The 72,089-nt window shown below is 46.7% G+C and overlaps 1 protein-coding gene across 1 annotated transcript; it reads left to right on the top strand.

The window, feature by feature from the left end:
• Nucleotides 1–47,876: 47,876 nt before the first annotated feature.
• LOC144095380 (atrial natriuretic peptide receptor 3-like) lies at nt 47,877–64,363 on the top strand. The gene is made up of 5 exons (XM_077629137.1): nt 47,877–48,100; nt 49,907–50,230; nt 55,227–55,351; nt 64,093–64,259; nt 64,343–64,363. The coding sequence occupies exons 1-5, from the start codon at nt 47,877–47,879 to the stop codon at nt 64,361–64,363; spliced, it is 861 nt and encodes a 286-aa protein (XP_077485263.1).
• Nucleotides 64,364–72,089: the final 7,726 nt, after the last annotated feature.

Below are 72,089 nucleotides of genomic sequence, written 5' to 3'. Positions count from 1 at the left end.
AAAAGAGAAGTCGTGTGTTTGTCATTATGTAGCACTGACGAGAACATGAAGCTTCTCGAGCCTTACATGCGAGACTTCCTCGTGAACGGGAAAGAGTGCCGAGTGCTTCGTGATTCCGCAGCTACAATGGATGTAGTTCACCCCTCTTACGTAGAACCCGATATGTTCACGGGCGAGTGCGCATGGATCAAGCAAGCCTTGGAAGCTCATAGCGTGTGTCTGCCCGTAGCAAAAGTGCTTATTGAAGGACCTTTCGGAGCACTTGAGACGGAGGCCGTAGTGTCATCTATGCTGCCCCCCCAGTACCCGTACCTATTTTCGAACAGGTCCGATCACCTCCTGCGCGAGAAGGGGCTTTTGTTTGGTGAGGCTAGCGTTCAGGCCTTAACCAGATCGAGAGTTCGGGAGCTCGCTGCAAAGGTGGTAGTTGCGGGGCCGACGTTGTCGAACAATGAGAGAGGGTCGGAGGCGCAGCAAGCTGATATTCAGAACACGTCCGAACTGAATAAAATTGAGCCTGTAGCGCTGAAGGCACCAGGTACTGGAGAGGAAATGCCCGAGACGGGAAAATTAGAAGAGCTATCTGCAGATTTGCTCATCGCGCCTACGTCCGATGGACTTAATAGGTTGCTAAAAGTCAGCCGGTCGGCTTTGATAGCCGAGCAAAAAAAGGATGGCAGCCTAGAAAACATGCGCTGCAATGTCAAGGAAGGTATCGCCAAGAAAAATGTTCGTTTTGTGGAAAGAGGTGGGGTCTTGTACCGGAAGTATCTAGACCGCAGGGGAGTCGAATTCGATCAGCTGATCGTGCCTCAGTGCTACCGTCAGGATCTGTTGCGCTTGTCGCATGGCGGTTCGTGGTCCGGACACCTAGGAGTTAAGAAGACTAAGGACCGTCTCTTGCAAGAGTACTATTGGCCAGGGTGTTTTCGTGACGTAGAAACCTTTGTGAGGACATGTGACACCTGTCAGCGGGTTGGCAAACCAGGGGACAAATCGAGGGCGCCGTTGAAGTTGGTGCCTATTATTACGGAGCCTTTTAGACGGCTCGTTATTGATACAGTGGGACCTCTGCCGGTAACAGCCACGGGGTACAGACACATTTTGACTGTGATCTGCCCAGCGACAAAGTTCCCTGAAGCAGTGCCGCTTAAAAAACTCAGCTCAGTTGAGATAGTCAATGCACTACTGTCCATATTTGCGCGAGTTGGTTTTCCTGCGGAAATCCAGTCAGATCAGGGCACAGTGTTTACTAGCGCTTTGACGACAGCCTTTCTCGAAAGGTGTGGGGTAAAGCTGTTACACAGCTCAGTGTACCACCCACAGTCGAATTCCGTTGAGAAGCTCCACTCCGTCATGAAGCGCGTGTTGAGAGCATTGTGTTTTGAGCAACAAAGTGATTGGGAGCTGTGTCTGCCTGGGGTGATGTTTGCATTAAGGACCGCGCCGCATGCGGCTACCGGGTTTTCGCCAGCTGAGCTGGTGTACGGTCGCTCGCTGCGGTCTCCGCTTCGCATGCTTCGAGACTCGTGGGAAGGCAGGGGCGACGACCCAGTCGTGGTCGAGTACGTGCTTAGTCTCCTCGAACGCTTAAGAAGGGCACAGGAGTTGTCAGGTGAAGCAATGGCAAAGGCCCAGCAGAGGGCCAAGGTTTATTATGATCGGACAGCCAGGGCCCGTCGTTTTGAGGTGGGCGATGAGGTAATGGTATTGCGCACATCGCTAAAAAACAAACTCGACGTGCAGTGGGAGGGCCCAGCACGGATTGTTCAAAAACTGTCGGATGTTAACTACGTGGTGAGTCTGCCAGGAAAGCGGAAAGCACAGCAAGTTTACCACTGTAATCTGCTCAAACCCTATAGACAACGGGAAGCAGTGGTGTGTATGATGGTAAACGTTCCCGAAGAGCTTCCGGTCGAGCTTCCGGGACTAGGCTCAGTGACGAACAGGGAAGACACTGATCAGGTCATTAGTGACTTACTCAGTAAAGCACCGCTGTCGCCTGAGCAGAAAACCGAACTACACCAACTCTTACAAGAGTTTCAAGGTCAGTTCTCTGAGAGGCCTGGTAGGACTTCTGTCCTTACTCATGATATAGAACTTACCTCCCCAGAGCCAGTACGATCCAAGGCGTACCGGGTGTCACCCCGCCAGCGCGATATTATGGAGGCTGAGGTAAAGAAAATGCTACAGCTCGGTGTTATTGAGGCGGGTGAGAGTGATTATACCTCCCCTTTGATTTTAGTTGAGGTACCGGGCAAGGAACCTCGTCCTTGCGTCGACTACCGCAGGCTTAATTCCATTACTAAGGATCAAATTTATCCGATCCCTAACATCGAGGAGCGCCTTGAGAAAGTTAGTAGCGCTCAGTTTATTTCCACCCTAGATCTTGTCAGGGGTTATTGGCAGGTTCCACTTACAGAAGAGGCTAGTAGGTATGCGGCGTTCATTTCACCAATGGGAACATTCCGTCCTAAAGTTTTGAGTTTTGGTTTGAAGAACGCGCCATACTGCTTTTCAAGCCTCATGGACAAAGTGTTGCGGGGACAGGAAGAATTCGCTTTACCGTATTTAGACGACGTAGCGATATTCTCCGCATCCTGGTCTGAGCATATGGCACACTTGCGGGCAGTGCTAACCCGCCTGCGCGAAGCGGGCTTGACAATCAAGGCTCCCAAGTGCCAATTAGCACAGGCCGAGGTTGTCTACCTCGGTCACGTGATTGGACAGGGTCGTCGCCGCCCCTCTGAAATAAAGGTGGCCGCTGTGCGAGACTTCCCGCAACCGCGCACGAAGACCGATATTCGGTCGTTCTTAGGTGTCGCCGGCTACTATCAGAGGTACATCCCCAGGTACTCCGATATCGCGGCTCCCCTGACGGATGCTCTCAGAAAAACTGAGCCCCAAACAGTCGTCTGGAGCGAGACAAAGGAAAGAGCTTTTAGCGCCTTAAAGAGCGCCCTAACAAGCCAGCCTGTGCTACGATCGCCAGACTACACAAAAGGGTTCGTTGTTCAGTGCGATGTTAGTGAGCGAGGCATGGGCGTTGTACTGTGCCAAAGGGACAATGGAGAAGTGGAACACCCCGTCCTGTATGCTAGTCGTAAGCTGACCTGTCGTGAGCAGGCGTACAGCGCCACTGAGAAAGAGTGTGCGTGTCTCGTGTGGGCCGTTCAGAAATTGTCATGCTACCTAGCCGGCTCGAGGTTTATCATTGAGACGGATCACTGCCCTCTCCAATGGCTGCAGACCATATCTCCCAAAAATGGCCGCCTCCTGCGCTGGAGCCTCGCTTTGCAACAATATTCCTTTGAGGTGCGTTACAAAAAGGGGAGTCTCAACGGTAACGCCGATGGCTTAAGTCGAAGCCCCTAACGTAGGAATCCGCCTCAAAGTTGTTTTTTACTGATGTTTTCTTCCTGAGGCAGGATTTTTAACATATTGCTTTTGTTTAGTGTTTCAAAGTGATTATGTGCTTTTTAGTGCAATTTTCCAATTTGTGGACGCGTTCTGAGTGCTGCTTGACTACTGTAAGGAACTAGGCAGTAGTATAAAAGGGGAAAGAGCCTGGCAGAGCTTAGTGAGGGTTGTCTCGTGCTTGCTGACTGAGCGGTTGCGTTTCGGCGTAGTTCTAACGCTTGCTGGGAACGAGCACAAAAATGGCAACTCTCCCGAAGTGACTTTGCAGTGTCCTATGTGATCCTGAACCCGAGAACGAGGCATTCTCTGTGCGCTGCGCTCAAGCAACGTCGAGGGACGATCGGTTTCGATTACGAGCATCATCGAGCGACATCCCTCTGGACAGCGGATGCAGTCCCCTGACCATCGGGATCTCCTTCTCCCGGCGGGGCGGTCTGTTACGTCTCGCCTACGACGCGCGGTATAGCCGGTGCGGATGCAACGGACGCCGCGGCTTTGTTCAAAGCGACGGTCATTTGGACCCGTTCATCGCGGCCGCAACGCCTCCCGCCAAGCGCGTCCAGGCAGGTTTCAGTGCCACGTGTCGTCGTGCGTGCGTGTGTGTGTGTGTGCATGTTGGTGCCCACGCTTGTCAAAGCGCGGCAGCCGGGGAGAGGAGCTCCCCAACTGGGAGGCGAGGAGGTCTGACCGGCGCCGGCCTGGCGGACGCGCCCGTCACGTCTGGACATGTTCAAGCGTCGCCGTATCGGACGCCTCTTCCCAAGCCGTTCCCTCTTGCCCTCGACTCCGAGGGTATAAAAACGCCGCTGCCCCGGACGCCGAGAGAAAGACTTCGATTTCTGCCTTCGAGTAACGTGGTCGCCCTGACCGGCTGCTCTTTTGAGATGCCAGAATAAACAAGTTGTTCTGTTGCCAGTCGACTCATCCTTTGCCGGGACCTTCGGATGTTTCCAGCTTTGCCCCAGGCCGCCAGGCCAACGCTACCCTTGGGGCTTGCAACCCAAATGCAACAGCGCTCAACCCGGCCGGACTGAGTGCCGCTGCGCAACACGTTTTGTTGGAATCTCAACGATGGCGTGTCCTGGGCAGCACCTGGTACCTGGAAGATTTCTAGGATTGACTGATGGCTGGGTGCGTAGTCCGAAGCAGGCTGCTGTGCCCACCGAAGAGCAAATTCTTCAGTATCTCCGATTATCCTGCATGCGATGCGAACGCCAGCTGAGCAAGTGCCGCCGCTTCAAAGATGAAAGCTACATTCGGAACATAATGTTTAATGAAATATCCCCGATCAGTGAGGTTGGCGTTTTCCGCTGTATATGCCTGCCATCCATTAAAAGGTGGATACTACATCGTGCACGCCGTAGCAGTGCTGAAAACAACTGGGGACAGGTTTTCACAAACAATCGTTGTGCTCAAGCGCTACAGAATAGCTACACGAACTACAAAAGCACAAGCGTACTCGCAACATGGCAGCTATGCTAGAATTTCACTTTATTTTCCCACAGCACACCGCTGCATAGGTTAAACAAGCATGCGCGTCCATAAAGACGAGCGCGAGGGGCGTACATTGAACCATTCCGGCGATACCACGCAGCGCTCTACATCATGGATATGATGCGAACACACGCATAACGCACCTTCTTCTTCCTCCTCTTAATACATGGCACATACCCACACCGGGGGATTGGCCAGAGTGTAGTGGCATAAACAAGGAAATTTCCATAGGAGATATGACAAAATTTTAGCACCATGCGTGAATGCTCTCGTAGCTTCTTTTTCGTTGTCCGCTCCATCGCGCGTTGAAAGCGGCTCACAAACTTGCCCATTCGGCCTTCTTGCTTGAGAAAGCAAAAAGCGTCGGAACGAAGTCTAAATGCCGCGGTGACATTCGAGGCCTTCCTGGCCATGAATAAAACCTTTCGTGATAGACTGCACATGCATTTAAACGCAGTACCTCGTCCGTACCTGTCACAAAGTGATTCTCGCACAGTCTTGACGTGCTTGACAGTGCCCAAGGGCGGGCACAATCGTCGACCCGGCGAACTGCTTTTATCCACGCTTTGCGTCGAAGGCGGTCCCGGGAAGCGTTCGGAAAGCGAAAAAATCCGAGATTGCTTCCCTTTACATATTGGGCATTGCAGCCGTATGCAACACATGTCGTATGCATCGCCAAATGCGTCGCGCTGAACGCCCGAGGGCTGCAGCAACGCACCCCGCGTAAGAAGCCGGTTTGTTTACACTTCCACGGCCGGTCTCGAGTGGAGCGCGCGACCCTTCCAATTTGTTTCGCGACACCGCCGCCAGGGGATGGGCGCATCCGCAGTCGCGTCGTGAAAAAAGGCGGATTCCTCAATGACCTGGGGCCCTCTTGCTAGCCCAGTCGATCGCTTGGTCATGGCAACGAACGCAGTGTAGTTTGTCAAAACAGCGCGCTAGATCAACGCCACTCAGCGAAATGCGGCAGCCGAAATATTGGCAAGAGCAGTGGTTGCCAGAGCTAGCGCGCTTGTCTTCGCGGACCGCCGCTAATTCCCGCGAGGGGAGAGGCACCTGAACTTCCTTGCTGGTCCAGTCCGCGGGCCGACAGCACGCCTCTCAATTTGGTGACGCACAAACACGTGTTGCGCGGGCCGCGTGGAAACGGTCCGTTGTGTGAGTCCGCGTTGGGCGAACGGTCCGCCGTGTGAATCGGCCTTAATAGTGTGAATCGGCTTCAAACCCCTGCCCACCCCCTCCCCCCCCCAAATTTTTTGCACCGCTGACCACAAGGACCACCGGCGCCGGAAGTAATTCTGGATTTTGTCCCCTACAGATTTTTTTTTAGATTAGAAAATACATTTTGGCGCAAACATTGCTAACAGGGGTTGGATTTAGTGGCAACGCACATGCACCTAGAGTCATATAACTCAAGAGGCCTCATCCTAGCACAAACTTTGAAGGGCCTGTCGATGGCTCGCTGTTTCGACTGAAATTCTTGTGCAATTACTCGCAATATATGACCGCTGACAGCTGCTGCTGCACAGTACACTTGAGCGAAGAACCGCGTCATTGAGGTGTTTCCCTGGCCGTTGCATGTGTATAAAAATGTAAAGGTGCTTAAACGACAAACATTCATTAAAATATTCGTCCTCTACTTGCTAATTTCATGGCCTTTACGTTTCTGATATCTGCGGCATGCACTGCTTTGTTGGTTCCGGGCCGATATAGTTCTAGACTTCGTGTGATATCTTCTTTACTTATTAAATACGCAACAACATGGAAACATTGCTATCAGTTATGTCTGCCACGAGTGAACGATAAGGGGATAGTTGGTATGACATGATTACTAGACATAAAACTGAGCAGGGGACAAGACACAGAAGAGAAGCAAACAGGATGAGCTCGTCCTGTTTTCTTCTCCCCACTGTCTTGTCCCCTACTCCGTTTCATGTTTTGTAATCATGTCTGCCACGATTTTTAAGACATAAGGTTACATTATTTTATTTTAAAAAATACACATTTCACTTGTCTGGGCAGTGCGCAGCGTTATCTAATACATAATGGCAACGACGATGGCAATGGAAATGCAGTTAGTTTTGTTGCGTTTGATTCTTCCACAAATTCTATGAGGAGGCCACGCTGCAACATGAGCCCCCTTATGCCACTAGTTCAGTGCATCAGTCACCCCCCCCCCCCCCCAACCCCCATTTTTTTGCGTGCGTGTGTGTGTGGTGTGGGAACGGCGTCGTACTTCTCGAATGCTTCTGTCCTTTTTCGGTTTCACCTAAGTTTTTCTGTATGTATTTGTATGAATTTATTGCCTACAGTGGTCTTAAATTTGCACCATTTTATGTTGGTTCTTTCATTTCCCTACATCGGAGAACCCTCTCTCGAGCTGGTATTTATCAATAAATATAAAAATACAACCAAAATGTTACTTGAGGGCGCAGGTTGTTCGGTGAGAATTCCTCTGCCGTACATACTCGTGTATAAGCCGCTCTCGTGTAAGCCCCCCCCCCCCCCCCCCCCCCCCACTATTGGCCGCAAAAAATTGTAAACAAAGAAAACTAAAACGCGCCAAAAACGCACCTAGCACCACAATGTGCGACAAGATGCCGCCAGTTAGTTTTTCCCACAACGCATGCGTTGTCATCACCGTTACGCAACGCGACGTTTCCGCGGCTTTCTGTTTCCGTTTTTCACGGTGCTCGCTTCAGCGGAGGGCGGGAGCGTCCCTTCAGCAAGTGTGCGCTTCGATTCTGCACGCGTGGCGTTCGTTGTCAGCGGACAGAGGGTAGTTAGGTTATGTTAGTTTGGGCTGGGTTGGGTTAGATTTGGTTGGGTTGGGTTGGGTTAGGTTGGGTTGGTTTGGAAGAGTTTTAGAGTCACATTGCTGTCAAACGCCATAGAAGACACACAGGACGACCAGCTTTGGGAGCACGCCAATGACGCGCGCTCGTCCGACAGAGGTGCGAGTGCCGATGAGCTGAGCTCGTCTGACGGCGATTCGCGCAAAACCGGCGGTGAGTGGTGAGTTCGCATCTGACGCCAGCTTTTTAATTATCTGACACAGTAGCCGCAGAGGCGCCACACTGTGTTAATGTGTAGCTGCTTGCCTGATTCGTATATAAACTGCACCTGAGAAAATATGATGAAAATAAAAAACTGCGGATTATAGACGAGTATAAACGGTAATTAGCGCTTTCATGAATTTTTTATTGAATTACATTTCTCCACGGCCATGAAGACACGATTGCACGGAGGAATACATACCTACATACACAATCAATCGAACAACATGTGATAACGTTTTGTACAAGATGAGAAAAAATCTATATAACAAAGAGCGTCAACAGCGAATTCTTATCAGTCGACTGTTCGGAAAAGAACATGATTAAAAAAAGAACGACAGCAGAGAAAAGGCAGAAAAACAGCAGCTGAGCATGCGTGTGGATCACAATTCCGACAACAGTGCTGGGAACTTTGCCTCGGACTGGCATTCAACAATACATTAAGGCAGATTATTCCATGCATTTATGGTATGCGGAATGAAAGACAGTTTGAACGCATCAATACGGCATGTTATCTCTCGTATTTTCCAATCGAGGTCGCGCCTTCTGGATGCAAAATGAGGTGACAGCAAATAAGTTTCGGGGTGAATAGCAGTTTTCTTGAAATAAATGCGGTAAAGGAATTCTAACTTTATTCTTAATAAGGCCCTCTTCCAGAGAGTCCTAGTTCAGCTCCTGCTTGATAATTTTACGTCGATAATCAAAATAATGCCTAAAATAAGTCATAACTTTGGAATATAATCAACAATACACACATCGTATTTTTGTATACGTAGAGTTATGGTTCTCTGAGAGGAATACACGGAGAAATGCAGTCTCAATCATAATGACGTTGAGCATTGTCATCAGTGTGTCGTGAGAATGCTTTTTCGCAATTCTAACTCACCACTCACACGGTAGATGCAAGGTACGGAGCTTATTTCTTTATCTGGGTCAATCGGGCACATGTTTCTCAGACTGCAGGAGAAATTAATCTCAAGAAGTAGAAGTGGGCTGAAGAATGTTGCAACGTCGTCGGGACAGCAACACAGTGACTGCTGCTCGCAATCTATGATCAGGCCAACCTGGAAGCAATATAATTAAAACATTGGTTGCGGTTTAACTACTACTGAACCTGGTTATAACGAAAGCTGTGGCGTATCGGGCAACTAGACGCGTCTTGGCGTCTGTAACGTTGAGTGCATTCCGCACACTGGATAGGCAGCACGCCTACCCTGCCACTCTGGCAGGTGGCAGTTAATAGTTGATCGCGATACGTTGTTGCGACTGAAGGTAGAATGAAAAGTAAAGTACACAGGCTGTCCTATTGGCTCAAGCTGAGCCACAATCGCTGGCACGTGCAGACACTATGAATAGGAGAGTTGAGAGATGTGAGAAGAAAGATTGAAAGGACGCGCGTCGCTACAAGCGCGTCATCTGTAGCGATGACAACAGTTTAGCAATAGTTACCCCCCGTGACAAGGATCCCTCACCACATGTGTGAGTGCCCCTAAATTCCAGCCCCGTAAGGCCATGAAGCCACCCCCCCCCCCCCCCCCCCGCGCCAATTCCGCACGTTAGTCAGCCAACGAACGCTGCGGCTTATATATCCCCCTCCGGACCAGACAGACGTCACAACCGCAGTTTCTATCGCACATCACCACGCGATTGTAGCGTGACTATTCTACCACACTGCACAGGTGAGTCGAAAGGTCGGAGGTCAAGTGGTGCGACACCATGGTGGACCACATATGGTAAGGCAACGCTTGACCTCTGGCTCACTTGAATGTCAACCAGCAACGCACGGCGAAATAAGTTTTGCCTAGCGTGGTAAAGCTTTCCCTTTAATATAGCAGCGGTGGCGTAAAGGCTTTGGATGCGATAAATCCGCAGAAAAGCAGGCGCTGATGGCAACCCCCGAGATCTGAAACAAACACTGCTCCATTTCCTTTCCCCAACAACCAATTTTAACGCGATAGCGTTAAGGCGCTTGTGTCGCAGAAAAGCCGGTGTCGTCGGCGGCGTTGGCAGTGAGCGAAAAACGGCGCATCTCTGTGGACACTTGAACCGCGCCGTAAGGGAAGGGATTTTGATTCACTTACGGCGCGGTACGGGTGTCCAGCGAGAATTGTATGACAGGCGTCATTTCCTATCCGTAAAACCAATTTTCATCTCATTTTACTTCTCTTGCGGCCCGGTTCGGGTGTCCACCTTGATGTGGGAGGCAAGCGTCCTTTCCTTAAATTGTCCAACGGGCTACGCGTCGCGCCGAACGGGCGATGGCGTTCCGTGCACCCCTCACCAACTCTACAACATGCCGTTGTGTCTCACTCTTAAAGACTAAGCTTAAGCGTCCTTCAAATTTTTCATTTAATTTACTCGTCCCTCTTTCTTCCTTTCTTCTCTTAGTCCCACCTTTGTCCCTTCGCTTACGGCGCGGTTAAGGTGTCCGCCTATATGTGAGACAGATACTGCGCCATTTCCTTTCCCCCAAAACTAATTTCCAATTTACTCGTCCCTGGTGCCATTCAGGCAACGCTGTCAGTGCACGTCTGCTATGCGGCCGGGCTGACGCGAACGCAGTGGGCAGTTAACGTGGCGAGTGCGACGAGACTGCGCTGGTGATGTGGTCGCTGCAGGCACCACCATACCAGCGTACAGAGCCTTATTAAAGCGAAGGCTTTGCTACGCCATGTTCCGCGCGTTTCGCCGGCTCCGTCGTTTTTGACCTTCAGTGACCGTCAGCGCGTGGCGCGCGAAGATGCGCCGAAACCGACGAAGAGTCCCTCCTTTTTCCCTTCCTTTACGGCGCGGCTCAGGTGTCCGCCGATATGTGCTCCGGGCTGCTGCTCTTCCGAGGCCCTGGTGACCTGGAGCCCAAACGAGAGATCTGTGCGCAGAATTTGAGTCGCGGCTACAATTTTGATAGATGCGATAAGCCAGGGGAGTAGCCCGCCCTTGCTCGACGTTTCGACAAGCTCCTCGCGAGTCGGCGATTATGTATTTGGAGGAGGATTCGGAGGCTGCCAAGGCGATTGAAACTTCTGCGTGAATTGCTGACTGGGCCTTGAAAGTAAGGGCGTCTACTGTTTTGCCTTCGTGGACGACCGCGGCCGTGTACCATCCCCTGGGGTCCGGACCGGAAGCGTCCACGTAGAAGACTCCTGGTTTGGTCCCAGAATGGCGGTACAAGTCTTCCACCCGCGCCAGGCGCCTGCCATTATGGTCCTCTTTGGACTTTTTGGTGGGGAGAGGCCACATGTTGAGAGAAGAGCGCGTCTGCAGTGTACGGGAAGGCGGCATCTCTCCTCTGTGAATTAGGTGTGCTGGATGTGAAGACGGGCTAGAAGGCGGCGACCCGACCCTGTCTTTGTGAGACGAGTGTATTGGTTGTTGAGGTGGGCCTCCCGAAGCTCCCTGAAAGTGTTCATCATCCCCAGTGCCATGAGGTGGCTGGTAGAGGTAGAGACCGGAAAGACCAGCGCTCGTTTCATGATTTTGCGGAGGATGACCTCAACGGCATCCTCTTACTGTTTCCGCAGGTGGAGGCAGGGAGTCGAATACAAGATTCGACTCGTCCCGAATGCGTTCGCCAGCCGCAAGGCGTCTTTGTATCGTGACCCACCGCGCTTGTTGGAAACCCGGCGGACCATGCGGCCCACCTCGACCTCAACTGCCGGAGCTTGGCGAGTGTTGTGTCGCAGCGTCGCTGGTTGTGTATGAAGAGTCCGAGGACTCTGATTTCCTTGGATTCGTACCGCACCCTTGAGGCCCAAAGGGCCTTAACGCAGCTCGCCCGGGCTGCGGCAACCGCCAATGGGGTGCCTGACTAAGCATCCCACCTAGTGGTTGTAAGGGCGTGACCCTTCAGGTCACGACCCCCAACACATTTCTCTATCATTAATATATGTTTTCACCACCACCACCACCGAGATGTGAGACAGATACAGCGCCATCTCCTTTCCCCAAAAACTAATTTTCATTTTCAGGGGTAGCTTCGAAAGCAAAGGAAAAGCGCATAACTGGCCCCCTGGGACAGTGGATATCTACGTCGCGCTTTCAGTGAAGAAACACCCCAGCAATGGTCGGTTCTCACCGATTCAAAGGCAGCCCTCCAAGCGTTGCAATCTGCTCTTCGTCATGGGTCCCATGAACAAGTTGTCACGGAAATCCGAGAGCTCTACCACACAGCCATCATGAAAGGGCACGATATTGTTTACTAATTTCTGCCAGGACACAGCGGCATCACAGGCAGCCACCGCGCGGAAGAGGCCGCATGAACTGCTCACTATGTGGGTGATTGTGTGTCCATACCCATCTCGAGAGCTGACGCAGCCGGTAGGCTTAGACCACTGTCGCGGGACATCACGTCTGCCGTGTGGAATTCAGGACAATTCTTGCATTCGCGTTTAAAAACGTTGGACCCAGATCTGAAGCTTCGGCTGCCATCCGGCCTACCACGACGTGAAGCAACTTTATTGAGTCGCCTGTGTCTTGGTGTAGCTTTCACCAAGCACTACTCCTTAATAGGTATGGCTGACAGCCCTGCATGTGCCATCTGCGGGTGTGATGAGACTATAGCCCACATTCTTTCTGAATGCCTTGCCTACAGCGCCGAAAGACAGTCTCTCTGCCGTGTACTGGAGCATCTAGATCTGCGCCCGCTGACGGAAACGAGGATTCTCGGCCACTGGCAGCGGTGGTCGTCGGCGGTGAAGGCCTCCAAGGCACTGCTCCGCTTTTTGGGGACTTCTGGCCTGCACGATAGGCTGTGACTTTACTGAACGGTGTGATTTTATTTCCTGTAACTATCTTTTCTCCTTCATCTTTTTCTCCCCTCACCCTTTCCCCTGTGCAGGGTAGCAAACCGACTATTCGTCTGGTTAACCTCCCTGCCTTTCCTCCTCCTCCTACGTCGCGCTTTAAGCTACGTGACGGTTCTGACAGATGTGCGCTGCATGCGTTGGCATTCACAACGATTTGGCAGAAACGCGGCACTGAAGCTATAGGCCGTCAGCGTTCATTGTGTGCATTGGTGTTAGCGTTGACAACGTAAATGAAAATAGGTTTTCGGGGAAAGAAAATGGCACAGTATCTGTCACATATCGGCGGACCCCCGAACCGCGCCGTAAGGAATATAGGACGGACTGAGAGAAGAAAGGAAGAAAGAAGTGCAGTAGTGGAGGGTTGCGGAATAATTTCTACCACCTGGGGATCTTTAACGTGCACTGACATCGCACAGCACACGGGCGCTTTAGCGTTTTTCCTCCATAAATACGCAGCCGCCGCGGTCGGGTTCGAACCCGGAAACTCCATATCAGTAGTCGAGTGCCTACCGAGATATCTGAGACGGTTATTGTGCTTCGCGCGCTCGCTGCGCCATCTGGCATGATTCCACACCGCACGGCTCTTTTGGTATGACGTTACACCGCGTTCCTCGTCGTTGCGCTGGGGAGACGCCACTGGAGCGGTGGTAGAGCGGACGCTTGTCGAACCCGCTCCCGCCTTGTGGGCATATTTTACCGGGTAGAAGCGGACATGGTCCAACCATTTTTGGTGCGCGAGGAAAGCAGGATATCCGAAGCATCTGGATACCAACTTCGAAATTGTTGGCCGATTTCACGACTTTTTATCCAGTTGTAAAGTTCGCCAGTGACTACGCCGCAGTTAAGCCTAACGAGACGAAGGACTCCCCCAGTCCTCGTGGCCAGACAGAAGCCAACGGAGGGCTGCTCTCTAGGCCCAGCGGGAGCGGAAACGCTCCCGGGCGCTTGAAAATCGAGGATTCGCACAGCGAGGATTCGACCATGAAAGACGAAGATTCTGAGGACGAATGTTCTAAGAAAGCGCATAGAAAAAATTAGTCATGCTTAAGATTAAAAAAGATTATATACTCATGGGATTACGCAGATTTGAGAAATGTTTATCGATTAACTATGTCCAGCCCAACTTTTGCTCGTGCCGTATACTGTTCTGAAAGTCGCAGTGATGTCCATAGCCTTCAACGAATGACCCCGGAACCCAGTATCTTGCGGCATGAGGTGTTTTCCCACTCGGCGATGCTCAGAGCGAGGATTTTCACTGAATTCGAGATTTAAAATGAAAGGTCTAAAATACTACGTGCCTTTTAACCACACCACTCCAAGGAGGTTTACCTTCGGCAACAAAAGTCTGCGGTATGCAAGCGTGATAAAAAAATTTATTTCGGCACCATCACGCAGTTAATCGCCGGAAACGCATTACTAATAGAAAAAGAGGCATGAAAGAACACGGATTCTTCAAGCTAATAGAGGCCTTCATCATAAGGAAGACTATATACTCCCTCCCCTGCCTAAAACTCAGAAGAGACGAAGTGGAAAGAGTCGACATCAGTAGGACGGCTTACAAAACAGCCACAGGTCTGGTTCGCTTGACCGCCAGCGCGGAGCTACTCAAACTCGGGGTCCACAATACCTACGAGGAGCTCAAGGAAGCGAAAGAAACTGCCCAAATAAGGCGCCTCTCTAGCACTCCAACCGACAGAAAAATACTCGACAGGCTGGAGATTGACGGTGAACCCGTAGAAGATCTCCCACAAGTTATCCGAAGCAACATTCCAACGAGGATCACCATCAAACCTCTCCAAGAGCAACAGCGAAGAACCGTCAAGAAGCAAGAGCGAAGAGCCTGCACAAAACCCCGAGCCGGCTGCAGGACGTCCTCTACGTCGTCGCCGTATAAGACGCAGAGAACAAGAACAAGTACTCTATATGCGGAGTTAGAACCACAACAAGTACTCTATATGTGGAGTTAGAACCAGAACAAGTACTCTATGTGCAGAGTTCCCCACCGCAGCAGTTAACCAGCCAGACTCAGGCTGATTATGGCGGAGACAGTTTCCACCTCTAGACCACTAGTCGCGGAGGCGGCCGCCATCGCCGCGGTCATCGCTGACGCTAGAATCATAGTAAGCAACTCGAAGTTGGCGATCATCAAGTTCCTTGGGGGTAGGGTCTCCGGTACCGTAGCGTAAACGCTCACAGAAATAAGAGAATCTCGTCTCTAGGCAAATAGTGAACTCATATGGGGCCCAGGTCAGGCTGGGAATCCGCGAGATGAGGCGGACCACCAACACGCTAAAGAATTAGCCGGCTGAGCTATGGCGCAAAGTCAGGAGCCGGAACATTGCTGTGAGCCGCTCATATCATACCACGAACTCACTGCACATTACTAAGCAAACAGAACACTCCCACCACCCAATAAAACACTGACCAGACGACAATCACCGCCATCTACCACCATGGTCATGTGGAGATAACAACAGACTGGGACCCTCCCCAGCCCAAACTACATGTGTCAATTCATAAATAAGGATGTCAATCCCCCTTCCGCATTTGTGGTGAGAAAGATAACTTCGAACATTTGATCTGGGCATGCAAAGTCCGTAAGCCTCTCTCAGAATTCTCGCCTGATCCCTCTAAAGAAGCGTGGGATAAGCTAAGGTCCAACGATGACCCCGACATTCAGTCCAAGGCCGTCGAATGGGCTGGCGTCGCCAAAGGTCTCCACTGCCTGTGGCGCACTAGCCAGCTGGCCTTAATCCCTACGCTTAGGCGCAATAATGTTTTTTCAGCCTCAGCACGCATACATTCGGAGCAGGTGGGGGTAGGGAAGAGGAGAAAAAACTTTATTCAAGGCCAGCACTAAGGCCAAGACAAGAAGAGCGCTTGCTCCGCCAAGGCCCGCTGATAATCTGCCGAGCCCGAGTGAAGTGAAAAATTCTATTTAGGAGGGGGAGGGTAAAAGAAATAAGGAGAGGTAATGGCAGTGTTACAAGAGTAGAGAATATTTTGTTGTAGTCGGTGCCTTCCTAACGTACAGTCGTCAACGAAATAAGCACTATAATGCGAGCGCCTGATCCACCGTTAAATTTTGCGTCGTAATGAGGCGTGTAGTAAGCAGCAAAAGTTTTCGGGAAGGGTGTTCTGGGGCAAAAATTCATTGTAGCGCCATCTCGCGACCGAGTCACCTGGTAACTGCTATCAGCGGGCGAAGCATGCAGGTCCAAAATGTATGCGCTTTTTCTTTAATACTAGACCACCATAGAAAAGCGCCTACATTAGGGACCTACATTCTTTACACGATGATATCAATTAACAGGCGACTCTGTCGCAAGATGGCGCTGCAGTAAATTTGTTTCCTATCATACGCTTCCCGTAAACTTTCGTAGTCTGACTGTGTGCTTCATTAAGCCGCAAAATAGTTACCGGAGGCCGCACGCTCGCATTACTGCGCTTAATTCGTTGGTGACAGTGCGTTAGCAAGGCACTGTACAGACAACAACGGCATCCCTGTAACACCCTCAGCAATTATGAGTAACATGTTGCTATAAAGTCACCCCGTAGGTGCATCAGTTTCTCGTTTAGGCCTACACTGAGCACAGCTGTATATAACAGTTGTATCTTCCCGGTACTTACCTATGAGGAAGTAACAAGGAGGGTAACGGAAAGGGCTCAACTTCAGTTAAAGGGAGACTAAAGCCCTTTTTGCAAAAATTGGGCTTGCGGCGGCCGCTTAGAGTTTTTGAAGCTGCAAACTTGAATATCGAACTAAAATTGGGCAAAAACGAGCGCTAATTGTCGTTTTTAGCAGAAATACGCAGCCGGCGCCTCGGGGCACATCGCGGGTCGCGCCGCCACCTCTGATTGGCCAAGAAGACGTGACGACATTTCGAGGACCGGCGAAGCTGCCGATATGGCTCCAGTGCTGCGTAGGCTGCGTTGCGTGCCGATTGCAGCTCTTCGCGGTGTTGTAAAAGCGATTATAGGACACTTTTGACACTCACGTGAACATCGGGGTGTCACTGTATGTGTTCGTACCAGTTTCGCGCACAAACGACGCAGCATCTCCGTGGCGGGGAGCAAAGAGCAGCCGGGAACGTCTACCGGCGTTGGAAACTTGCTCTGGTACGTAGTACGTCATTTTTCGAAGTTGCATGTCGTTATTGGCAGAAGCTTAACGACTGTCCGATAACTTTCTAGCGATAAGCCACTTCGCACAATGCCTTTCGGACTTCGAGGAAGATTCGGAAGATCGTGACGGTGTGCCGATAGTCCACAGAAACGACTAAACCCTAATGTGTTTGCTTTCGCTCGCCCTACGATGTGTTCTTGATCGTGCCGTGGCATGATGTGTGAAAAGACCCGCGACCACATTTTTCTCGCCTGGCAATAGCACCATGTACAAAGCGTCGCATGGAGTAGGAAGTATTATGTTGCTGCACAATTAATTGATTGTGCGTGATCCGAGTGCGTTCATCTGCTGCGATGTGATTCGCAATATTGCTTTGGTTACGCTGGAGAGCGGCAGTTATACCCGAAGCTTGATGCAACGGAAAGGCGAGTTCGCTAGCTCACATGTACTGCGCCTAGACTCGCTGCCGTCGGTAGAGGCCTCCCTTTCGAAAGGAGCCGTCCACAGAGCTCTCGTAGTAGTGCATGCGCCGGCCGGCACCATTCGCGAAAAAATTTCCAGTACGTGTCTGATGCCGGTACGCGATTTTTTCGCATGTAGGGTGGCACCCAGTTGTGCATAACCGTATTTTCGCTGTGGCTGCAATATTACTCGTTCATAGCAGGTGTTTGTATGCATGCACAGAATGGAAGATGAGTACTTCTGCTGCATTTATTATCAAGTGCCAGAAATCGCTAGGAGAGACCTGCTCTGTGCGGCTACTGCGAAATTTATTACAGCCAGTGGTTTAACACAGCAATCCTTAAAAAAACAGCAAATGCTCCACTAATGAGTGAAAAATTTGAATCAACCCTGGGGGAAATTTCAGCACTTTTCATTCACAGGCTATAGCGAAATGCAGCATACTTGCTGTTTGGCCCATCTGAAAACTAATGATAAACAGTCGACGCTTTCTACCAAGTTGTCTCCTGGATACAGTCTGAGAAAAAAAGAAAGCCACCTTTTTTATGTGTTTCTGCAGAGAGAGGTTTCTACAGAGGTGTGTGTTGTTTTCAGTGCTTGAGGTTTTTGCAAAGTGAGAGCAAGAAAAAGGGCTCTTTGGAGTGAGGACTAATTTAAATTAGCTGGGTCTGCTGAGTTCTTGCAGGTTTTCTTGCAATCACTGTGCATGAATCTGGCACAAATGTGATTGACATGAAGAAACCACATGGCAAAAAAACATAATTTTATTCCGCTTTGAAGCCAGGAAAAAGTATTTGTGGTCTTCTAAAAATGCTAATAAGGTGCATTAATTTGTGAAGATTGGCAGAACATCTCTTACCATTCAGCGAGGTCACACAAGATAATTGTTTTCCAATACCAACCTGCAAGATAAGACAGCAGGGATTACACGGGTTGTAACTTCAGTCAATGACCATTGCCATTGAGCAGTCATGTACAAGCTGGCCGAGCGTTGTTCTGCTATAGGTAGTAGGTGACAGCCTCCTGGCATCCACCCTTTCAGTGACTGCTTGTGATGATCCACTACGGCAGCAGCAACAAAACAGTTAGGCACATGTTGAACCAATATCAAGTTGCATTTTACTACACTGAATAGCTCTATTGTGGCATTTATTGCCGCCGGTGTCAAGCAAGTATGACCGAGTTAGCAAAACTTCATTTCATTATGGGGAGTTGATGACGCTGCCCTAAAATTCTCGATCACATGAGGCTCTTCAGTATGACAGAAAAAATAAGGCAGTTAGGCTCAACTAACACCAACTTGCAAGAAGCAGCTGCAAGGAATAAGCAAATCGTAGCTTCTACAGCTGAGTGAGTTCGCAAGTCCCCTTCAAATAAGATTTTACGTCAGCTAAATTATTTTTTAAATCTTGGGCATAAATGCAAATATGAGAGCTCCATGCAGTAATTATACGCTAGCTGGATATGGATGCATGTACAGTAGACACTTGTTCAGGGAACTGAAATAAGAGAGAAGGTCTGTTTGGCTTATCGAACGCTTAGTAGGGCAAGCTAAAGCAATAAAACTTTAGTCATGTCAGAATTGCTACTGCGAAATATAAAGTAAATTAAACACTGTCACAGAAAAAACTAAAAATCATGTTGGAAGCCTGTTGGCAATGCAAAACCTACTTGTGTCAAGGACAAAAAAATCAGCTCTGAAGATCTGTAATTAGGGTGAAACTTTCCTTTGTAGCCTGCCCTGGCACCTAGCTGTCTCCCTTGTATGGCTTTGGATTGAGGTAGTTGGTCTGTTTGCAGTTCATGCGTGGTTAAATGGTTGGACATAGACATCCAACACTGGATACGATGATGGATACAATATCGTTCAACTAAATTTTGTGAAAGATTGAGCTACGTCTACAGTCTGGTGGAAAGTGCCGTAGTCGAGGGCCAACACACTGAACTCCTAGCTATAAATGTGCCTTGTGTCCATTTCTTCACCATCATTGCCCACCCAATCAATAAGGCCCAAAAAATTTCAACATGTTTACCGCAGAAATGCAGAGCAGAAAGGTGCCAAGAAAATTTTTTTTTTCTGCTTACCAAATGACTATTCCATGAAGCACACTAATCAAAATGATTAAGTCTTCTTTCGTGCTAGCCTGCAAATTGTCTAGAAATGCAGAAGCATAATGCCTTTAAGATCATGCCGATACTGTCGTATAGCGTATGGTGTGTTCACCACAGTCTGTCGCTAGTAATATTTTCTAGAAGACAGCAATGGCTGCTAAATATGTGGCAGTAGTGCATTGGTTCTTTTTTTGTAATGGCAGATAAGATGTATGGGAGATTTAAGTCTTAAAAAAATAAAATGAAGGGAGAGCCTCATTCCAGCGACCAACATTCCAACAAGAGGACTTGTCTTTGTCAGGTCAAGTGCGGTCATCATTGGCAGGGGTTATATAGGCCCTTCACTCTAAGGAGGATGGACTGGGATTATGGTGGGGTGTGGATTGAGGAGGGTGGGAAGGTGGCGCGCTTGGTCTTCAAACAGCTCTTGTCTGGCCATGGAGGCTGTCACCTACAGGTAGGAGAGAAGCAGGTTAATAGCCATACTGACATGAAAAGAATGCAGAAACAGACCCCCCCCCCTTTTAAAAAAATGCAACAGAGTCAAAATGAACAATGACAATAAAACGGTAAAAGGTAAAAAAGCTAAAGGAAAAAATTCCATGGAGGAAAGAATAGAGGCGTTAAAGTGGTTATAAAGGTTGCGTTCTTTTCCTTTATAATCTACGCAATCCCCAGCATATAGTGCACAGTGGTCTACATACTTTCTAGTGGCTGCATGATTTTGCCTACTCTGCCTTCTTATGTTTAGTAATATCTGTTTTTCTTTTTTTTCCGACAAACCAAACATTTTGGTAACTAGTTTTCTCTAATTAAGGTATACGGTGCATGTCATCACATCCTTTGCTGTACATTTTTACCTGTCACAATGGCTATCAAGCCACATTCACATTTGGGACATGCGGTAAACCCCCATACTACTTACCAGTATTTTCTCTGCAGATGGTAAGAAACTGATCATTGTCTGTTGAACCTTGACTTTCTTTTCTCGACCAGCTTCTCTTTTGGGGCCTTTGGAAGACTGCTGCTGAGTGGTGGACGAGATTCTGGAGCAGTTTTCCTCTCCTGAGGCTGCATGCTCTTAGCCATGGCCACAACCTTGTCGAGGAGGCGTTTGACGTAGCCTGTGTGAGCATTTAATCTTGTAGCTTGTGCAATATTCACTTTCTTCGTGATCAAATAAACTAGGTGGTGCAGGCTTACCATGAGTGGGTGGCTCCTTTACTGGACAAGCTGCTGGGTAACCACCTGCTGCCTTTGGGTAACGCACACACCATCGAAGTGTGTCATCCTTTGTGCGTACCTGACCACGTCCACTGTTCTCGTTGTAGTTAAGTACAGCGAGTTGGGTCCTGAAAAACTTGCACAGGACAGTGCAAAAACGTGTTACCTTGTAACATATGTAAACAGTCCGACTGTAAAGAACATGTGACAAAAGAAGGTCACTGATGGGCGTTGAGCACAACACCATGTTAGCAATTAGTGCTTGAAAGCACCATGAGCACGCGTGATGAAAATATTGAAGGAGCAAAGTACTACTTTTGAAGAGCTATGAGAACAAAGTATCGCCTCAGTTGCCGGGCGGATTGAAAATGAAAATGCAGTGCTTGCATGGTGAACACAGCAGAAACTCTAAATGCTCACAAAGTGTCGGCATGAAAAATCGCTTCCGATTCGGTGAACTGTGTTTTTAATTTCTGTTTAGACGACATAAGAAATGATGCAGCTATTGACAATTTCAGTAAGTGTAATTTAAGATGGGCACCTTTTCATATAGTTGTGGCACGTGCCTACATGCCCTTCACTTTTTCTACAGATGCATGTTTAACATTTGTTTTGTTTAACACAATTGTTTTGTGATATCGATGGCTTCTGACTGTAAAAGTAGAGAATAGAAGATAACAGCTTACCTGGCCCTCATTCCCGAATACGAATAATGGTAGGTCCTCGGTGCAAAATGCACTAGAAGGCTATGAAAAGCCTCTAATCCATAGGTTTGATGCCTTGTAGATAGCCGCGGCATGTCTTGCAGAAGGGCCTTAGAATTTGTAATGTCTTGAAGCTTCTGAAAACCCTTTGATTATAAAAAGAAACGGCCATTATCATCTCTTTGTAAAGCTCTAAGAGGGCGGCTTGCTCTATGCTCTGAATCAACCAGCTAAAATGTGTTTCAGTGCACCTGTGAATAAACTTGTGTTCAGTAATGCACATCTTATAAGTTTCGATAGTTTTAATAAACATGGGTATTAGAGGTGCACTGTAATAAATGGTGTGGAAGAAACTGAAACAACCATTATTTACTTAGCTCATGAAGCTTTTCATTGAAATCCTGCTGCACTGCACAGGTTGCTGAAATCTTGGAATCCAGTCTATTACCCTCAACAACCATATGTTTCCAGCCTCTCCATTGCATTCCCTGCCATTTCCTCTTGATTTCTACTAGGATGCCATTAACTCGTTTGTTCACTTACCCACTCTGCTCTCTTCATATCATAATGTTACACTTTTCACTTTCACAGCTTGCAATATTGCACTCAATAAAAGTTCAACCTTTTTTGCTAATTTTGTTTCTGCACCATGAGTACTGGTAAGATACAGCTGTTGTACAATTTCCTCTCCAGGGATACTGGTAAATTACCATTCATGATTTCAGCATACTTGTGAAATGCACTGCTCTTTATTCTTATTATCCAATTTCTTTCACTCTCATGGTCTGGATCTGCGGTCATTACCTACACTAATTAGACCTCTTCCCTTCCCACTTTTAATGCTTCGCTGCCTATCATAAACAACTGCTCGCTTCAGAGACTGTTGTACGTTGCTTAAGTTCTGTGCATAAAGTTTTTAGACCCACTGTTCTGCTTTGCATGCCGAGGTCATCGATCATGATTTGCAGTTTGTTCCGAGTTCATTTTTCGAAAGCGCTAAAACAAAACGGACAAAGAAGGAACACACATGGACAAGCGCTCGTCCCTGTCTGTTCCTTCTTTGTCCATGTTGTTTTAGCGCTCTCGAAAAATGACAGAATGACAGGCATGCACCAACTAGCCCGATCCGTCACTCTTCTTGAGTTCCGAGTTCTTTTGCAACGCAACGTGATCACCAAATTTCATTAACTCTTATCGCCAGTTCTTCTCATTTGAGGTCTGTGAATACCTCCTGTAAACACGCAGTGAATAATACTTTAGAGATTATGTCTCCCTACCTGAAACCCTCTCTTATTTGAATTTTATTACTTTATATATCATAGCTACAGGTGCCTAATTATGCTTTACTAGGGCCTTTCACATATTTTCATTACAAAATGTAATATACCTTCTCTGAGCCACTGCTTGGGTTCGATGTCACCGTGCAAGCACGTGGGGAACGATGTCTGGTCCTGTGTGTGGATGTCCCTTATGTGGTTAAGAAGTGACAGCCATTCGGGCACAATGAGTTCTGCTTTGCCTTCGCTGGATGCTGCCGCCCAATAAAGATGGTTGCACACAGACTTAATCCAGGGTGCAAGTTCCTTGCACTTATTTTGTTTTGCAGCTGTGTGCAGTTTCTTGGTGATACCCGAAATGCATATTAAAAAAATTGAAATAATGTAATACATTTCATAAATATGCTGAAAATAACATTTTATCAGCCACCGTAAAGCCGCAGCTGCTTAATACCTTTTGCCATGTGCCACACGTCGTACTCATGGGTGATTGCAGCTTTGTTGTTGTGGAGAAAGCACTTGATCTGTGTAGGACGGTCGGTCACCAGCACTGCTACCTTGATGCTCTCACTCTCCAGAAAAGCAAGGCCTTGTTTCAGGCCTTCTAACTCCATGCAACAACTGCCGCCAGCATCATTGAACTGTGGAATGATAATGGCAAAGGATATTGAGTGATGTGCTGCGTGCCTACCAATTAAAAAAAAAGACTGCATGTATTGAGGTCTCTCCTTCCCAGCTGTAACTATTTTTACGAAAATAAATCTTTGTATTTCTGCAAATGGTAGTGCTGTGCTGATGCTTCATCTACCAGCACGGGGATTCAAGGCTAAGCCAATGATAATGCATGTGCTGTAGAAAGAAGTCATGATATTTAAGTGTTGCGTTACAGTTCATTTGACAGCATTAGTGAGCTATAGAAATTTACAGAACGTTGTTGTAGCAAAGTGGAAACGCACCTGCACGAATTCAAAATGCAAGAATTTGTGGCGTTCAACGTCGATCAGTGTATTCGTGCCATATTTAGCACTAAATCCTGGTGAATCAGCCCGTCTATCTCCAGCAAGGTTTGCGTGTTGGCCTTGCAGCTCTTGCAGCAGACTTTTCTGCTCTTTTTTCCAAACCTGAAAAAAAAACAGTGCGCATTAAACCTTGACAATGCAAAGAAAGCTGGAAACTTCTTCACAATGACTCCTTACCATGTCAATTGCAGGCCACAGATATGAACGCTGGATTGCAAAAAAATGTCCTGTTCCTCACAACTGGTGCACCAATTGAAGCCAGCCTTCTCAGTGTAGCTGTTGGGTTGCTTCCAGAGAATAGACCTGCTGGCAAAGCTGCAGGTTGAGCATCGGCTGCTGTTTTTCGACGTCCTGATTACACCAGTAAAAGAAATGGCCAGATGCACACTCCCCATAAACTTCTAGAAGTGTGCCTTCACACTCGAATCTGATTGTACGAGGTGCAAGGCACACTGTGCACAGCTGGAAAAGCTTCCAAAGGTACTTCTGCACCAAAAACATTTTGTTGCCGGGTTCGTTTGTGGAGTTTCCAACACATCCCTGCCTGGAAGAGAATGGGCAAATTTTCAATCGCACTGGACGGCCTAAACACGCTACCTTGCATGAAAAACATTAGGAGTGAATGTTTATGGCACCAGAGTAAAAGTAGGGCAAACAGGTTTTTGTCATACTGTTAATAAATCGCATACTTCTCTTCAAATTCTTCACATGGACAGTAGTCCTCATCATCGTAGTTCTCATCTCCACCTTCGTCTTCTGTGCTGTCATCATTTTCAATGGCCTCTCTATGGATTGGCATGGTCGTTTGAGTGGCTACATCTATCTTGGGGCTGCCAACCTGAATGCCCAAAAGTCATGTGATAAGTGCAGCTGCATTTAGTAGTTGTTACCACTGCACGCAACGTAGAATATGCGGAAATTTTAGTACAACTGAAAACCTCTATAGCGCTTTGCCCCCTTCCCCGTCATTATTGTACAAATACATGCATCAAAAATGTACGCTGATTGTGGAGGCACATACCGATAGATACAGTGCGTGGTTTTTTCTGAGAGTGGTGTGATGCCGTGCTTTTTTTCACACATGCCTGTACAGCTGTGCTTTGTGTCGCTGGCCGCACCGTTGCTTGGACAGACTTGTGTCTTCCCTCACAAGGCTCTGTCAGTTTGACCTCCAGCGTTACATCATGTGCTGAATCTGCAATAATGAGCAGGTTATCACATAATGTGTAAGGCGTCAATGCCTTGCATTACTCTGCTTGCTGAAGATTGGTCATTACCAGTGAGAGCGAGGATACTTAATGAATTTTCCACATCGAAGTTTTCATGTGGCATTGCACAGAGATCTGCTCCAGCTTCTGCTGTGACATCTGCAACACAGACTGAGACATGATTTGATGCACAGTGCAGCCATGCATAACTAAATGTTCAGACTGAAGGTAGCAGCATTACCTGTTGAGTTACCAGAGGTACTGCCGAATTTTGGATCAAGTTTTTCCACGCTTGATCCTTCTCCAAGCGATTCTGCAAGGACCTGAAAGGATAAAAAGCGTACTGGATTACTGGATTGCTCTTTACTGAAAATTTTTCTATCAAAGCAAGAAAACCGCGTATGTGAAGTCGTTCTCGGCTGTTTGGTGGTCATCGAAATGTATATTTAACTCGTAAGAATAGTATGACGCCTGCCGACTTATCGCATTTGCATAACCACATCGGAATTCGACAGATCTAAAAAGAGTGAAGCTATCGGTTAGGGACATATGGGAGTAGCGAGGCGCCAGTGCGCATGCGCAGGACCATTACCATTACAATTGCCCGTCCCGATTGCACGCGAGGAATCATCAGCAGTGTTTCGTTGATGAGTTAAGTGACGTTTAGCGCAGGGGTCTCTATAGCATATCCCCTTGCGCGAGAAAAGGAAACCCGAGTACAGTCGCGTGGCGCTGTGCCCGTACCATCGCGGGATCGCTCTCCACGTGGGCTACTCGCGGTCAACGCTTCATGCAAAGCTCCACATGCAGATGAGACCAGAATTGCCGCAGAGTAATGAATTTAAAATCTGAAGTAGTAGCACTCACCTCATGTTTCCTTCTTTTAGCAAATGCACTTCTTGGCGGTGGTGGCATGCTTCTTTTGTGCACGAATAGTGAAGGAACCGCGTCATGGTTCAGCCGTGCCCCTTTGGCAGAAACCCTTAGCGATCGCACTAGGGACAACCTCTGCACGTAGTCGCTGTCACGAAAGTGCTTCGAGCAGAGTACGCTTGCTTTGGTCGGCTTGAAATTCTCCCTCTTCACAGCAACGACCCACTGCGCTGCGAGCTTTTGATCTTTCGGGAAAGTGTGGAAGACGACATCGTCGCGGCCGTAGGTGCTCGTACACCCGAACGCACAGCAGTACCTCATGTTAGATCGGCTGCACGTGGTCGGATGCTCAAAACTTGGCTGAAACACTTTGGGATTACGACCACAACGCAGACAACACGAGGAACAGCGCGCGCTGAAAGCACGTTCGGGTGACTCGGAGGGTCTCCGGCTCCTCATAATGACGTCACACGGGCCGACAAGGAGGAGGTTTTCCTCTCTGCTGTTCTCTTCTGCGTTCTCTCGGGACGCGGGAGATTTGAACGGCGCGCATTCAATCTGTGATTGTGGCGGTGCTTTTGCAACAATTGAAAAAATAACTTCACAAGAATGATCAACAATGAGTATACTTCAAAAGCCTAGAAGGTTAGCAGATTTGAAAACCGCCTCAGTCTCCCTTTAAGGACAGCGCGCAGCGAGCTATGGAAAAAAAAGGATGAGATGGGAAGAGGATGGGAAGAGACCGGAAGTGTGCAGCACGGGTGAGGGAACAAAGGCGGGTTAATGACATCCTAGTCGAAATCAAGAGGAAGAAATGGGCTTGGGCTGTGAATGTAATGCGAAGGGCAAGATAACCGATGGTCCTTAAGAGTAACGGAGTGGATTCCAAGAGAAGGCAAGCGTAACAGAGGGCGGCAGAAGTTTAGGTGGGCGGATGAGATTAAGGAGTTTGCTGGTATAGGGTGGTCGCAGCTGGCACTGAACAGGGTTAATCCGAGAGATAAGGGAGAGGCCTTTGTCCCGCAGTGGGCGTAGTCAGGTTGATGATCATGAGCACCGCACGGGACGCTGCTGGAAAGAGCGTCGGCGGTGCATCGATAAATGGAGGTCTCGGCGGCGCGCTTGATGGAACGTCCGAGACGGCGCGTCGATGACAGAGCCGCGGTGGGCTCGGTTCCTTTTGATCTGCGCCCTGACGTCGGCGTCGACGACGATCCGTCAGCGGACAGACCTAACTTCTCCGTCGGTCAGGGCCGTGATTTATGGCATGCGCACTTAGCGTGGCAGCTCTGCTCGCTTCGTCGTCGGCGTGAGCGCCAGCGGGACGTCGATACGCGGTCATCCCTTGGCGGAAACGGGTGAGTACCGGCCACCGGCGGGATATATTTTCCGAAAATAAGGGCATTAGAAAAAATAAAACGAATGTACTAAAATAAAACTGAGTTCGCGTGTCTTGCAATCTCTTCTATATTTGAGCCAGCCACAGAGAATGGAACGGTTTTGTTCGTTCCTGCGATGAAGTTGGATGCCGTATACGACAAGTATAACGTGCTCGCGTATTGATCGACTGGCCAGAAAAAAAAAAAAGACAGTTGTATATGGTAGCAGCAGCTTACGACATGATCTCAGTGCGTTAATGCGCACGTATATGCCACTTTGCTGGCATGTGGAACGCCATCAAAACTTCGCGTGCACTATATAACCGAGATCCTGCGCGCCACATCGGTCTTCCAAAAGTGTCGTAAAAGGCCGCGTTTTCACGGTGCCTTTTGATAACGTGCGGTAAGTTGTGGTGTTTCCGAAGCGAGACGAGGTAAGTGCTTTGCGTGCGAGAGTATTGCAGGATATCTATAGTAAAAGGAAAAAAACAGCCCGTATCGCCTATACTGATAGTTTATGGAGTAAGGCTTTTCCATGTGCATTTAAGGTGTGTACCAAGAAAGACGCTGGAAATGTACAAAAAAATTGCTGCGGGCCACAATCGAAAATACAAAGGAGTGCAAAGCTGTGCTGGCGGCGACGCTCATTATGGGTACGCTATAGCGGTTATGCCCGGTGCAGTCTCTCGCGCAGCTATTTTATGCAGGGCGTTTGGCTCACATTGTAAAATTCTTGGTTTACATTGTATGCAAAGCGCCGTTATTGCGGTTGGTTAATTATATGGTCAGGCGGATTGTTTGTTAGATTATATCTGTGAGCATTAGTTCATTATTTGCCCAACGTGTTCTAATCGACCTTCTAAATGATTCGGTTCCACGCAGATCTTTGCCCCCAATAGCGCAGCTTTTTCTGTTTCATTTGTGTAATTCGTACTATCGATTCTTGCTTCAGACTACGTCCATTTTTATATACCGATCACATTTCTCGTGGATATATGCTGCTTGAGTGTAAAATAAAGGAAATTAAATGCTGACCTTCCGTGTTCAAAAGCTGATCTTTTCGGCAGGTCTTCACCCAAACGAACTATAACAGCATGTGACCGAATTCCAGTCTGAGCTGATGTATCGGGCTTTGTTGTGAGAGGTGTAGCGTCTGTCTCGAGGCACATATTTTTTTATTTTGTGTTTTTCTTATTTTAACTGTTGTACTGTCTTCAAGTAAACTATACATATTCCGCGCCCTCTTCCTACCATTTTGTATTCGGGCACAGTAGGTGTGTCTGAATAAATAGATCAATCAACAAATACAGACTCATGCAACATAAAATTCAACGCCTTGTATACTGGCTCAGAACATTAAACTATATCCTATCGTTCTTCTTCACTTGAAAGATCGAGCGTCCTTTTGAAATGGGAATGCCGTCGCGAGAGCGCTAGTTAGCACAGTCACACATTTGAACCAAGCAACTCAAGAAACCCGGACAAGCATCAGATGTTGGCGACGCACCGCTGCGTTCGTGGAGAATTAGTTTAGGTTATGTTTAACAAAAACGGTCTCTCACGAACATGAACACAACATCCTATACCTCGACGCACAAAATAGCGAAGGAACGAGATAAAACAGGCAGGTATCGGGGCGGACTTTCAATTATCACCGTTGGAAACCGTCGCTTGTCCGCGCTGAGCCATTTTTCTTCTCCTCGCGTTAGCAGGCCCGCACCACGCTGAATGTCGCGGCACGAGCACACACTGTCATCAGTTCCAGCTCGATGCTCTCGGCGCTCGAAGCCTTCCGGCTCGCCTAATCGATCCACAGATGACAGAACTTGTGAATGCGGCCGGCGCGATCGAAGGCGCCGGGAGTTTGCTGATAGAGAGAAAGAAATCGCGCCCTCGTTCTGTGCTCTGCAGCGATGCCACAGGATTTGCCACAGTCTCCCGCACCGCCTGTCTACCTGCACGTCTCGTTTGCAGATCCGGAAGTATATACGGCGCGACTGACATCATTAGGCAAGCGTTTTGCGAGAAACAACAGCGATATGTTTTTGCTTTAGAGTAATACAACGAGTAATTCGCGAACCTTAAAAAGTGCGCGTAAAACTGATGTATGACTGATGTCACGAAATAGAGCATTGAGCGCCGGTGTCGAGAAAACGTTGAAAGCCGATGCGACAGGCTTCATAGAAGTCCCGTTACCGAAAACGCTGAAAACGTGCGCGCTTGCTGTGTTTGCGTGCGCGCGTGCGTGCATGAGGGCGCGTGTGTGTGCCTTTCACAGATTTGGCCCACGTGTTGTATTGTGAATATACTGCGTGCTGTAATTTTTGTCATTTGATTCCGCTCCTTTGCCCCTGTGCGATAATGAGTAGCCGGTGCCACTGCAAGACTTCAACCTCATCTTATATGTTACAGGTTGCTAAAGAATCAATGTTCACGTCGAGCCTTTACAATGCAGCTTACACTTAAGTGAAATCATCACTAGCGAAATTTGGAATAGAGGCGACGAATTTTGTGTGCAGTTAAGCCCACATTGACAACGTATAGACGTTTCGATGATCAGCGGCAATAAGTTGTTTATTTTTCTAAAATGAACTAATACTTGCGAAACCTTGGTATATTTGTGATGCAACGCGCATTGAAAAGGACTAAAAGGCAAGTTAAATGCGTACATTAGGATGATCCCGAGTCATCAGATCAAGAAAGGTGACTAGATTGAGTGACGGTGTGTGTGTGTGTGTGTGTGTGTGTGTGTGTGTGTGTGTGTGTGTGTGTGTGTGTGTGTGTGTGTGTGTGTGTGTGTGTGTGTGTGTGTGTGTGTGTGTGTGTGTGTGTGTGTGTGTGTGTGTGTGTGCGTGTGTGTGCGTGCGTGCGTGCGTGTGTGCGTGCGTGCGTGCGTGCGTGCGTGCGTGTGTGTGTGTGTGTGTGTGTGTGTGTGTGTGTGTGTGTGTGTGTGTGTGTGTGTGTGTGTGTGTGTGTGTGTGTGTGTGTGTGTGTGTGCGCGTGTGTGTGTGTGTGTGTGTGTGTGTGTGCGTGTGTGTGTGTGTGTGTGTGTGTGTGTGCGTGTGTGTGTGTGTGTGTGTGTGTGTGTGTGTGTGTGTGTGTGTGTGTGTGTGTGTGTGTGTGTGTGTGTGTGTGTGTGTGTGTGTGTGTGTGTTGTGTGTGTGTGTGTGTGTGTGTGTGTGTGTGTGTGTGTGTGTGTGTGTGTGTGTTAATAAGTTGTAAAAGTTGGGGTTTAGCCCTCCGAAACGACCATCGGCTACAAAGGGGGGGGGGGGGGGGGTGTGGGGTGGCTACGGCGCGCGTGCGTATGCTGGGTCGGCGCTGCGTGCGAAGTTCGTCGAAGTATAGTTTTAGCTGACCGAGTGGTAGCGGCACTTAGGCGCACGGAGCGCCATCTAGTGAGAAGACGTCAAAGCACATCAACGCTCGGTTGAAGAAAATTTCATCCGTGATTACTGATAACTAGTGCGGGTGCATTGGGAGCCTGTTTTTGTTCCAAGAAGAGAAACTATGCAAACCGAAGAAAATGTAAGAACTGGCTAAAAGCTAGAAAACTGCTTCGCCAGGTGTCAGTGCTACGAGGAAAACACACTGCATTCAGTTAGGCCTAGGAGCTTCAAAATCGCCAAATAACCTGAAGAACAGAGGCTAGTTATCACTTATACCGCTAGGTGTGCCAAGTGTAGGCGAAATAAAAGCGAACCGCTACCATTTGAGCGAGCTATTGCGTCGAAGAGTCCAGCGGCGACATGTATTTATTCCGAAGCGGGCGAGCAGGGCGCCGCCATCTAGTCAACGTTTGCGTGCGCAAACCACGCAAGCGCCGCAACGCAAAGTCCGCTGGTTAGCGTACGCACGCAAGACGCAAGGCTTGCGCTTGCGTTCTGCGCATGCGCACTACCGTCCCCGCAAACTCCTTGCGTACGCTAAGCCGTTGCGTACGCACAGCTAAAACTGTCTAATTTCGACCACCCGCAGTTCTTTAACGTGCGCTCATATCGCACAGAACACGGGCGCCGCTTGCGCTTCGCCTCCAACGAAACGCTGCCGCCACGGCCGGGACTGAACCCGGGTTGAGTTGAGCGCCTTAACCACTGAGCCACACACTGGGCTTCAAACACGTCCGTCAGCTTCACAGAAATGCAGCGCGGCCAAGTAATACAGGCTTTTTGCAAAGCGGAAACGTATTAGCGTAGAAGTGCACTGGTTCACCAGACGCCTCTTGTATTCGCGTACTGGCATGGTGGAGCCAGGCGGGGCTATTGCGCATGCAAAACCGGCACCCTTCAAACCTGCTTACGTATATGCCAGTGTGTTAGCTGCGCTAAAGACCGCTAATGGCACAACAGCCAATTTGTATGACGTCGATAAAGTTGATGTGATTGATGCGGTGTGTTGACGCGTAGCTAGCAAGCGCTGGAAAGGGTTATCAGCACTTAGCCATTGTATGACTGTCCGTCAGCGACGCCATTTGTTCAGAAATTATGGAAAGCGGGAAGGGGAAATTTACAAATTTTCAAGCGGGTGAACTGACGTGCAAAAGCACCTGGTACTGGATGGGCAGCAACGTGCACACGTAGCTGGAGCACACCGTTGCCCCATTGAGGATAGCGGCAGAAATATACAAGGTCGACTCTACGAAGAGCGCTCTGTAGTATCCAGCGATACATATGTTAATTTGTTATTTCAATCGCCGCAAGACAGTAAGGTTTTAGCACCGACACAAGTCTGCACGGGAAGGTGCCCCACCCTCCTTTACCCAACTCTGTCACGCAGATTCGTGGCCCGCCTCTTTTCGACAGCTTTTCATCAATTAGCAGAGCGAGGTATGGTCGTTACTCGGGCTCCCGGGTTGGGAACCCTTATCTCGGCCGCTGTTCTCGGCGCGTATATATGCTAGCGCTGCGTCATCGTCGATCATCCGCGGATGAATGGAGCCGCATCTGTCTTTGTTCCAAGAAGCAACATCGGGAAGCACGCCGCTGCAGTTCAGTATCCACGCAGTCGTTCTGCGTGGTCGTTATGCATACCTGCTGCTTGCCTGGAGCCCGCTCGCGACCAACAACTATGGCGGGAGAGATGATGCGCCCACTGCGCTGCTGTGAGACGATTTGCATTTAGTATGTATACGCGAAAAGAGGAAATTGAGATTGACGGCGTATGCAATGCAGGAAGAACATAAGCGATGGTCTCATGAAATAACAGGGTGCATTTGAAGGGAAAGCAAAGGTAGCAGGGATAAACGGAGTCAGGTGCACGTATGGGATTATGAGAAGTTTGCGGTGATAAGGAGGCCGCAGCAGGCGCAGGGGAGGGCTGAGTAGAGGTCAGTGGGACAAGCCTTTGTCCTGCGATGGACGTCGTTATGATGATGCCGATTCGCATGACGACGATTACGATGTAAGGAGGTCCGCACAAAATGTGGTGACGTCAGCATGGAAAGCTGTGCTAGCATGAAGGAGCTGTTCCATGAATAAGTAGTTCCGGAAGAACGTAATTTTCCTTTAGTGCGCGTGTCAAAGCGTCTGGCGAATATGGAAGGCGGAGATAACAGCAAGTGACAAAAGACCGCGTGAATTATGATTTGTATTACGTCTCACGAGGACTCCACGTGGATCGGAAGCAATGTGCCAAAATTATGGTAACGCAGTGCACTCGTTTCTCTCTTTCTTTGTGCATGGCAAAGAAAGCACTAACTGCAGCAAGCAATAAGCGAAGTTAATAAAGTGCACGGGAAATTGAAGCTTATGTTTATTGAATGTCTCCCAAGGAACTCTATGTGGGCACTAAAAGAGTAATACCGCACAGTACAACCATTGTTCTATAGCTAGATATTGTTGCGAGGAAATACTATTTACAGTTTTTTACAAGCGTTGGAAGTTAGAATGAAGAGTTCCAGCAGGGAGCACCAACACGAACAGGGAGCCACATTAACCTCCTCTTCTTCGTTCGTCATTTCACGCAAGAGGCAAATTCGTCTTCCACTTCCACTTTGTCGTAACAATATATATTCGGCTCAAAGCGCACTTGATGCAGGAGATGAGCGTTGGGGGAGGTGAAGGGGAGGGGGGATTGTCTGAGATTATGACCACCCCCATACTGAAGTGGTTAGGTATAGAGAAAAGTGCTGTTTACCAGGTTCCCCAGCAGTACCGGCTAGCTACACCACCAATGGAAGCAATCCTCTGCACTGTGCTCGGAAACAAACACTCCTTGAGCTCCATGCACAGCACTATCCCATCAGAGATAATTTATGTTTTCCTCCCGTAACAGTTAAGAGCACCTCCAGGCTTATTCGAGAGTTTGCCAGTTATAGCTTTCGAGAAGTAAGCCCTGTGGCAAGCCCTCTTATGCCAGCCCTTGGTAGAAACTAGTTACATAGAGAAATAGGAAAGGAAATAAAACAGTACAGTGACAGTCGTAGTATACTTACGGATTTTTTGTTATAGTTGCGCTACACCCGGTAGTAATTGTTCCTGCGTCAAAATTAGGCGATGGAACAATGTAACTGGGGACAAATTCTATTTATTCACAAATAAAGAGTGCAACATTTGTCAACGTTTGTCGCGCTCAACTATATATTTGGCATTACGACATTATAATATTCGCACAATTCGCTTCCAAAAAGGCATTTACTTTGCATTAGGACTATGAAATTAAGAATAATTTATTAAAAGCCATCATTATTTTATAATCGCTGAAACATCAATGATAGGTATTTCTGTGTCGAAAATTAGGTCTATGACGCCAAGAAATTAACAATTTTTCTACCAAAGTAAAAGCACTTGCTAAAGGTAATGTTCGCACTATCGCGACTTGCACCTGCGCAAAGACATGTGTATGCAAACTCCAGTGGAAATATTCAAAGAACGAACGCTACACAAGAAGAATGTCGTGTAATTTCTCACCGCTTCATCAAACGGCATACACAGCGGTCCAAACGGATTCAAGTATCCCACCATACTTGCGTAGTGTTTCTTGCCGTGACTGCCTATGTGGGTAGGTTTTGTCCACAACGCAAAAAGAATACGCAGCCAAGCTCTCCTTGTTTTTTAGTACTGAAAAGCGGAGACAGTAGTCTGTAACTCCTCGAAGCGACGCAGAAAAAGATTGAGAAGACAAAAACTTTATCCTCGAGAGGGATAAGAAGTATTGCCGGTGTAAACAGAGTAGCTTCCAGTGCTTGGCGCTTTGGGCTATTAGAACATCAACACCTTTCTTTCTTTTTTAGACACGCTATTTATTATAGTTAAATAATGTTCTATGTGCATAGCTGTTTACACAAGCATAAGAAAGAGCACGAAAGACATCGGGAAACAAAACACGCATAACCAAGAGCACCAGAAGGCAGGCAATGCTTACCTGACCACCAAGACAGAATTCTATTTCGGTGTAAAGTCTGCCTGGTCATATACGTTGCTACGATCAACAATAACTTTGCTGAAATGGAATGTTGGAGAAACAACAGACTCGAAGTGCCGGTCCATCTTGTGAGCAATCCATAGGCTCTGTAGTTCAATATGAAAGAGCATGTCCAGGGGTCCATCAGCAAATTGAATATCAGGTAACGTACAATGTCAAATTGTTTCGTTTCTTCAACGTCCGCTGTGGTAAATTTCTAAACAAAATTGAATCTTTACGACTGATGAAGCAATGCTCAATTGCTTCAGGAATGTGAGAGACGTGGCAATTAACCGGCGACACAAAAATGTCCTTTCTCTGGACACATTTCTTCACCTACAAGGTCTCGGACTACAGGTTTAGAATTCTTTGTGCACGGTGAAATGAGCATTTTACATACTCTTGAAAGTTTATGTCGTTTCCAGGAAGACCAAAGTATACTAAAATTTATGGTGCGTGCGTGGAGGAAATAGCATAAAAATTATTTTTTTACAACCGTTTCGTCGAAATGGTGAACAAGAACAGAAAAACTAACCAGTGAGAAACGAACCGCCAAATACACTTCATGTATAAGCCCCCATAAATGAGGACGCTCACAAATGTCAAAAGACACAATGAGGGCCTGAAAAACATTAGCTAAATTCCCTTGCAAGAAAGAATGAACAATTGGGTGTAATGTGCCTCGGAAGAACATCAAAAGCGAAACAATCTATCCGCCATGAAGATCGACTGAAGCAAGGCAACCTGTGCTGATGGGCAGGAAGAAGTAGCCACGTCTCATAGATTCAAAAAAAAAAACGAACCCACACTAAAGTTGAAAACTTTTTGTGAAAACGCTGTGCACAGTTTAGCACAATGAATTACTTGCGTAACGTAACGAAGAGCTTTTAATCCAAAAAATATCCTTGTTGTGAAGCGTTCTTTCTTCGAATATTTCCACTACAGTCTGCATAATGCATACTTACACTAGGCTTTGCACAGGTGCAAATCATAGTGGTGAAAACATCCACTTTGCCAAGTGCTTTTACTTTGTCCGAAAAATTGATCATTTCTGGGCATAATAGTGACCTACTTTTCGGTAGAGTAATGCATAGTTCAGTGGCCGGAAATAGGTTATACAATCCATCGCTCTGCCAGAAATCGACTGACCACTGGGGACAGAAGCCTGAACGTATATAGTGTTGTAGGATCCGTACGCGGCGTTTTTTACAACCCCGGCTAAATTCTTTGTTTTTTCATTAAAGGGTCTCTCGCTCTCTACGCGGCGTTTCCAGTAACGCGCCGAAGCCTCAAAGCTGGTGCATGCGCTGTTCTCGCGGTAAAAAAATACAAAAAAATGTGCGCCGCTGGAAGCGAAGAGTAAAGGGAAAAAGTGAAAACGCATTAATTGTAGACTTAAGCGTGTACAGGCAAATTTTTGCGCGCGCTAAAAATAAGACACGAGGTTTCTAAACATAACTTCTCCAGCCACCCCATGTACTGAACTAACCGAAACCTAAACTAACAGAGTTTCCTGCCCATAACCGGGAAAGAAAGCGTGAGGGGCGGCAAGACCCAGCCGTGAGTGAAGCCAAGCATGAACGTGATAGACCTCGCGGCCAAACCGAACACCGGCGTCAGCTTCTTGCTAAATTATTCGTGTTAAGTCACAAGCTTTACCGTTGCAGGATTTTTGTTTCTCTCTGAGTATTGCGGACGTTGTATTTTATGATCAGAGCAGAGGAGGAAGGAAGATTCATGAGGCGCGCCTAGCTCAATGGCTTTTAGAGTTCGCGTCGCGTCATCATGACCTCCAGTTCCTGGCCAGATGTAATGTCGAGCTCTCTTCGTTTCAAAAAAAAAAAAAAAATCTCCGAAAACGGGAAAAATTAATTATTTATTGTTATTTTTATTTATATCTCATTTATTTGCTCAGAGCTCTCCTCGACCCTAGGTGGCATTGAAAGGTTTGCCGAAACAATAGGCTTGGAGAAAACAGGCAATTGTGTTATGCCTAAATGACTCTGCTGCACTGTTTCTGCCTTATAATATCACATAAATGGCGAGCTTGTCGAAAATTTGCTGAGGTTCGACGTTTGATATATTCAACCCAAACTTGGTTAAGTGTTGGAAAAACTGGAAAAGCTAGCTACAACACACGTTACTCAATACTGATGTTCAAGTTTTATTTTACTTATTGTATGCATGCACAGGCAGAAGATAATTGAAACACTGACTAGCACTTGTCATCGTGCAAGGATAAACCTCTGGCAGCACAATTAGCACGATGCAAAGTACCCGGTTGCTATGTTGGCCATGCGAAGAATTAAATGACTGTACTTCACATGCATAGCACCGCCTGCGCCACCCTGCTCCTCCTGTGATTGTGCCTGCGAAGCACCATCGGGGACCGCTCTTACTGAGCCTGCTTGATTGTTATAATCCCACTCATATCTCTACGCTCCCTTAGTGCATAGAATGAACAGTGTTGGTCAGAAGTCCCCAGGCCACAGGGCCAGTTTCTGAGCCTTGTAATGAAATAATTACGACACCCCGGAAACCCAGAAAATCTCCAGAGGGTGAGGCCGAGTCTTCTCTTCACTGCTGAGAGTCTTGACAGTTGTATAGACGTCGTAAATGCCAGCTGTACTTCTCAAAAGCAGTCTGTGGCCTGGGTGCTTTTTACAAACCCTTTGCACGCTACTTCAAACTGAGTCGCAGGTAAAATTGTCCCCGGAAAAAGCGGCACCGGAAAAAGATGGCAGCGGAAAAAAAAGACCCCCGAGAAAACGGCCTAAACGAAGAAACGGCCCAAGCGAAAAGAAAAAAAAACTACACGAACACGTTCGTGCAAAAAAAGCTACAAGAGGGTTAAAAGCGGATTCTACGTACAACAGGCAGATCACCAATTCATGTTTTCCGGCGTGTGTACTCGTACGCACTTGCGTTGTCCTTGAAATGGCGTTGCATGGCAACGGGGCGCCGACACGGTCCTTGACCAGCTTCATGGTTGTGATTGCTTCTTCAGACGCATGGCGTTGATGGCTGTCTACACTTTAGAAGATAAAAAAGTTTGAGAAGTTGGAGATTCATATTCGAAATGTAAACAGCGCTAAAACGAAGACGGGACGAGAGAAGAGACACGAAGGACAAGCGCACGAATTGTTAAGCAGCTCGGACAAACCACGCTTCCCAGCTTCCTGTTCTTGGCGTCGGAATGGCTGTTTGTCCTGTGAGCTTTATCCACAGTGGCCTAGATGGCATACCACGTCGTAGGGTGTAGGCGGGTTGGCTCACCGCAAAGTTAACATGCCGTTCGCTCGGTTTATTTCCCTGTAGCTTCTGGAAATATACGTTGATTTAAAATGACCTACTACATCTATATCTCAAAGCAGACTCCCAGAAGCGACCATTTAAAATGCCGTGAACTAATTTCCACATGTCGCCCCTAGACATTGGTACAGGTGTCGCACTCAGTCACACTCGCCAGTGCATTTCGTTTGATGATACGTGTGATCGTATCTGATCAAGTGACCGTCTGATGACAAATCTCTCTTCAAATTTTTAATTTAATAGATAACGGTGTCTTATGTCCCCCTTTTATCGAAGGCTGCAACTAAGGCAATCGGAACTAGATTCCAGTCATAGAACAAGCCATGGAGCAGTCTTAACCAGACTGACAACTCTGTTTTCCAGTCATGTCGATCGGAATTGCCATGGATGGAGTTCGGATGCCAACTCCAGCCATCGAAATGATGGGTTCTGATGGCTAGAACCATCTGTGCGCATGGTTCCAGAACAATCACGGGTTGTGGTACCTTGCAACCTTTCGGGTAATTTTTATCTTTTTAGTCGTTTAGTCGTTTCTTCCGGGGACTTTTTTTTTTTTGGGGGGGGGGGGGGGGCTCTCTTTTCCGCAGGTTGAGGTTGCTGTTAGCTATTGGTGGGATTACCCTTGCGAATGATCTGCCGGCAATTGCTTCCCTGCAGCGAAAATAAAATATTAATTACAATCGGCAATTTTCGACACAGATCTGTGACCTGGCAGCTATAGGTCAGCATGCGCTCAAACCCCACAAACTGGAGCCCAGGACGCAGTCTTGAAGAAATTTGACAAGGCGGGAAGCCTTCTTTCTCTATGAGTTGTGTCCGCGCGGGCAAATTAGGTCTTAAAATGAAGCGTGTGATGCTTCTGTCATCTTGGGGGAGGCAAGTACAAATTTTTCCACGTTTAAATCTGGGTAGCACATGAGGTAATGTTCCACATCACCGCACACACCACACGAAGAGCACAGCGGAGACGATGCCAGGCCCGTCTTATGCATCCACGCTGGGGTGAGAGCCGAACCCGTGAGAATGCGGTGCAGTGCAGTGGCTTGAGGTCAATTCAGTCTCTTGGGGACATACGCTTGGTTGGGTGGACACCACAGGGAACTTAAATGGCTGAGGACCTTTGCTTTGACGCATCTGTTGACATCTTGAGGTGTTTTTCTTGATGGATTCGCATAGAGCGCTGCATAGGCAAGGTTGCCCGCCGCATCGTTACCCAAGACATCTTACGTGCGAGGGTACCCATTGGAAACGTATAGAGTTGCCTCTGCTGTGCAGATTATATGCAGAGAGCTAGAAGACAGCCATTCATTCGGAGGGGAACCCACGCTCTGATCTTTGAAGGGCTGATATTGAATCTGTCACGATGCAAGCAGTTTGAACCAGACAAAACCTTAGCCACGCTTTTTGTCGTTGCGGACGACGCTACTCGAGTAAGGCGGACCGAGCAAGAAATATTTGAAGATGGAATATGAAATGCCGCTGCGCTAGCTTCTCTGACCTTGTCCACCGAACCATGAATGAAAATTTGTGGTTGGTGGGCATGTTCGGTTTCAAATGTTCTAGTACGATCGAACGCGTTTCCACCAGAGGCGTACTCCACTTAGCGCGAACTCGAGGAATGGTCAACGCACAGTCGAGACGCTCGTATGACACCATTTAGCCTTGCTGGTGAGCCGCATAATGTACCAACTGCTTTTAATGTTCCCATCTGCTTCGCAGTTCGAACGTCTTTCTTCACGAGTTTTTCACGAGTCACTGTATCAACCTCTTAGCCTTGTGGCTTCACAAATAGTTATTAAAGGGGCTGTGAAACACCTCCCGAGGACAGTACATAGACTCATGAACGCATGAGCCAAATAATACACTTCTCCACGCAGCAGGCAATCCACAGTCACGCGTTAAAGTTGGCGAGCCCTTTCCGGCGAATTTTTCATGTTCGCACCCTCCTCCGTCACGTACACCTGCGCAATTCTGCTCAGAGATGACTGTTAGTTAGATTATTTCTAGCGTAACTGCTAAGGCTGCGGCCCGACAACAGCGGCGCTCCGACGGGTCAGGAAGCTTCGCCCACCCCCTCCCCCCGGGAATTTTCCCATGAGGAGCGCCAACCTTTCAGCGTGCAGAAAGTAACGAGGAGAGAGGGAAAAGCGCGAAGACACTGAAAACATAGTTTGACTACAGACAGCCCAGTTTCTACAAAAAGCATTAAATTTCTTCTTTTTTTTGCTAGAGGATATTGCTGAAGGGGAGTCATTTAACTCACCAGGAATCCGCACCTTTTTGAGAGCCCCTTTCAGAGCCCCTTTAATGTAGCTTGGTTGCCTCGGAGAGACTGTAGCTGGGTGAGCTCTTCTAGAGTGCCTCCGTAAGAGATCCAAATCCCAGGCTTACTTGGTACTTAACGCTCTTAGCGCTTAGGTCTTAACGTTCGAGTTTTTTTCCGGGACCCTGCAGACAGAAGCAGTTTTAGCCCTACAAAACCCAACAGGCTCTCATGAAGCTGTTAGACCCAAGTTACTTCGTTTAAAAGGTGAGTTATGATGCAGGGAAGTATAAGTTTCGAGAAATAATGAAATGTCTTGTTCAAATTAATTTCTACTTGATTGATTCCAGCGTCTTTTTTATGTGTGTGCGCCAGCAACGCTACGTCATTAGAAGTGCAAAGCTCCTCACCTTGCAGTAAGCTAGAACGGCAAGCTTTTACAGGCTGGGCGGAGCCTACGATTTGTGCTGCCCGTTCACTCCTGCATAGTACGCACTGTGCAAGATTGAAGGATGGTTTTCTTTTCACAACAAGTGTATGCGCTTTCCAAATCACTACTTAGGGTTTCACTACAAGGCCTGCTCCCGATCCAGCCTAGGTGTCGTTACACTCCTTTAGAACTCAGAAGGTCTTTGCACTGAAGCAAGAGATCCACACATTGGATAGTAATGTATTTAGGTTAAACATACAGGGTGCAATACATTTAAGTTAGGCAGTAATTAGTAATTAGCATCCATTGGGGTGCAGCATTATACGGCTTCAAGTAAATGCCTACAGCTCTCTCAGAAGCTTTGTAGTTGATGTAAAATTATTCCTAGTCCAGGGACCGAACCAAAGACCACCACTTGTCCCGGCCTGGTCACTATACCAATTAAGATAACCAGGATGGCAAGTAGATGGCACAGGGAGGCGGAATAGATCAACACCTGGAAGCGGGGAAGGTGTTCGTCCGATTATTTAGGGAAAACTCGAATGTAAAGTACATTTAAAGTAGGCAGAGATTATTCATTAGCATCAAACTTTTCTTATTAGCGTAGGATTCTTTTGCAGCTCTATGACAGCCCTCAGGTGGAGGTTAATGACAAACTACTCCCTAATTTTCAGGCAGTATTTGCTGCCCTTATCTCGGATGGCACTTGCCTTTTTGAGCAATCTTTGTGTGAAAGCTCTGTCACACTATTTTTTTTCCTTCGTTCTTATTCTTCGTATGCTCTGTCTTCAGGCGCCTTCTACATCCCAGAAAAGATTGCTATCCATGAGTACCTGCGAAGAACATCGTGATCTACAACCAGCACTTCGCAAATGCCAAGAAACCGAACCGCTTCAAGAGTCCAGCTGCCGAGTTTGCAGACGCGTGCAAGTGTTTTTAAATCGTAACTTCAAACAGCGGTTAGAGTCAGACGCAAAACGGTCGTTAGGTGATTTTTCCAGCGTCTGTAAGGATGTAACGTCTGTGCATACCAGTACCTTCGTCTCTGACAGAGCCAGATTATTACATTCGAGAACATTGACTGAGAAGTCACGGGCGCTATCACGGGTCTTCTGGAGATACAGCCTGTCCCCTGACTACAAGTGCGATCAAATTGACTACGCTTCAGAAATTGGCAGAACCAAAAATTGCAGTTCGATCAAAAAGAAAATGTCACCCACAATGTCAACGACACTCGAAAATCTGAAAAGTTGCCGAATGAACCACAGCCCAAACCGTGGTTTCACTGTTAGATAAACCGCAGACAGCAGAACAGCTTCATGCCGTGAGGAAAGGACCTGAAAGCTTATTGTCCATCGACCCGGCCGGCGGCATTGGACATGCTGTTACCTACCGACGTTTCACTGCCAGCCGACTGAGCTACGAAAGCCTCCTATAGAATTCGACGCACGCTGCCCACGGAGAGAGAGGGGGTTTATTGACGGGAAATGCAGAGGGGCTGGCCGGAAAAATAGATATCTTACCTGCTTCTCTGCACTGGGGAACGGGAAGAGGAGAAAAAGGGTTACGATGGAGGATGATGATTATGGGAGGAGGCAGATGAAAAAATACACAAAAAACATAGCACACTTTCTAACATCCCAAATGCGAGGCAAAGCCCGTGTCGCTTAATGAGCGTGAGAGCGCTCGCGTTGCCTGTACAATTTTCGAACTATCTGGCCAAGCGCCGAGGATCAAATCCTTCGAGAGGTACCTTGTGTCCATAGACTTCAAGGCAGATGCGAGCATGAGTCTTTCTCGTACATATTCTGGACACGCCACTAAAACATGTTCTAAATTCTCAAGCACGCCACATGTGGTGCAGTCCGGGGAGTCCGCTTGTCCAATTAAGTGCAAGTGCTTGCGCGTGAAGGCGACGTTTAAACGTAATCTATGGATTATGCATGCTATAGGGCGTGGTATTCCGCGAGCAACAGAGGTCATCGCCGGATCTAGCCGTTTAAGGCGGATGTGTCGTGTGTCTTGCAGGGCCCAGTAACTAGCCGTCGCACTCCTCATAGATTCCAAAAGGAGACAAGTGGTGTCCGGTCTAGAGAACAGCACAGCTGTGCGCAGGCCACTGCTGAAAGCGCTCCTTGCTTCAGCGTCGGCGGTCTCATTTCCATCGAGTCCGCAGTGTCCAGGGATCCACTGGAACACTATACGGTGGCCTTGTTCGTGGGCAAATGACAGGAGACTAATGAAATCAAGAGCCAGAGCTTGGTAGGCGGTGTGTCGTAGGAAGCATCCCAAAATTTGTAGCGCAGGTTTACAGTCAGTGAAAATGCACGACTCCTGTGGCAGTTCTCCGCAGATGTGGCTAATCGCTTCCCGAAGGCCCGCGAACTCTGCAGCGGTTAGAGTAGACTTGTGTCCTAAATGAATCTACGGGTCGTCTGCTGAGCGAGGATTACCAAAGCTGCTGTTAATGCCTTTGGTGACGCAGATCCATCCGTGTATCATGCACACAGTTTCGATATTCTGACCAGATGTAGGCAAGAACAAGTTGCTTCAGTCCGCTAACCGGCATCACAGATTTCTGTATTATGCCAGGGACATGCAGACATACTGAAGGCTGAGCCATCACCCATGGTGGGTGCAAGGGATGATGCGGCAGGGCATAGTCTGATGGCAATTCGGATCGATGGAAGCGCAGTGCACCTGGAAAACACACTTTCCACGGAACATCTCATTGTCAGCACAGCGAACACAAATTTGCAACTACAACTGAACTGCACACCATCACAAACCCGATACCAGACATGCTCTCGCAGTTATCCAATATTTGTGGCAAGGTTGTCGTTTTTTGGGACACACATGTGCCACTCAAGAGCTCAAGAGAACTGACCGCGCCCTATTCATTGCGCAAAACACCCACGACCTCAGTTGACAGCGGGTCCAGCGGAACGCTCGAATGAAAGTACGGTCATGCGAGCAGCCATGAGTCGTTATGAGCTCGTCGACACTGTAACATGACCAGCGGCTGACGCTGACAGCAATACACGCAAGAGCCGACCACCCTGCTCAAAGTAGAGCTTCGTTTACGACACTCATGGGCGCGATTTTTACGGCTACGATCACTCCGTACTCACTGGAAGTACTCAGACTACTGAACAGACTGGAGTATAGAATTCCGCGTCATTTAAATCTCGGTGTAGCATTGACCCAGCACAGAACCGAGAAATTTGAGGAAACTAAAAAAAAACAGGCTCTGTGATGAGCAAATAGAAATAACAGCGACACATTTCCTTCTACGCAACCTGACCGCGAAACACATGAACGAACCATACCTGCCTCCACACAACTATCCATTGTCTGTGCGACGCTTACGGCCTTGAAGAGTGGCTCAATTGACGTTACTGTAGATCTTCACTTGCCTTCATTGAGGGCCCCTCCTTCATTCTTCACGTCGGAAGTTCAACGCTCAGGACTGCAGGCCGTTTCCTTGGTTTTTGAATCTTCTAGATATTAACAAAGACGCATGACTATTAGTATCTCACCTAAGCGAACGATAGAGCCCTTTAATGCTCGTTACACATAGTCTAAATCCGCTACGGTAGTAATAAAAAATTAGTAATTTTCTCACGGCAATTAACTAATCAGCCGTTGAATAGGTCACAAGATTACTAGCCATCTCATCGATTCTGTTATTGGCAACTCAGCAAGGAGTAAACTTTATTTTCTGGCTTTATGGTAGCTTCTATATTTTGTGACTCATAATACAGTGGACACACTTCGCCCAGATAGTATAAATAATTTAATGCGCTTCGCTTCCTTTCTCACAAACAGCACAAGGAAAAACCTCCATGCTTAGGTTATCAGAGGTATCAAGGGTTTTAGAAAATGAACTTATATTGTGGGCTTCTGTATTTGTGTTGATGTTTATTAGTCCTTTTCCAAAATCCGGTGTTATGATGTTGACCAGCTGCTGTATCTCGTAATGTTCTTCGCGCGGAGTGGCCCACGAGGATTGAGCCAGCTACAGACTCTGGGCTTTACATTCCCTTAACAGTAAACCATTAACCCAAATGTTTTAAAATGAGAGCGCTAAATAAGTTAATCGTTTACAAAATGCCAACACGACAAGGCGACTGCCCAGCTCAAGTAGAACCGACACGAGCTTGTTTCGCGACCAAGCTCGCAGCCATAGCAGCGTCGGAACAAACAGTCACGATTGACCTTCCTCGTTTAACGTAGACGCGTGGAGGTCGAGGGCACTTCCCCCTTTCCACATGAAACGGTATATACTATATACCGTGCTTGAAGGCTGTTATGCGACGCGAAAGTGAGCGTGTCTTTTGCCTCGTACCTGCAGATACGCTTGTTTCGCTAGCGTACGTTGCCTATTAGCTTTGGAAATGCACGCTGCTACAAAGAAAGATCAGAAGTGCTTTGCACACGCCAACTGTGCAGGAACACGTTTTTTTCTTTATCCCTTTATACTGTCCTCTATCTCCGCCTCCCCCTTTTTGTGCCACCAGACTGTAAGAGAGGGGCCTATATGACAAAGCTTTGGCTTTTAAAACACCCAGCTGCAGAGAGTCACCCCAATACATTCGTGTCGGCTGGAAAGCGCGGAATGCAGTTACATAACCCGTCACGGACCAGCCGTCCATCGGCACCAAGCTCGGCGCCAAGCGCTCGCTAGCAGGCGCAAAACAGGGATGCGTGCAACCCTGCCATTCCGCGGTCGGTGGCGGGGCGAAAAGCGATGCGCTCTCCCGACGGTCCCGCCTCGCAGGAGATCGAGAACCGCTGCTGCTGCCGCCGTGGCGGCTAGGCTTCCGCTAACCGCCAGCAACGGCATCGGGATAATCACCCCTGGGCACGAACTTAGGCGCCAAAAGCCCCCACAAAGTTCAGCGCCACTCGGCGAGCCAAGGGGTAGAGGGAGAGAGGGAAAAGTGTGTTTCTTCGAAGCAATAAAAGCACCTCAGGCACACACGAACACACACCTGCGGGGACGCTCTCGCTCGTCCAAGAGTGCGCTCACGTCATGACCTCATTTCACCTTCTAGTTTTGTTGCCCATTACTAGCTCTGTTCCTTTATTTTTCTTCTGTCTATTGCTTAAAAAACGGCTCTCGACCTGCCGGCCTTCTCGTGAGAGCCTTTTTTGAAAGACTGAATCTTCGCGAGAGTTTAAAGCCTCTGTTCTTTGCTGCTCGAGACACGTGGTGCCACGGACTTCGAAAGGCTGCGGCAGAGGTAATAAAAAAGCAAAACATGAGGAGAAAGCGTCGTAAAAGAAGCAAATGCTTGTAGTTTTCGTAGAAAACAGCTAGCGTGCAACTGTTGAAAGACGGACCAATCAGGTATCGCCGTATTTTTAACTTTGCCGGTCGGCAGGAAAGTAGTCCGAGGGCTGAAGATTTTTAAAATTTCATTTTATTGCCCTCGTTTGTTCTTCTCCGCGGCGTGTACCACAATCGTAGATAAACTCTGCCTCTCAGGTCATTCGTTAAAAAGAACTTTAGAAGCGCGGAATTCTAGCTGAGCTGGCCGAGCGCATTAACCCACGCCTAAACTTCAAGAAATTAAAAATAAAGAAAATATTTCTTGATATAAAGTGTTGGTATCAATTTAAAATCTAGAAGACTCCTTTTAATTGACGGAAATATTTTTCTCAACGCCGACTTTTGCGTCGTCCTACAATGCAGGACAATAGGCAAATGCACTGCCTATTGCATACCTATTTGACATCTACTCTAACGTTTCATTTCTCATCACTTGTGGTGGCTTTCTCATTACAATGCACAAAGTTTGCTTGCTTTTCTTGCAGAATCATAATGCAATCGATAAGGTCGAATTTGCTCGCTGCTTCCAGAGCAGACGAGCGGCTCATTTCGAACGCGCCCAACGCACAAAACTGAACGCATACGACGCAAACGCCTGCGCAGCAAACGTTTAGATCATCTTGAAGCTACGCTAGCTGGTGAATACGTTTATACAACAATATTTTTTTTCGTTATACTGCGCAAACACAGCTGCCTCCTGCATGTAGGACAGTAGGAACACATGGGGTGAAACAAACGTAGAGCTCAACAAACAGGACGTCAAGTGTAGAGCATTGGCAGGACGGGTGCTTCTAGCAACTCTGAAGTTCATTTTTAAACATGCGACACGGCAGAGCAAGTACACCTTCCCAGTTCCTCACAATTAAAGAAAGAAAAAATGGAAACGTAACAACACTGTTTGGATATCGAACCTTTAAAGACACGATTAAAAATATCCAGCGCGATAATATCCAGATGCAGCTCAAGTATCATGGCAGAAAGGGAGCATGAAAGATCTAGCGTACAGCTAATCTAGTCCTGCAAGCAGGGAGCAGCAACTTCAACATCATCGTTAAGTCTTTTTTCGAAGTCGAGAAAGAGGTTCTCACTTTATTTCAGCTCAATGTCCTCCTGTTATGATGCCGATGTACCGCACCTTAAGCGTGTCGTATAACATTATAGGACACAGCGCAGTGACAATTTTCTGGGGCATTGAATTAATGCTTTCATGGCTCTTTTCATGAGAATGTTTTCGGGAATAGCGCCATACAATTTCTTTGTTCTAAGTTGTTCATAAAAGGCGCAGATCCTGGTGCGTAATCCTGGAGTAAAAGAACTCACATTCGCAGCTCCCACCTTTATGCATTTCACTTGGCGACTTTTGTTGAATCACTGAGTTTTCAAGATTAAATTGGTTTTATGTACTCTAATATCCGCCTGATGTGTAATATGGCGCAAATATACGTGGCACATTGGACAGTTGCAATCTGTGTTCTTCGACATCGATGTATAAAGGTCAGTGGACATTATACTATGTTACCTTAAAGAAGCGAACAGCAGATTTATACCCTTTCCATCAAGCCACCAATCACGAAGAGATAAATCTGTCGATGTGTAAAAACACTGTTGTTTATCAGCAATTCAGTGGTCTTGACGATTTTCGCAACATCTCGTATAGCCCCTCTCCGAGAGTTGCACTCACGCTTTCGGCGACCTCTTCTAAAAAAAAACAATGCAATGTCGCATCTTGCCCATGTGACCTGCTCCGCTCCAAGCAGTTGCCGCACGTGCCATGTGCTCTTCTCCTGGTACCCGTACACCGCGACGAGTGCCGTTCAGGAAGCGCGCTCGTCACGCCACCGGGACCACGTACCGGACGCCGACCGACCAAGGTGTCACGCCACGCCGCGACAGCTCCTTGGCGGCGCATGTTGCGGGGTGGTGCGACGCCAGGCCCGCACCCTCAGAGTGGGCACTGGCCCCGGCCGGAGCGAATCATGCTCTGCAGCGTGTTGATCTGGATCTTGGTTAGCGCTAGCGTCGGGGGCGTTGCGCCCGTTGAATATGAGTTCAACGCCACCATAGTAAGCATCTTCCTCAACAGCTCAGAACTTGCGTTCGACTCCAACATCGTCATCCCGGCCATAGCGATGGCCGTGGACGGGGTGTCCAGGACTTACCCCCACATCAAGTTTGAACTCGTTGTGCGGAACAGCTCCAGGTGAGCTCATATTCCATGCACGATGCAAAGCTATATCGTGGTGTTGTTTGCAGACAGCACCGCTTGCTTTATAAACAATGAACTGTAACCGAGAAGTGAGCGTGAACACAAGAGGGAAGAGGAAGTCCCTAAACCTGTCCAATATTTTTAAAACCGCTACATATTTGTTCCATGCACAATGAACGCGTCAATAATGGCGTTCAATATGTATTGCCGCCTCCTTTGTCGCTTGTTTATGAACAAGCGGAATTGAAATACGTTATGCATTCAGTGAAGGCTTGGAAAGCATTATTTTAAAGCAACGCATTTCTTTCGATATGTTCTTTAACAGCTCCATTTATTACGGCCATTGGAACGCTAGCCTACATGCATACCATTGTTTATGAATGGAGACGGCTGTTTCTCGTCATCCACCTTACAGCCTGGAGCTCGGGCCGTCAGACTGCTGACTGCTTTTTAAGGTGAAGGAACATCGAATGGGCACCAGATAGGAGTTTTCCGAAGTGGCCAGCACTGTAAAGAGCTGGTGATGTCCCAACCAGAACGAAAAATAAAAAAATGGCATTGCGAAGTACGAAATATTGTGCGAAAACCCAGTGTTCTGCAGGTGGACACCACCACCACGTGCGTTTGAGATGTCTACCGATCCAGAGAGCCAGTTATGCGTGCCTTCAACTTTTTCATCGTCAATGGCAACTTACCCAATGAACGTCGGTGACCTACACTGTAGAGGGGCGTTCCTGTAGCAGTGTTGTCAACGCCAACGCGTATTGCTCTAGTGCCGTGTTTCTGCCACAACGTCGTCCACGCCAACGCATGCAGCGCACATCTTTATGTCACTACTGCCACATAGCTCAAAGCGCGAATATTAGTTTCATAGTAGTATTAGTTGATGAAGAGAAGGATGGCAATGCACAACGCTAGAGTGTTGCAGTTTAACACATCACTGTCGTGATCAGCTGTGCCGATAGCCTACCGCTCTCGTGAAGCCGCCGCGGGTCCGAATCCCAGTCGTGGCATTATTGATTTGCTTATGGTTTGCCCAAGGTCGTCCTAAAGGTCGAGCTTCACACAAACCGATGAGCTGGTTTGACTTCGTGAAGTAGTGCTTTCGCATTGAAATGCTGCATCTCATAAAGCAAAATCCGTGGACACCCGTCCAGACTATGAACCGCGGCTACTTTTGTGCTGGTGGTCTTGTCCGTTTGTGTCGCGGTTGTTCTGCGTCCATTTTCTCACTTGAAAATGAATATTGGCTACTCATCCGGACACCCGCCGCGGTGGCTCAGTGGTTAGGGCGCTCGACTACTGATCCGGAGTTCCCGGGTTCGAACCCGACCGCGGCGGCTGCGTTTTTATGGAGGCAAAACGCTAAGGCGCCCGTGTGCTGTGCGATGTCAATGCACGTTAAAGATCCCCAGGTGGTCGAAATTATGTCGGAGCCCTCCACTACGGCACCTATTTCTCTTTCTTCTTTCACTCCCTCCTTCATCCCTTCCCTTATGGCGCGGTTCAAGTGTCCAACGATATATGAGACAGATACTGCGCCATTTCCTTCCCCCCCCCAAAAAAAAAAACCAATTATTATAAAATTACCATGTTTCCGATACGCAGCCCTCTGTTATGCGCTGCGGTCACCGAGTTCGCATTGTTCATTGCGTTCCATACGCTTACCCACTTAAATCATAGCACGCCGCGAGATCGTCCAAGGTGCCTTCGCATCGTTGGGACACTGTGCGGGTCATGGACAGCAGCGTTCTGGAGGTCCATCATTCGCCTCACATGCACCGTCGATGGGTTTCGCAGGTCGTGCATGGAGCACCGCGCGGGAGCCCTGGCAGCCGAGGTGTACTACACTCGGGGAGCGACCGCCTTCGTGGGCCCCGGTTGCAGCGCGGCGTTGGACCACGTGGGCCGCATGGCGGCCTTCTGGAACGTGGCCGCGTACACAGCCGGCGGCCTCGACGACAGCTTCACGCGCAAGGGGATCTACTCGACGCTGACGCGGCTCAGTTTCTCGCTGGACCGCATTGGCGCCTTCGTGATCACCATACTGCGCCAGTTCGACTGGCACCGCATCGCCATCTTCGTCGACGAGAATAGCCTCCAGGACGTGCTCACGTTGAAGAGGTGGGCTGCACGCTTCTACATTCTCCACGGCGCGGTATTTTTTTCGAAGCGAAAGCTCCACTACGCTATGTAGAGCCGCGCTTCGCGTGGCACCAAATTTAACCTTCACCGAGCTAGAGGTCATGCATTGCTATAAGTCGCACCACCACACCTAAGGCCTTCAGCGTAACCTTGTGGACCATCATGGTGTTGCACCACATGGTCATGGCCCTTTACCTTGACTTTTGACCTTTCGATTAGCCGGTAGAGGGCGGCAGAATAGTCACGTGACAATCGAGTGATGTCTTGCGATGGAAACTGACGTTGTGACGTCAGTCTTGGGGGAATATAAGCCGTGCGCTTGACTTAGACGTTATGAGCGAATATCCGGACCCCGTAGAGTATCTGTTACGGGTCTAGTTGGACTTATTTTTGGAAATGTGGCGGACAGTTTGAAGGATGCTTCACTCCCGCCACCGGTTGGCCCGGTATTGCACTGCCTCCGGCATCGGCCTTGTCTTTGGCGCGTCTTTACTATCCTGTCTTTCTATCCCATCTTTCAACTCTCCTACTATCTGCACGTGGTAGCGATTGTGGCTCGGCTTGAGCCAGTGAGCAGGCCTGTGCACTTTCCTTTTCTTTCTTCCTGGCAACAACAGACAGACAGACGTTATGAAGGAGTGCGACGAGGAGCGCACGTATAGCGTTCACTAGATCGACCAACCTCTCGCGATCAACCATTAACTGCCACCTGCCAGGCTTGCAGAGTGAGAGCGTTGCCTATTCAGTATGCGGAACGCACTTAATGTTACAGACGCCAATCCGCGTCTTTCTTGCCCGATACATCACAGCTTTAGCTATCTAACCAGGTTCAGGAGTAGTTGAACTGCATTTAATTTTTTGGTTCGGAATTTTAGACATAATCACGGTAGGCAGCTTGAACACAGTCTATAGCTGATAGTTCCAATAGTTAATGCTGCCAGCTTATCAGTGATAGAAATTTGCGCCCGCTCCAAAGTATACCAAGCTTTAGAAAGTACAAATCTAATGCATAACAAAGCGTGGGAAGAGTGCTACGAAAATGCACGACCAGCAGCTAAGGCATGCTTCGCGTTCTCCTAGTTCAGCGCGTTTTGCTGCTAAAGTTAAAGGCAGCTAAATACCCACTGATATAGAAATATCCTTTAGCACAGAGTTCAAAACTGGAAACCTTTATTCAGCTGATTGGAATCTGCGCTTCTCGTAAATATAACGATCGCAGTTATGCATCTTGTTTATATTTCAGCGGATTGTGCAAGTGAAAAACGCAACTTGGATTATAGTTCACCGTCTGCTGGCATAGATTTAACCAAGTAACCAACGCCATTTGAGAAGACAATTAATAGGTTAGGTGACATCGCTAGCTGTCAATCCAGAACAGCAATGCTTCGACTAGTGGAACGTTTTGTGAATCTACAAGCCTGACTTTTAGCAGCGTGAGTTGATTATCTGGTTAATTTTGGCATCCAACAGGGACCATGGTCAAGCGGTAAGGTATTATAAATGGGCACAAGGAGCTCTGCACACATTGCGATTGACGTTGGAGCGCAATTGACAACTGCCAATAAGAAAGCGTTTCAGTTATTTCCAATAGTTTTCGTTCGCCTACACCACTCCGCTTCGTAACATTACGCGGGACAGAAATGCGGAGATGTATTAGTTCACTATCACATCAACTACCGTCTAAACCAGCGACATAGCACTAAACACATGAAACAGGTACGCCAAATAAAACTTGTGTATTAAAAACTTTTAGGCAGTTTGCATGTTTGTAATGCAGACCTCGTCACGAAAGAAGAATTTGTCTTGTAAGGCGCTAAAACTGCACAGTTTTTAGAAGCAAAACGCATCTAGCGAGAAGCTTGGTCAGGGTCTGGTTACAATGATGACAGTAGAAGCATGCCATTCACTGCGTTTTTCGTCACAGGCACCATGTAGAGAGGCCCGAGAAATGCGTGAAATAACATAGGAATTAACATAATGTCATTGTCCGCTGCAGCCACCAGCAGTGGCCGGCACTGTGTTAATATTAAACAATTAAAAAATAAATCGACATTGCTCAAGATCCTTCATTCCATATATGCATGAGCGGCACCAAGGCAAATGAATATTAACCAAGAAACAGTCAAAACTACTACTACTACTGTTTTATTCCCGCATCTGTCCTTCTATGTATTTCTCATCGTCATTACATACGGTGAATATGAATGTGCTTAACTGGCTCTTTAAGACTGGAAATAATATTGAACAAATATTACCGCCGACTGTGCTCTTGTCAAGGATGGTGGTCCCGGTGGTCATGGCATAATTATGGCTTGCCATTAACCTGTCTGTGGTCTCCCTATATTTAATATCTTCCTCTAGATTGTGGATGTTTGTTAGTTTTGTCCAAATTTTGAGTAAAACATTAGAGCTTGACCCGAGATAACCAAGCAAACATCACACTGCTGCGCTAATTAGAATGCTAAGCTATACTTGCCACTGAACCACCGTGCGCGTCTTAAACACGTCGTTTATAGACGAAGGTGAACTAGAACGGCTATATACTACTTAACTGGTCCCTTATAAAGTGCATATCAGCAAGGAGGAACTGCACTCGAAATTTTGCAGATTTAAACACTAATCTGGTAGGAACGTTTTATTCCTTTTTTTTTGTTGCTTTCATAGACTTTCATTTTCAAAAGAGCAATTATTATTATTAACTCATGAACTACATTTCCTCTACTACTCCGTATCCGACTTGCTAGCTCACATTTTGCTCTGGCTTATTTAAAAAAAAAAGAAAATGTTTATTTTTTCAGCAACTATGTATCGGCCGGATACTGAACAAAAACGAAAAAAAAACAACAGTGCACTGCTGTTCAAACTACGACCATAGACTGCAAAGCTAAAGCACACAAGAGCAAATGCAGATCAGTGGCAGAAGAATGTTGTTTTTACTTTTGCACAACTCCAACGCAGAATCAGACAACCAACGAATCGATCAAGTAGATACTACCGTTCGACTTGACATGCAGTTCTGAAACATAATTAAGTTCTGAGAACGAGAGAAATTATTAAAATATCCTGCGATCTAGTGAGCATATGCGGAGAAACGCTACCCATGAGCTCCAGATGTGGCCTCAACCGGGTTTCCTACCACCTGATCCATTTACGCGCTTTGGTTGACTTAATCGTTCCGAATACCTCATATCAGCGATCATCGCGAATGGCCAACATTTCACAGAAAATTGGTATCCCAAAGAATTCACCCTTGGGGCACAGATAAAATCTAGATATTCAAGGGATTTTTTTAGAGTCAGCCTAAACTTGCAAAGACGTTCCTGAAAATTTTCACATTATAACAAAAAAAGTTGTTTTTTTCGCAAGGTCAAATCTTTGGAATAAAATAGCCAAACATCGGGCTGTTTGAAAGGTTTCATTGAGGTTTTCATGATGAGTTGCACAAAGAGACACACACAAACAAATGTACAGTTGCATTTTTATGAAATTTCAGAAATTCTTTTACAATGTTAGAATCCTCTGCTTCTTCTGTACTAGATCCGGAAGACGTCCATTGGGTCCCAGTAGTTTTCGAAATCCTTCGTACACAGCTGCTGTCCAGTGAACCATGCTGACTTTTTTTCTACAATCAGCTTGCCGCTTAGCTACAGCACTATCACCCCAGTGCCGAGTAACCAAGTAGCCATTGCAGCTGAGAATTGTGCAGCAAGTTGGATACTTAACACCACTTGCTGGGCGTGTTGGTAAGCCATGCTTACAATAACAGAACGCAAAGACAAACATGGACAGCTCTTTGTGGCGTTTCCTTACTTGTTCGTGTTTGTCTTTGCGCTGTGTTATTGTAAGTTGGATACCTTCGAGCCATATACGTAGCACCGTAGTCCGGCGAGCAGTAGAAGTCCTGGCCCATTCCGCGTGATTCTAACTAACGAATAGCTGTCATAATTTGGCCTCTAATTTACTGGCAACGGCTGTATTTGCTACTTCTGCTACAGCGTACCCTGAATTTTTGGATGAGTACATTTTTTACAGCGGGAAGTTGTTTATGAACCTAATTTTTTTCGCATACCGTAAGATTGCATCATAACAATCAATATATCCGCAGATTCTTCCTAGGTACGCTTGTTGTTTTCTTCTCTTTTTTTGGTCAAAACGCAACCCATTGCTTTTCTATGGCAGTCTGAACTCCGCAGTACGAGCCAAAGACAAATTTTAAAAGCAAGATTCTGCTATCATGGGAAGGTTAGACCCTTCCCATCAATATGTTCATAGCAACATCTTACAACCCAGTCAATAAAGTCAACAGAAAAACTTCTGCCGTCACATGAAATTTTCTGTAATATTTTTGACCAAAAACTTGTAATAAAGCAGAATTTTGTGCAATTACTACACAAGAGTACTGCAGAACTACAGGCTACGGAAATGTTCTACAGAAAGAACTGCAGCACTACAGAAAAATGCTAGAAAGCAACAAGAAATTCTGTCGTTACAGCAAAACAACAAATTTTTTCTTTCATATTTATTTTATTTCGTTCTTTTCATTTTTGGCTTCCCTCGCATATTCTATGCGTTTTCTGAGCATATTGCATGATTTTTCTAAATATTGTATTATTCGTCTGTTGCTTTAATGACGTTCCCCCCTACAACAAATATCAGTGGGGGCGCTGTAGGTATTTTGTATAAATATATATTTGTGCAAAGTATATTTCTTATTTTTCACAAGGTCCCGTCGTTTCTTTCAACTGGGGATATTCCACAGTTACCTCGCAATTAAAAGTAATATCCGTGAAAGCTTGACTTGCGCCAAGCATTTGTCACACCGAATTTGAAATGTCCCGCGGATGTATTTGCGCTATGTCGTCCTTCTTGTTGCGTAGATGTGTCTTCGCGCTGATTTGGGAAATAAACTAGCAGCCTGGTGTAGTGTGCAGTTGTCGCAACCGCACGACCATGTGCCCACTTCTTTCTCCCTCAGCATCGAGCAGGCCATGAAGCGAGTGCCCCAATACGAGCTTCTGCCCGAGCGCTACTACTTCTCACGGAGCGACCAGCCTGAGGCGATCGCCAAGCGACTGCACACCGCGCGAGACCGCGCCAGGGGTGAGACCCACTTGTTCATTTCCCACCCCTACTCTTACCTTTTCTCGCAGGGGCTCCAAGTTTATTGCGAAATCGTTAAATTAACACGAACGATTGAGTAAGAGTCGAAGCCAAATAGGGGCCGCCTCGGGGTTTGTTTGCGCCATCCGTATACTTAGGCGAATGGCGCCCTCCCGAGGTTCGTCCGTGCATCTGGAAACGAAAATTAAAACAACAACAACAAAATATGTTTGTCGAGTTTAATGGCTACTTGTTCGACGCAACGCAGTCGCTGGAGAGATTCCGCGTCCTTAGCAGGCTGGCGAAAGCGACGGAACACGTGAAGGGAGCGCTGTTTTCTGAATCGTGTGCAGACCTTCGAGAAGGAAGGAGAAATTATTAAGCTGCACATAATAAAACGAATATTACAAACGTCTCGGCCCCCACTGTTGCCTTTCAACACATACATAGCAGAGGGCACATGAGGCTGCCTTTTGAAGGTGTGTTCGTGAAAGTCGTCCAGGTGCCTTCCTTAGGTTTGTTCCTTATATTCCCATATGATTTTCACAACATATGAATGATGATAAGCTCGCCACAGGAATAAAAAAATTAAAAGAGCAGCCATTTAGAACGAGGGCAGAAAAAACACGCCAGTGGATTTTTACCACGTATGTTTTATCAAGCCACATAAATTAAACGAAATGTTTCCAACCATATAAAGGTCAAAAATAATATCAAAGGTAAATACGTTGTTGCTACCCTCGAACCGGATTCCCTGATGAGAGTTATTTCACTAAAGCTCGTCAGCTGTCCCATGCTGCCGTTTCCCTACATAATAAACTAGAACAGCACAATTCGCGTACCGTGGGGCAGTCGGATATACAGGCAGCGGAGCGAAATTTCAGCCTCTTTGCGAAATTATTCTTTGCATAAGCTAATGCCCATCTCCCTCAGTTTCCCCGAGCCGCAGGCGTATGGTTGCAGGGCGCTTTCTTTCTTCCGTCCCGCACGCATCGCTGTGTCTGCCGGAGGCCAAGTCTCGCGCCCCCTCGTCCCAGACGAAGCTTTGTTGGATTAGCAAGCACGCCGCTGCTGCGTCGACGCACCGCCTTCATTATTTTGTAAACAGGCGAGATGCGTCCCAGCGAGCTTAAATGTGCGCCGTGCGTCGAGGACGAAACTCGGACGTATGCCAGCAGTGTTTGGCCGCCTTCCATCTGCGGATGTAAGTGCAGCTATGAGGGCATATTATTATTAGTATAATTAATTATATTATAAAACAGCGATAACAACAGTGAAAGAAGTAGGAATGCATATTTGCACTTTCTTAGTGTACACAGGCCAAAAATTCGTGGGCTGTGTCAGCTATGGCAATCCGCCGGTAACGTGCTCTTTTTGTTTCTTTTTGTGTGTGTGTGTTTGTTTAGTTCAACAGCATATACCGGGAACCGTGAAAGACAGTTTTTTTTTTTCTTTTGATACGTTGAACTGCGCCGAAATAAACCCGCGACGGGTCGCGAAATGCGCTTCCAGGTAACCATGTTTAATACAACTCAAAAGAACGCAACAAGTAACGTTTGTGCCCAGATGTAGGTAAGTTTATAGCAGTACCGAAGCAAAGCTTCGCTAGTTATGCAAGCATCTGGAGCACCAATACTGGCGTCATAAGCATGATTCGTCGTTTTTCTTTCGTTAAGCACAATTGTTAATGCCTATATGCTACAGTGTGGTGGTTTTTAAGAAAGGACTCTGGTATGCGCTTGCTGGCGACGGTGGAGGTAGTGTTTACACGAGCAACAAAGCTGGTATGTAAATAGTGCAAAGGCACTTACCTGTACCCTATAGGCGGCGTGTCAGTATGTGTCTCAGTTCAAGGCTTGTGTAAGTGGCTCATCTCAGTGTGCTTCTACTGGGGCTACGTGACAACAGCTTTAACGATCCAATCAGGGGTCCGTCTTCTTCTGTGTTTAATTCTCTCGAGCCAAACTGATGTGCCCTGCCGGCTATAATTACGAAAGGAAACATTCGTTCAAGAAGTTTCAATATTTGTGCTAACAATCGTGCCACTGTTTTCCTTTGCACCCCGGCGTTGTGTAACAAGCATTAAAACCGAAACCAAGCAGATGCCGCTTGTCGGCTTCCCTCATAGGCTGAGTCAGTGTGGGTCGTTGAACCCCATAAAACAATTAAATCAGATGCCGTTTGTATGGATTTCGCGAAAGCGTTCGGGAACGTTTCTCAGCTTATTTTTACCTTAAAATGATGCGTAATAGATTAATAAGCATGGATCACCGAGCGAAATTTGCCTACGTTTAGTGAATAATTTATAACTGAATTTCATCTCCCACTCAGTTTCACTTTAAGAAGCCGAACGATGTTTGCGACGTTACAAGTAGGTATGAGGTCATTTTTTACCATTTAGTCAAGGTCATATAACGTCGATTTTGACGGGCTATTATGTATCTTTATCTCCAGGTTGCACTGCGAGGCAGGGTCACAATCCGAAGCTCACGGCTTTTATCGCACGCAGTAATCGCTTTAAATATTCATTTTTTTCCCATGGACATAATAATAATATTAATTGGTTTTTGGGGAAAGGAAATGGCGCAGTATCTGTCTCATATATCGTTGGACACCTGAACCGCGCCGTAAGGGAAGGGTAAAGGAGGGAGTGAAAGAAGAAAGGAAGAGAGAGGTGCCGTAGTGGAGGGCTCCGGAATAATTTCGACCACCTGGGGATCTTTAACGTGCACTGACATCGCACAGCACACGGGCGCCTTAGCGTTTTTCCTCCATAAAAACGCAGCCGCCGCGGTCGGGTTCGAACCCGGGAACTCCGGATCAGTAGCCGAGCGCCCTAACCACTCAGCCACCGCGGCGGGTTTCCCATGGGCAGCAGGAGAACGAATTCGAATAATTAAGAACGAAGTTCTAAGGCAATCTCTGACTTCATATACTGCAAACCTGAGTGTTCATTAATGACTTCTTTTCTGTTTTATTGTATTGTGTACTTCCAGTTGTTAATAGTGCCTGCTTGGTGTTCTTTTATATTTATTTATTTTTTATTATTTTATTTAAGAGATTGCATGTGTTCTTATTGATTTGTCGCAAACCTTAGTGCACTTTGGTGAATTTTTGTACTTTCTTTTATTTATTTACTTTATTTACAGAATACCTGCGTCGCCCGGGGGTATTATCGCAGAGATTATAGTAGTTTTGGAAAGTTGTAATTTTCACAGCAACTTCCAAGAGTACACAAAAACGGATTTAGCATCAAGGTAATGCAAAACAATAAACAGGAAAAAATGAAAACATGTTACACTCACAAACACAGACTAGAATAAAAATCATGGTTATCGCAGACTAAAACACATTCTTCTGGAAGCAAGTTCAACTATTTTACTGTTTTGGGGAAAAAAATGAGTTTGCAAAAGTGTTCGTTTTGCAGTCATGTTCGCGCACCTTTTTGCAGACGTTTGCCGAGTCGAGGTGTTAGGTAGGCTCCGATAGATAGCTGTGCTTAACAATGCCTGTTTGATTCTAGAATGTACTGTGGAAAAATTTGAGCCTTACTTTTCTTCTTCTGGCGCTTACCATTTCCCAGCCCCGCACGGCCTTTATCTCAATGATACTTTGAAAAGTGTAATAATTAATGGAGACCAAGCGTGCAGCCTGATTTTGCAGTTTTTCTATTGAATGTATAAAATAGTACTGATATGGGCCCCAAATAAAGCATGCGTAATCGAGGATAGATCCGACGCGCAAAGAATAGTGTTTCTTTAACATCATTGGACGGTGGTTTGAAATTTCTACGAATGAAAACATCTTACTTGCCTTAGATATTGACTGCTGGATGTGTACATCCCATTTATGTTTCTGCATGGATTAAACGCTAACGTACTTGCATTTCCACACGCTCTTCCTTTTTATGTTTTCAACTTTGTATTGTGCTTTAGGTTCGAGGTTTTTATTTAAAAAATGGAAATGATTGCATTTGTTAATGTTAAGACTCATATTCCAGCACAGACACCAATTTTCTATTTTGTAAAGATCGTTCTTCTGCGTCCGATGGCGAATTTATTTCTCTGTATACAACGCATTCATCTGCAAATAGTTTATAGGGCACTATATGTCGTCTGCAATGTCATTAATAAATATCAGAAATAACAGTGGCCCCAGAACGCTGCTCTGGGGCACTCATGAGCGTGCGCTGACGCACGATGAGCTACAGCCGTTCAGGGCCACATATTGTTTACGATCATTTAAGCAATTACGTTACCAGTTTTGGGTTTTATTATGTATTTTCAAAGACGTTAGTTTAATATTTACTACGGGGTGAAATACTGTGTCAAACGCTTTCTTGAAATCAAGGAATACTGCCTCTACGTGTTTATTCTTGTCAAAGGACTTACCTATAAAGCGTTGCGACTCAACTAATTGTGTGTGGCATGAGTGATGGCTACAAAAACCACACCGTGATGCAGTAAAAAAAAGTTAACGGATTCTAGGTATTTAAATAATTGACCATATAATATATGCTAAAAAATATTGCAGGAAACTGAAGTTAAAGATATAGGCCTGTAATTTTCCATTAGTTTCTTAGCCCCGGACTCAAAGATAAGATTAGCAACTGCGGCCTTCGAGCCCCTGGAACCAACCCAGTCTCGGACCGGGCTTTAAGTACAGAGAGACTGTGCTGTTATACTGTGGCATTTCTTCAGAATATAGGGCTCCTTTCTCGTTTTGAACACATAAATTTTCCTGACCTGATGCGCTTTATTTGTTTAATGATCTTTTTTTGCCTTTTGTTTTCTTGATAGTACTTTTCTTTTTTCTCTGTATTCTCGCCCAGCGAAGATTCTTTTTTGTTTTAATTTCTGTATCCATAAACTCAATTTGCTTCAACAAATAATACTTGCAGCTATTATGACTTGGGGCTTCCACAGTATCATGTTTCAATCTTGGATACATTTCCTTTTTATTAATCAGCATTACCGAATAATAGAATTGTGGATATCACCAAAAACAAGGTCATACATTGTTGGCTGCAGCTCCTTTACGTTGCCTTGACTGAGGCTTAGTTGCGTCATGTGTCCAAGTGGTAGGGTGTTGCGAAAATATGATATATACTGCGTTACTACTGGCAATGCTCCGAACCACCCTCCTAAGCACACACTAAAGTAGCCTTCAGCCTGCGTCCTGGCTTGCCTTAGCTGAAGCTTTCACCCTATTACATCAACTCTATATTTTTATCACTTCCATAGCTATATTGTTATTGTGGTACTGTTTCTTTTAATTTCTAGAACATATTTACTCCATTACAGATAATAAAGATGACAGAATGCCGCCCGTATTCGTTGCATCAACTTTTTCACCGCGAAGTATGAGGCTCAGAGTATGCCAGGGGAAGCGTGAAAAGTATTTTGGACGTGCCCCTACACATGTTCAACAATTAAGCTGTCTCCGCTATGGCATCCATGACTACATCCAAATGAATGTTCCTATTCACCTAGCACGAAAGTATCACGTAGGCTACCACAGTCGCAATATGGAAATGCCAGAATTGGTTTCCACTGCCTAAATTTTCAGAATATCACCCAAGATTTCCGCACAGCTCTTGCACATATCTCGGCGCAGCAGCCCCTTTGTTGACAAAAAACACAATCGACAAAAACTTTTTTTTAGTTTCTTTTTTTTCAATAGCTCTAAACTCTGTCTTCCATGCGCATAAATACTCCGCCGGCCGAGTGAACTTGCGTCCTTGGCCTCAGACTTTTTAGACACAGCGCGGCATAATGCGGGTTCGGGAGTTCCGGGGAAAAAAGGAAGCGGTCGGAGCGGGGAGGTGCGGCTTGTGCAGCCGCGCGTTCACGTAGAAATGGACCCATGCCAAGACGCTTTCTCACTGCTTTCCGCAGCTCCTCTCGTACACTGTCGACGCGTTTTTTCGAAGACAACGCTCGCTTAAGAGAGTGAAGAGGGAAAAGAAAACGATGGAAGGAAGAGCCACCCTCTTTTCCTTTTTTTCCCCGACATCTTTTTCGCTTTATTTTTTATCTGTCTGAGAAGGCGTTCACCGATTCTTCATGCGGCAAATGTCACTCGCTGAGTTGGTTTCCGCTCTCCCAAATTTCGTTTTCTGATTCTCAGTTGGACCCGCCGCGGTGGCTCAGTGGTTAAGGCGCTCGACTACTGATCCGGAGTACCCGGGTTCGAACCCGACCGCGGCGGCTGCGTTTTTATGGAGGAAAAACGCCAAGGCGTCCGTGTGTTGTGCGATGTGAGTGCACGTTAAAGATCCCCAGGTGGTCGAAATTATTCCGAAGCCCTCCACTACGGCACCTCTTTCTTCCTTTCTTCTTTCATTCCCTCCTTTATCCCTTCCCTTACGGCGCGGTTCAGGTGTCCGCCGATATATGAGACAGATACTGCGTCATTTCCTTTCCACACAAAACCAATTATATATTCTTAGTTGCTTAGTTCCTTATTTTTGGGCATGCACTTTCAAAACAACTGCGAGATACAACGGTTGTCTAAAAGAGCAAATCCCGCTTGATGTGATCTGGTACACTCACTCCAGTTGATTACTCAACCTTCAGATTCGTAATGCTGGACTAGAATAAAACAAGCATTAAGCTCGTGTGAAGGAAATGATTCCCCAACGTTGCCAATGCCTTCGGCACCATGGACCCTTTCTTCACTCCTTCGCGCAAGGCAGGTGAAAATGTCGACATCGGAAAGGCGCGTAGGGGTTTTTACAGATCTTTGACCCACTTTTCCCGCAAATTATTTCGTGTTTCAAGCCCAAAATCAATGACAAAACCATACAGGATACAACAGCTTAGGCCCGCAGCTACTGGCTACAGTATCATATGCGAGAAGGAAATTATTACATGCACCAAAAACTAAATATTTATATACGCAGACCTATGCACACTTATCAATTTCCGTGAATCATGCGGAAGCGCGTCCCAGATAGTACTTGCAGATAAATATAGGTGTGTACAAGTGAGGGATACAAAAAAAATAAAATTTGGAGATAACGCATTCACCACGGTACGGCTCCTGCCTAGAAAATAATTCGTTTTTTTGTTTATAAGAATGGCAGGTACGACGAATTTAGATTTGTTGTCATCATCAAGTAATTTTTTACTAGTGACACAATATTCTTCGCCTTTCGTTTGGTGCTTGTCACATGCTGTTCCGAGTTTAGGAGCCAAAGTTTGAAAGGTAGCCTCAGATAAAGAGCATTAACACGAATTTGGTCCGGCTTACCAGCGACAATATTTCTCGTTGCGCGAAATCAAGAGAATAAGTATGCCATGGAAAGAGATTTTTTTTGTATATTCAATGCAGAAACAAAGCAATAACACAGCAAGTAATATACATAAGGATAGGCAGTTTTTGTTCACGTAACGAACTCAGTGAAATAGTTTGTACGTTCTGAAACTGCACTTTGCTGAGATGAAGTTCACAGTTTTATGTTCTTAGCGAACGCTTTGTGCCCTTAATATATCAAGACAAGTGTTATGGGACCTACTGCGAACCTCCGTATACTAACGCGCGACTATGAACAAGTGGGAAAAAAATAAAACGTGACAGTATAAAACGTCCAAGTAATTAACAAGCTTGAAACACAGTAAAGCGCATAGGTTGCCGCTCCGGCGTGATGGTAAAGGCTTCCTGACCGTGAAGGTGACTCCCCACATGAACGTCGTTTCTCAAAAGAGAACGCATTTCAAATATCCGGATGCGCGTCCGCCAACTGCAGTCAGCACAGCCAGCTAACCTCTTAGCTTTTTGACTGAAGGCGTAGCCTTTTAAGCGCTTCTGGATCGACCCTAAGTAGCAAAGCTTACGCAACACGAAATGCAAGTGTGAAAACGCAAATTCTGAGCAAAAAAAAATCAAATGACAAAGTGCAAACTGGGTGGCTGATTTGGTATAAAATATCTATAAACCTCGTCTTGCTAGAACCACGGTACACGTCTTCCAAAGCAGAATGCTGATCAAATGTTTACCGTGATACGTCCTCGATTTTCCGATAAATCTCTTAGATTCCCAAAGTCGTGCTTTATTTACTTTTCAGCGTACCCTACCACACAGTTTGAGTTAATGACCGTGTTATTATTGCTATTTCTGGCACAGTACTTGCCTATCTATATTTCACCCGAATAAGGTACGACGCGTTAAATTTTCGAATAGTTTAATATCGATATCCTTCAGTGTAAACGCATTTTAAACGTTTTAAACTCTGACGATACCATTTCATAGCTGTAAGAACTATGTCTTGACCCTACATTGGCATACTGTCAATGCGCAAAGCATCCTTTGTATTCGATGAAAATAATACTGTTCCAAGAATAGATTCTTGAGGAACTTCCCTCTGTAAGCTTCGGCACAACGATTGGCAACGTTGTCAAAAAAATTGCTTTTTGAAACCTCGCAGTCAAAGCTAATATGTTTAAAGTGGACTGAACGAAACAACATACGACTTACGAAAGGAAGCCATGGCGTCAAGTTTTACCACGCACTTATTTATTGATCTGTCGACACCACTGCATTCTGGTGAAGCGTTTAGAGCGTTTGTGGTTAATGTTGCACTGTCACGGCGGTTCAGACCGCGATGACACCACAGAGGACGTGGATGGCTGTCAAAAAACGTGATAGACTAGCGACGGCAGTTTTTCGGGTCACCTGTGACGTCTCAAATGCAGTCCATGCGCACGTGCGTTTATGCTTTCCTCCTTTCCTGTGCGCAGTGTTCATCATTTTGTGCGACGGGGATATGCTGAGGAAGACTCTGCTCCTTGCCCACGGCCTTGGCATGGGCAACGGCGAATTTGTATTCATAAACGTGAACCTCATCGAAAGCCAAAGCGAGCAGAGCGGACTGAGCTGGTTCAGACAAAACGACCGGATGAACAGGGTGAGTTGACGACACGGTGTTTGTCTCCATACGTCAGAAGCGCAGACAAACAAATTGTAATCTTTCTTTTTCTTTTAACACAGACATCCCTTGAATCAGAGTAATGGTGTATGCTTGCAGGTGCCTTTGTCTCGTGAAAAAAAGTTTGAGAAAAAAAAGAATCAACAGAAGTAAAGAGAATGAAAGACAAATAGTTTCCGGTATTTTTAATGGTGCGTCAACAAAGGCAGCATGACAAATCACTGTTCGAGTGCTCCTTATGGCGTGCAGACGTCGCACGGCAGTTCATCGCTTACCGCTGACATCGCACAACAACAGCTAACAAGAAAGGCAAGCTCCTTTTCCCGATAACGATACCAATGGAGGGATAAATGTGGGTCAGGTAATGCTGCAGTTTGCTTTGAAAGGAAAAAAATCGATGCTTTGGGTTTTTTCGTTGTGTGGTACCGAGCAAGACTGACTTCCCTTTAAGGACCATCTTTTCAAACATGATCCTTGCCTCCGCCTCATCTCAGCGTTTTCGTGAAGAAAGGATAACCTTATAGACTGTGCTGTTACGGTCCGATCAGAAAGTTTTCACTTTGGTTCTAGCTATGTGGTTGCGGCTTTAGTTATATATTCGTATTGATCACCAGGTCCACTCTTCCCGACTTCAAACTTGATTCGAATACGGATCGAACTAGAATTTTATAAAATGCCTCAAGCAGGCTTTGCGCGCAGCAACAGGGAATAAAGTATTGACATCGTTATTATTTTTCATCGACGGGGCAAATGTTGGAGCTATGAGTCTGGTGCAGTAAGAGAACGTCCATCGTTCGTTCTGGCCCACTCCATATCGACTAAACGCATTGCTGCATTGGTCGGGATAAAATTAAAAACATAATTCCTTTACATGCTATCAGCGCATTCGGCAAGCGACTTTTCAACCCATCTGCTTAAACTGTCCTTCACTCCCTTCTAACTTTTGACGGACTCTCTCTCGAGAAGCCTCGAAGAAGGCGCTGTATTATTACATAACGTTCAGGATTAGTTACCAAGTAAAATTTCTGCTGCGCATCTAAGTATTGCAGCAGAAAGATGCAGTAGAAGCTTCGTCGAAGGACGCGAACTTTAAAAGACAGCCCATACTTTCCTGACCACTCCAGGGGTGGTCCCTTTGTATAGTGAAGGTCAAAGAAGAAACATTTTAAAAGAGCAAGAAAAATTATAACATCAGCGAGGGCGAAAACTCTTTTTCTTTAAGTTGCATACGGGCACGTTGCCGGTAAAAAAAAATGAATTGAGGATAAGGGCTTATTTGTATGTTGGGGAGCTGAGCCGAGTGTTCCGCTGCGTCGCAAATCTTAGTTCACTGAGCGCGTTTTATTGATTGATTGCGAGGCCGTGCTCCTGTTCTAGGGCGTGTTGTAGCGGACAAAAAAGAATGTCCTGCCACTTACGCTCATCGGGATTAGATTCCTTTACTTTTTTTTTCTTTCCTCCTGGCCAACTTGGTATTTGCCGAAGCCGCATGGCTGTAAGAAATCGTGATGTGCGCGCGCGGGCTGTGCACGCCGCCCTGCAAGGTCACAAATCTGTGCCTCAAACTCCGGCATTTCCTTAAACTCCGGTGTCACTACGGATGACCAATTGCCTGTAGAATAGTCGCAAGGCTAACCACACCAGTAGCCTATACCAACCTCAACCTCTGCAAGACTGCTTTAAAAAGAAAGTGTGTCTGAGTTGCGTCAGCTATGTGTACAAGAAGCTTGTTTTGGTGATGGTGTTTTTAGCCTCACAGAGCAGTTTGGTTCCAAGAAAAGGTTCTCGTTTTCGCGCTACGAACGAAACCCTTGTAAGCCCCTTCTTTTTAGCATCTAGTGCCGAGCTCAGTGTATTTGTGCCCTTTTGCAGTGAGTGTGTCTAGACCTGCTACGAAGAAGAAAAATCGCTGCGGTGGTCTTGAGCATCCACCTCGCGTGCGAGAGGCGCGGGGTTCGATCTCTGGCGCCGTCGGGTGTACCCACCGGCTTTTCAAGCGGTGCAATGGTTACCCTGTCATTCTGTTCGGCTTCTTTGCAATGAAATTCTTGTAAAACGCCTGTTTGAACCCCACCTCAAGCAGACAGCCTACGCTAGCCGTAGCATTGTTTGGCCAAGTGAAAATAATACTGAAATAATCATCCCCATCAAAAAATTCCCCTCCACGTTAGAAAAGAAGCATTGGAATTACTATCGCCTCCTGTCTCATGCGACGAATTTCGCTCCTTACAGAACGCCACTGTCCATGTCTCAATTCGGTTTATATTCTGGGTAGGCGCGAAAGAAGTATAAGCTTGCTGTTTCCACTAAGGACACAGCTCGCTCTTTGGCAGTGGTGGAAGTGGAGTTGATTGAGTATGCATACTCTGCAGAGCCATCAAAGGCAGCTGCATCACGGAGAGTGAAATTGTGAGTGAGAACACCGCGAGAGAGATGCGCTGAACGAGTGCTAAGCGCTTGCGTTGCACCGAAAGACATAGAGTATAATTCTCAATTGCTCTATACGCTTTAGTATGTTCCCCGCGGAGACCTATATTATCATTTTGGTGCCTCTTGTTACATCAGGCAGCTATAGAGGAGCCTTAACAGGCAAGCCTTATCTGCGCACCTCAGTGCACCGATGCCCATAGCGGTAAAGAACGCAATGGTCGGCTCCTGCAAAACATCTTGGTAATAGACCTGGTTTAGAAAGCTCCACTAAGGGCTTTGAAGAATATCATGGATCTCTGGGAGCGTTCAGGTTCACTCACACGTTGCAAAGACCGGGAGGTCAGCAACGGGCGTACTCCATGACGACGTGTTGTCGCCATTCCGATTACTGTCACCGAGGGCGTGGTCATTGAGCAGGTCCCTTTCTGCCTCGGAGGGCGGCTGACTATGTCGCATGCCAATTTGTGTAGCTTTCGTCCTGTCGAGGGACCCTCCATTGCGAAACGTTTTCGCTCTCGCAAGTGCGTGAAATTTGGCTGCATCAACGGATGTTCGCAAATGGGACAAACAGCCTCCCGTTGTGCTGATCAACATCAGTGCATGACAACAGTGGCCAGCTTCTCAACAGACTCGAGAAGAATGCGAACGGAAGTCAATGTGGACCCCTTCCGCATCCACTGAGCTGTTCCGAATGAGACTAAAAGGATGCCATGTGGCTGAAATATTTATCCGGAAAATGCAATTTCTTTTTTTTCAGTTTATTTGTTTCGTTCTGATTTACAGAAACCAGAGGAAAGGCAAAAGGCAAGAAGCCTGACAGAGGCCTCTGCTCCGCATGCAGTCACCAGACAGGAAATCAGAAACATACAATTGACTTCCTTTTTAGGAGACAAAAGGGATAAGACAAGCAACACTGAAAGGCCATAAATGCTAGTAAAAAAACAAGAGAAATGAATCATTTCTATCGGTTGCTTCTATATGATATTATTTAGTCCTAAATGCCTGAAGAGAAAGATTTCACGAGGTCCAAAAATGTTTGTTCTTCTTCACTATTTGTAGGTGGCTAAACTGATGTACCAATCACTACTGGTGGTTCGTGTGCGAGTTCCCACAACACTGGACTACAGGAATTTCGTGGCCTTACTAATTAAGTATGCAAAGGACAATTACAACTCTGCCATCTACGAGTATGACGTGAGTAAGCAATCCTTCGTCGAGCACACCTCTGCAAATGTGTTTCCTCGTGAAAGTCAAGAAAACTTCGGCTTATTCTAAAAACTCAGTCTATATTACGAATGAATTATATCGTCAAAAAAAATGATATGGACACTAACGGGCAACAGAACGGCGCCGTTCGGTTGGTCCTTCTTCTACACTGTTCGGTTCGTTTGCCCTCTTGAACTATTACGAATTGTTATCACTTGCCTAATCTGCCGTTCTTCTTTACCTCCCGTGTTGGCAATATGATAATATTAGAAGCTGTTGACGCTTTACCAGAATTTACGTCACTCTTGGTGAGGTGACGTCAATTCTCTCCAGCCAATGGATGAATTTTATGACCAAAACATATTTTTCCCGATCAGGTTTTTAAGGCTCTCGCATTAGTAAGCTTCCCACGTCAATGTACGATCATCAGTTGTGATTTTATACGGTCGGCACCTTACATAGAGCGAAGCTTAAGGTGCAATAAATCTCCTTTAATATGAAAGTATTGAGAATTAATTCGTACCACAAACCTTGCGTTATCTTCTCATAACAACATCGTCAGCAGAGGCAAAACAGTTCGGAAAACCGCGACAAATTATGAATGCATTCTTATTGTACTAACGATTGCGACCACTAATTCCCGTTGTCACTGTCTTGTCTAGAAAAACCCTTACCATCCAGCAGACTAGGGGATGTTTTTGAGTATTAATTCTCTAATTTTGTAGTGATGAATGTCCTTTTCACAAGGAACTTTCGTTCATTAGATTCTGGAAACAGATATTCTGCGTATGGACGATCACACTTTTACTACTTAAAATCCACTAGCTTACACTACCAGCAGCTCGGCTGATGAGTTTAGCAATGCTTTAGCACGGTCGCACAACAGTTAGCACGGTCTCACAACGGTTAATTCTGACGATGGAAAAACCATCAATAAAATTTTTCGTTTGCATCAAATTTGTAAATACTGACGCCTCTTTAATATGTGAGTGGTGTGCTTGAGCCTCGCCCAGTTTATAATGAATAAGGCTGAAGCCGCTGCCAGCGCACTGGGTGCGCATGCTTTACCAGTCAGCGGTTGTACCTTCTATCCGCCTGATACCTTATAAATCACTCCATGTCGTGTTTCCGCCAAAGGCGTCAGTGTCCCGCAAACCATGTTTAATATTCCGTGTCTAGCGCACTATTAACGCTGTACAGCACATTTTTATTTTTGTAAACACTTAAATGAGGTTCAATAGTCGCAGGCGGCTTATTTTTTTTTTTTTTTCGCAGGAATAACAGTTTTTGCTCCTCGCTGTCCTGAGCATATTTGTTTGGCAGTAATTGTCGCTTGCAACTAGCCTTTAGGCAAAGCATAGGACGCACCTTTCATGTTCGCAGTTAACCTCATTTTACCGATCGAAATAAGGTCTCCTGGAGGCCAATGTTTTCTTTTCTTTTTCGAAGCATAAAATAAGTCTGCAGAGAAAAGTAAAAGTAGCTCGGCATGCTTCTCTTTATACGTGGCGTGCTAGTGCCATTTTCTCGAGCATAAAGTAATGCTTCTCAAACCTTGTAAATAATATCGAGGCAACAGGAAAGCTTAGTTGTGCAGTCCTGTTTTATTTCTTCTAATTTTGCAGCCTGCGAAATCAAGGCGTTGAGGGTAGAGCGTAAATTATTCATGAATACGTGAAATTGTCGAGCCCTAACCCAAATTTTTTGTCGTGTCCACCTGCGGATAGAAAGAACCGTTCTAGCATCTCTTTATAGAAAAAAACGAAGTAAACTAAACCTATCCTTCATTCTAACATTTGTGAAAAGTATTTCTGCCACCTGCACCGGTTCTGTTGTCGAAAGCTTGTGTTTATTTGTTGCGTGAGATAACTTATGGAAAGATTGCCGGCAGCTGGCAAGAATGGACAGCGAGGTTTGAGGTTACCATCACGGCGTACAGACACCATTCTAAACCGTGAAAACTAGCCTAGGGCAATGGAAAGAATGCAATATAAAAGAGATATGAGCACTAGCAGACGCAGGCAGAAAGGACTTAAGGTGCGTTCTTTTCCTCAACCGTCTCCGTTCCTCCCCTGGACGCTCCGATTTCTCCGAAGCCTGTGTTCATGAGGAGGATTCCATTTCTTCTTTGACTGTTTCCATCAAGTCCCCCATAGTCTCTAGCCTTCTACCCCGACTGGCTCACCTCGAACCAGAGGACGGATCAGATGGCAGATCTCCTCGACGCTCAGCGGGGCGTCATCAGTGATCTCACTGATCTCCCGCCAACAGTCAGCAGTTCGTTGAGCGCTAACTAGAATAAGGATTGATAAACGTTTTAAAAGCAGCGGCATTGAGTAGAGCTCTGCTAGCTTCCCAAGAGTAAGGCGACACTATCCAGCGAAAAAATCGTCCGCATAGCAGTGGGTTTCATAAACGAAATCTTCCGCGTTCTCTGTTAGCCTGATTAATGAGGTAGATATCCAGGTGGCAGTCTTGACAACGTGTTGCATGTGCTACAAAACTAGACATAGAGCCCGTGTATCAAAATCTGGCGGTTTAATTGGGCCAAAAATTACAATTTAGCAGGCTGTCTCGCCACCTGTGGCACTCAAATTGCTTAACGCGACTAAAAACATTACCATAGTGAACAGAGCGCAAATTGAAGAATGGTACCAACAGATGACGACCTACCTCACAGGTGGCGCCACATTTTGTTAGCCTCCGCGAGGTAGCCACAGGGATAGCCAAGTTTCGAAGCGAAATTTCTCAATTGGAGTGATCAAAGAGCAGGTACTCCTCGTGGAACTGGCATCCCCGTGTGCGCCTTGGATTTTGGTGATCTTATGAACGCTATGCTTTAAAACTACTGCATGCACTACTGCGTCCCATAAGATAGCAAAAGTGAAATAAAAATTGATGGTTCGTTTTCTTGTCTTCTTAAAGCTTCCTCGTCTGCAGAATCCAGCAGTCAAAGTAGGCACGCTGTTTCCGTTCCAGATTAATCCTGTTGTGGCGGCTTTCTACGACAGCGTTCTTATGTACGCCTGGTCTCTCAACGAAACCTTAGCCGACGGTGGAGATCCGAGAGATGGAAGAACGTTGGCGCGGAGACTGTGGAACACGACCTTCAAGGCAGGCGAGTGCGCGTCAGGGCCTAACGACGGCCGAAGGCTTTAAGCAGGCAGTCAACATTATGAAATGCGCTTATGAAAGCTCATTTCGATTGCATTGCGAAGGAAAACAGCGATCTCCGATTCCGTGCAGTAATTAAACTGTTTCGGGAAATGCGAATACAGAACTGGTTTGGCCTGGATCTGGTTTAACAGTCTAAATTCAGACATGCAGGAACATTCAGGAAGAACAGACAGAAAGCAAGCACGCTCATTTCCTAAGGCACCGTAGAATGTCGCAAGCCCGTCACAAAAACATGGGCCCACTAAAACGAAGTGATGTGCTATTAAAAAACAAATAGCCCAAGTGTATAGATGCAAAACCATACGATAGTGCTATGTTGAGAAGAGATGAGAACTTATCGCGCGACTGCTGTGAGGTTCATGCGTAAAGTAGACAGGATTAGTCTTAAAATGTGGCCGACATAAAATGGGAAAGAAAATGAATCGCACTTTTTTTATACTGATTGATTTGGTTTCGTTTGGTTTGGTTTCGTTTGGTTTGGTTCGGTTTGGTATTAGGGGTTTAACGTCCCAAAACGACTCAGACTATGAGAGACGCCGCAGTGAGGGCTCCGGAAATTTCTACCACCTAGGGCTGTTTAACGTGTACTGACGTCGCACCTTACGCGGGCCTTTAGAACTTCGCCTCCATCGAAATTCGACCGCCGTGGTCGGGATCAAACCCGCGCCTTTCGGGCCAGCAGCCGAGCGCCATATCCACTGAGCCGCCGCGGCGGCCTTTTTATATTGAAATACCAGGTACCCGTGAGCTTAAAAAGAAGTTTAGCTTTCTTGGAGATCACCTTTAATTGTTGGGCAACTGTTGAATATTGCAAGAAACTGTTCTGAAAAAAAGTGGTGGGAAGGGTCTAATCTTTTTATGCGTACCAAAACCTTACCTTTAGTTTTACCCGCACCCACGCCAAGTAATTTATACTGCCATCCAAAACCCATGAGTAGCGTATTCAACAATAATTGTGAGGCAGCTGTGGAATATTGTAAGACACTCTTATGGAAA

Source organism: Amblyomma americanum, chromosome 6 (genome assembly GCF_052857255.1).
Source record: "Amblyomma americanum isolate KBUSLIRL-KWMA chromosome 6, ASM5285725v1, whole genome shotgun sequence".
Taxonomy (NCBI): domain Eukaryota; kingdom Metazoa; phylum Arthropoda; class Arachnida; order Ixodida; family Ixodidae; genus Amblyomma; species Amblyomma americanum.
This window is presented reverse-complemented; position numbering and strand designations above follow the sequence as displayed.

What these genes read in the sequence shown, in the direction of transcription:
- LOC144095380 (XM_077629137.1), top strand. Translation starts at nt 47,877, where the DNA reads ATGCTCTGCAGCGTGTTGATCTGGATCTTGGTTAGCGCTAGCGTCGGG. An exon ending in GTTGTGCGGAACAGCTCCAG is followed by an intron (nt 48,101 to 49,906) that starts GTGAGCTCATAT and finishes TGGGTTTCGCAG; the next exon opens with GTCGTGCATGGAGCACCGCG. An exon ending in AAAACGACCGGATGAACAGG is followed by an intron (nt 64,260 to 64,342) that starts GTGAGTTGACGA and finishes CTTTTAACACAG; the next exon opens with ACATCCCTTGAATCAGAGTA.